At 36.6% G+C, this 72089-nt stretch overlaps 2 protein-coding genes, 1 long non-coding RNA gene and 1 other non-coding gene across 4 annotated transcripts; 1 reads left to right on the top strand and 3 right to left on the bottom strand.

The window, feature by feature from the left end:
* The first annotated feature begins 23092 nt into the window (after nucleotides 1-23092).
* On the top strand, nucleotides 23093-24156 carry LOC126717957 (uncharacterized). The gene is made up of 2 exons (XR_007652792.1): nucleotides 23093-23506; nucleotides 23888-24156. It is a non-coding gene; the product is annotated as an uncharacterized LOC126717957 (long non-coding RNA).
* A 1800-nt stretch (nucleotides 24157-25956) lies between these two features.
* On the bottom strand, nucleotides 25957-26028 carry TRNAK-UUU (transfer RNA lysine (anticodon UUU)). Its single transcript has one exon. It is a non-coding gene; the product is annotated as a tRNA-Lys (tRNA).
* Nucleotides 26029-31171: 5143 nt separating this feature from the next.
* Nucleotides 31172-50240, bottom strand: LOC126717956 (isoprenylcysteine alpha-carbonyl methylesterase ICME). The gene is made up of 11 exons (XM_050419961.1): nucleotides 49570-50240; nucleotides 46732-46808; nucleotides 46259-46328; nucleotides 46066-46146; nucleotides 45481-45555; nucleotides 43800-43901; nucleotides 43521-43661; nucleotides 34015-34080; nucleotides 33721-33864; nucleotides 31961-32051; nucleotides 31172-31567 (listed from the first exon to the last, which is right to left on the bottom strand). The coding sequence occupies exons 1-11, from the start codon at nucleotides 50121-50123 to the stop codon at nucleotides 31406-31408; spliced, it is 1563 nt and encodes a 520-aa protein (XP_050275918.1). The 5' UTR covers nucleotides 50124-50240; the 3' UTR covers nucleotides 31172-31405.
* Nucleotides 50241-51723: 1483 nt separating this feature from the next.
* On the bottom strand, nucleotides 51724-55362 carry LOC126719589 (uncharacterized). Its single transcript, XM_050422124.1, has one exon. The coding sequence runs from the start codon at nucleotides 55360-55362 to the stop codon at nucleotides 51724-51726; it is 3639 nt and encodes a 1212-aa protein (XP_050278081.1).
* Nucleotides 55363-72089: the final 16727 nt, after the last annotated feature.

The following is a 72089-nucleotide window of genomic DNA, read 5'->3' as shown; positions in this document are numbered from 1 at the left end:
TTTGACTACTACTCTTATTTAAGCTAAAGGTTGGGAACCAAGAATTTCAGAACAGCCAGTCAAATAGAATTCCTCATTTGAATTGGAAAAACCTTTGGTCCCTCAAACTCCCATACAGTGATTGTTTTTTTTTATGGAGGCTTAGCCACAAAGCTCTTCCTCTTAGAACAGTTTGTCCAAAAGACACATAAAATGTGACACTGTTTGCCCCTCATGTAAACCGAGGATGAAACATTTGAGATGCTTTTTCACAACAGTAGTATAGTGGAGCTTTGATCTAAACCTAAGAGTAGAAAGACTACAAACCTTGCCAATTGATTCCATGGTTAACAACCTGGTCCAATGAGATACTAAAAGCTCGAAAATGTGTTAAAAACACAAGAGCTGTTTAGACTCCCAAATTAAAGTTACGGCTCAATAGGTTTTACACTAACTTAATACTAAGTGCAGAATAGTATAAATGCGAGTGGATAAACAAACAAGCTACTCTAATCCATAATCAAGACAACACAACAGTAAAATGGAATGTAAAAGAGTAGGGAAGAGAGATGCAAACACAAGATAACACGCCGATGTGTTATTGAAGAGGAAACCGAAGAACTCGGCGAAAAACCTTTTCGCCGCCCTCCAAGCGGTAATCGATCCACTAGACAATCAGTTGGGATACATAGATTAGCAAGAGACCTTCCAAGCCTAATTAACTCGATGTACCTAAGCCCTTCAAGCTCCTACTCCAACAAGGCTTCTCGAAACCGTGTCTTGTCTAGCTCTCCGGATCTTGCAACAAGCTCCATGTTGCATCTGCCATTCTTGGCTTCTTCCAATGCTTCCTAGTAGCACCAAAATATCACTTGACACTCTGAAAGGGTATGGTAAAGTTTGGGTTATCAACCTCTCAATGATATGAAAATGAAGAGGTAGGAGTTGAGGAAAATCCACAAGCAATTGTGGAGAAGATTATGGGTATAACAATCTCTAACTCTCAAGGTTTGTGGCTAGGGTTTTCTCTCTGAAGCACTCCTCAACCTTTGTGGGTAATGTGGGTATATATAGTGTGGGTATAGAAAATGTGTATCAGATAACATGGTCTGGCAAAACAGAACGTTTCGCGGGTGTCTCACAGGAAGGCCTTACTCGCGAACTACTCACGAAACACAGTTGTCTCCAGCTGTACTGACTCTTCGCATTCTAGTCATGTGCAGGGCATATGCATCACTTCGCAAGATGCTAGGTCGCGAGCTACCTGCGAAAACCTCTTTAGTCTTCAATAACTTGAGTCTTCACACTCTCTCTCTCTCTATCACACAACCCTTACAATCAAATCCCACAATACATACAGGGTACAAAAGATTGAATAAAGTTACAATCAAATTTAGCACGGAATTAAAGCCAACAAAACACATAGTTGTAAATTACAACTTTACACATACAATCTAAAAGGGATCCTGCCGTGTCCCAAGGCAGGATCACTACTACTACTGGGTGATCACATTGCAGATTAGCCGTATGGGTTGCCTCAAGAAGTTGTTTAGTTCAATAAGAATTCCTTTCAATAGGAGATTACATTGCTTTAGGTTCGGTATTATCCTTTATTGTTATTTAATTTTATCTTGGGAATGATTGTTATCTTATCTATCTGTTACGGCTAAGATTTGATGATATGAGTTGTTATCTGATTATGTATTTAAATTGAGCAATGAGAAATAAGAGGCGGTAGTGAAATTAAAACCCAAATTCCTGTTTCTCCCTTTTGTTCTTGGAGATTATACCCAGATAGTAGTGTTTCTACAGTATTGGCTACTACACTTTGAGTCTCTCTGAACCATTTGGAAAAGCAGTAATGAAGCTGCTTTCAAAGATAATACACCTGACACTAGAAGGTGATAACCAATTGGGCTACAAGGCCCTTAGTACAAGAAAATGCATGTCTTCTTCAGATTTCTAAACTAAAACCTTTTATTTCTTGTTGCATTAGTCAGGGCGAGTAGTACCAGAAGTCAATGCTAATATTAAAAGAACGTATATGAAACATTTAAAGGATGATAAAAACGATTAGAGATATTATGCTTACATGAAAAATGGTAGATGCTATAATCAAAACATATCATGCATGATGCATCCTCTAAGACATACATTCAACTTTTATTTGAGAGATTTGATAGAACCAGAATGAAAGAATGTAACAACAGTACTGTTGAACATGTCAATTATTTGTAAGTTATTGCAAAAGAGTCTGTTGGTCTAGAAAATCTAATTCTTGATAGGATCTAATTCCTCATAGGACGCAAGTATCTTCAATTTTTTATAACATGCCTGACTCATGGGAATATATAATAATCCCTGTAACTATAAAAAATTATCAACTCTTTTGCGGATAAAAGTAGAAAGAAGTTCTAAATGAACACATCTAAATCTCTCATAATAGTTGTTTCTGCTAGTGAACCCTCAAACAATGGAGTCCGTAAAAATGAAAAGAAAAATTCTTTCTAAAAGTTTCAAAAGCAAAGGAAAGAATTTGAAAAATAATGATAAGAATAAGTGGAGTAGGGGAAAAATGATTTAAGGTATAAAAAAAAAAGGTTATTATCAAGCTAATTGTTGTGAAAATAAAAATAACAGCAATACCAACAAATTTAATTTTGAAGACTCCAAAGATATAGTTTGTGTGATATTGAATCACTTTTAGTTAACATTGACTATGAAGCCTAGTGGGTAAATTTTGGATCATCGTGTCATGTGGCAAAGATAAGAAACTTCATTGTTCACATGAAAGAGGTTAAAGTCAATGATCATTATGTATACATGGTAATAATACTTATTGTAAAGTATTAAATATTGGAACTATGAAAATCATGATACCTGGAGAAAGAAATCTCTATACATCTGATGTATATATTTTAATGGTACCCACCATGAAAAATAACATGTCTCTTAAATGGATGCAAATGGATTTTGAGATTCATTTTCATTCTAAAATGTGTTGGGAAACATTGTAAAATTTTAATATGAGAGACTAAGATTGATGAAGTCTTACTAACTTATTTATGTTTACATGCTAATAATAATGCAGTAGTTGGTCCATTTGCCAATTTAATGCGGAGGTGAATGTTGGTTTATGTTGGGTTTCCAGATGGGGACTCCTCGGGATGGATCCCTGGGCCCATGGATTGGCCCGACTTCCCCTCTATACTTTGTAGGTTGGGTTTGTTCTCCAAGCCCACCTCATTTCCTTTAAATATAAAGCTATACTGGTCGCAAAGGAATTTACACACACACACACAAGGGATTTACTTCCATTAGAATTTTAATGTCCATTATTGCTACAATGATTTTTAGACTTAGACCATTCAAAGAATTGGAAAAGGGAGAGATTTAAGGCTTTTAAGGTTGGACCGAGATTCAACTGAGGTCGAACCATAATGACGTCAAAATTAATGTAATAATAATTAAAATACAAAAAAAAGTATTAAAATGGTAAAATTAACAAAATTTTACTAAAAAATATATCTTAAAACTTTTAAACAACTTTCAAATGAATTTTCACCATTTTTATAAATTTAATAGAAAATTATAAATCATAAACAAGAATAACAAATTTGTGTTTCGTGTGCATGTCATGTGACCAACCAAAGTCACCAAATTCACTTAACCACAGTCAGCACCAACCCCCCCGCCCCCCTCTCTCTCTCTCTCAACCAACCCAAGTAAAATAAAACCCCAATCATCTCTCTCCCACTCCACCAATGTTCATTGCCACTGCTATCCCTTGGCAGCAACACCATCAATGAGCTCGACTCAACTAAGCCATTATCTCTCCAATATTACTCTTACTCTCTTACAAAAATGGGGGAAAAAAAAGAATAGAGGAAATATTTTTAGATCTCAAAATTTGTGACTCAATGTGCATGCACAATACTCAGATTTGATTACTAAGTGCACCACATCAGAAATTACAGACAAAAACAACAAAGACCATTTTTTTTTTTTTTTTTTTTTTTTTTTGCAAAGCCATAAGGGATTTAGAGCTTTAGAACGAAGCAACCAAGGAAAAGAATTTCACATATAAAACCGAAGCTAAAGGTTTACAACAAAAGAAATAATGAAATTTTCATCTCCATGCTTCCCAAAAAAATAAAAACTTTTGGGTATCCAAAATATTCCCTCTTGGTCCAAGGTAATCGACGAGCGAGCTTAGGTTGAAAAATAAGATTGATCAAATTAGTTAGACAATAGTATAGCAAAACCGACGATTAGAATGGCATGACAAGCAACTGGGGAAACTAACGACTCACCAGACTTATCCATAATCCCCCAGGCATGGTGGTAAATCTCACCTATGCTTTCCCACTCGTCGAGTCTATATATTCAATTAACCCCTTGGACAAAGAAAACCTACTCTTCCATTGAAGGTTGGAATCAAGCATGTCAGATACCAGTCTCAGTGATACTCAACGACACACAAAGTTATAAAAACCCTTAGATGCCATGATCTCTTGGTGCTTGTAACAATATAAAAACTCTTCAAGAGATAAAGCCCGACAGCCACCACTCATTAGCCCTACAACACTTCAGCGCCTATGAATATTCTCTAAACGTTAGGGGGGGCTACTTGGCAAATGGATATGCCCAAATAATCTGCTAACCGATGATGGAGATGGCTAGGAGGCAACCTCAGCTTCACGATGAAGGTTGCCTCGTAAAACCCAACTTCATACAATTCCCCCGTATAACACTTCTCCCCCTTATTGGCCTTTCTCATAGGGACATTGTCAAGAATCTAGAAACAAGGATGAAGTCTATCAAACACCTCATTCTTCATGCTTACAGAGAAATGTTTTATTGACCAAATTCAGGGAAGGACAATTTTCCTATAGCCTCGCCCTAACGGACTGACAAACCCTTCTTCCTTAGAGGGTGAATCTGTCGATGACTCCCTCTCGGAGCCATATTGGTCATCCAATATAGACTCGTATCCTGATAGGTTGGCCTCATCGTCGCCCAATCCCAAACGGACTGACGATGAACATTTACTCGTTGCTTCACTACTTCCTAACATTCCCTCACCTACAAGAGACGAATGGAAACTAAGATTATACTCACTTGTCTCCCAAAAATAAAACCAACGACTACTTACCAAAATAAAAAGTAAAGTAGAAAAGAGAGAAGATTTATGTAATAGTGACAATAGCAATGTGAGCAACGAACAAAGGAAACCGACGGTTCTTTGAGGCGACGAACGATCTCCTAAAAACCAACAAAGGAAAAAGCTCTAATTAGGTGCTAAGGAGTAAAGAATGGCAAACAAGAGGCTAGGAAAGGCATCAAAATATTTATAGGCCGGAGGAGCATGGGAAACAAAGCGATGCTACTGTCCAGGGCATCTAATCAAAAGTCGCCACATGTCGCCTAGTCTCTCTGAAAGACACTTTTGCCCCTATTAATATCATGAACTCCTAGGTGAAGCAATTAATGACCATTATATATTTATTTTAGACTCCATGGCCCATCGGTTATCCCGACAAATGACGAAGTAGGAGGCAGCTAATAGGGGTATTTTCATCCAAAAAAGTTTTTTAGACTATTTGACCCGTCAGGTAAGTGCCTTGCCCAATGGGACCATATGCCATGGACCTGTTGGGATGCATATCCCATTCAATACCCTAAAGGCCTCGACAATTCAACGGTTCACTCTCCTCTAAGACTCGTCAACTTCTGGAGACCTATCGAGTATTATGCATTTGGCCCTGACGGTTAGCCCACGTAGGTGCCTAACAGATGGTTTGCGCCTCATCCTCCATTTGCTTACCAATGGATGGATGATCATACCGACAAATGGATAACCATATTGACTATTGAGTACACTAAGTCTCACAAAACTTTTTACGTGCTCTCCACTCATGTGTCCATATATGGAAATAACTTGCACACCACACCCAAAGACCCTGGTACATGTTTGTATCTTCCCTATATGGGAAGAAAAGCTCTAAGATCTCAGAGCTTTAACTCCAAATCTTTTCTACAAGGAAAGCTCCTACATTCAAAGGATCTAGGTCGGCTCTACACCACTATATAAGCACCAAACCTCCTCTTCATTATGGTACATGAAATTTCCTAGCTCTCATATTATTGATTTCTTGGAGATTCCTCTATCACTAACTTAACCTTCGGAGGGTCTTTGGTCGACACCCCACTACTGCTCTCTGTTGGTTCTTTATTCTCTTGCTCTTCAAGTACCCTCTTTAGCATGCACGTGGACGATTAGCCCACTAATGATTTTGTGCATCATCATATAATATTATTCAATTACATAGCATGGCTTGGATAATTTTGTGTGACTATATATTTTATTTTAACTATTCTTTTTCTCATCTTATTTTCCATAAATTTATCTAATTCAGGTCTCTCGCGAAAAATGAAAGCTCAATTAGTGTGAAAAACACTAATGCTTTTTTAGACCCCCAATTTTAAATTACGGCTTAATTGCTTTTACTCTAACTTATCTAAGTGCGGAACAAGAGTAAAACAAGCACAGTAAACCGAAACACTACTCTAAACCATAAGCAAGTACAATAAGAAATAAATGTAAAACTTAAAGAGTATGGAGGAGAGATGCAAAAAAAAGATAACACCGAGACATGTTATCAAAGAAGAAACCAAAGAACTTAGCGAAAAACCTCTCCGCGACCCTCCAAGTCGAAATCGATCCACTAGTGAATAAGTTGGAGGACAAGGATATCAAAAAGACCCTCCAAGCCTAATCTACCCAATATACTTGAGCCCTCCAAGCTCCTGCTACCAACGAACTTGTCTTCACTAGTTATCCAAATCCTGCAATACCGCCCGATTGCATCCGCCAAGCCTCACCGGCTTCTTTTGGCAAATCCCAAATGCTTCCCAAGCTCCAAAACACTCTTTACGCTCTAAATAGGTGTGGGTTGTGTTTGGGTACAAATATCCTCTCAAGGTATGACAATGGGAGAGGGAGAAGAGAAAAGACTACAAGGATTTCTCTATTGAGGATGAGTAGCTCTCTCTAACAAGGTGGGTATGTTGTAGAAATCTCTCTAGGGCTTTCTTCTGAATAGCCTCCTTTTTAATTTTGTGGATAATGAGACTATATATAGTATGGGTGAAGGGTTAGAAAGTCACACTTAAAATCCTCTAGGTAGAGAGTTTCGCAAGACACTTTGCGACTTGGCCTGAGTCGCAAAGTGACTCGCAAAATATAGCCTAGCACTTGACTTTTTAGCTTCCAGCACGTGCTTCTCATGTGACTTTCACGGGTTGCACCACTTGCAAGTTGAGTCACGAGATTTACTTCTTAAGCAAACTTCACCAACCTAATACTAAACCCAATACAATAAAATCCCACAAAATACAAGGAAATAAATTAATGCAATTACAACAGTTTTTGTCATGGAATAAAGCCAACACAAATTTTATGTGAAAAAACCATTACTTAACAATCTCCCGCTTTGGCTGTTCCGTGATAGAAACACCCTACAACAAACTCTAGACTTAAACGTGAGTTTGGGAATAATGGAAAAACTCACTCACACCTAAATCTAAAACCTGTGATGAACTTGGAACATATATACCTGTAACTTGAAACTCTTGCACAAAACACATTAGACCCTCAAGGTAAAGCAAGTAATAAAAGGACAAGTATAATGTAACAAGTAAAAAGCGATCAAGTAAACAAGATGTAAAACATATGAGTAACTTGATCAAACACTTGACAGTCATATGGAAATGACTACAGTGATCATATAGCAAAATAAATGATCATATGAACATGCAATCAATAAAAGCACAAAAGCATAAGGATGTATGCATAATAGCATAAGGATGTATGCTTGTCCAACACATAAACATGATGTGATGAGAACAGCAAAGCATTAATACTAAAAGTAACTCAAAGCACCATAAAGACAACAAGAAAACAAACATAATGTAAAACAAACAAAACAAAGTTTTCTCATAAGAAATGTCTTCTCCCCCTTGGTATATGCATCTCTCCTAAGACTTTCTCCCCCTAAGAATGTGCACAAGAAATAGAATTTCTCCTCTTGAGAATGTGCACAAGAGTCATATAGAAATGACAATACTCTCTAGTATACTCACTAGTATATTCTTCTCCTTTTTGACACAAATAGACAAAGGAGTCAAGAAGAATGAGGGAAATATATGAAGATATGAACAAGGATAAAGATACATGAGGGGTGTAACATGAATGAGAAAATGAAGCTTAAACGAAAGACAAAACACCTTAAAAACAAAATGCTATAAAGCATAAAGTAAACATGACATTCTAGGATAAGGAAACAAGATATAGACCAATGCATGACAAGGGTAGTAAAGGTGTGTACAAGGGGTGGTTATGTGCAATGCATGACCAAAGTATGGAAACAGCACATGTGGGGCAAGGTGTGTCAACTACACAACCAATAAACCAAACATGTTCCAAATGAGGATACATGAAAAAACCCCAAAGTTTGGTACTCATCGGAGTCTAAATGGATGAAAAATACCAGAGGCATTTTATCAAACACCTAGTATGCACACACTATACACATATGATGAACAATGCATGAACATGTTAAAAACTTGCCTAAATACCTGTTTAGAATGCCACAAAGGGCCAACATCCAAAGAAAATCAACATTTAAAGCAAAACTCAATCAAAAAGATTGACAAAAATTAAACTCTCCAGCCCCCATTTGTCCCAACTATGAACAAAATCTCCCCCCCCCCCCCCCCAAAAAAAACATAATCTAAGGATTAAAATCAATTAAAAGAGTTAAGGTTATGTAAGAGATGTTTATGGAATGTAAAACAATTGAAATTAGTTGGGTTTTGATTAGAAACTTTGATACAAGAGTTCTATAGAAGATGGGAGAAGTTTAGAACAAATGTCCCTCGAATTGCCCTTTAAAAAGCTAATTCTGGGCATTTCGCGATTCGTTGACTCATGAACCAATCGCGAAAAATTTGGGGACTCAATAACCTGCGAAATGGTCCGCAAACTTTTTGCAGGTCAGATATGAGTCACAAAACACTCTGTCCAAAGTTGAAAATTTTGAGAATTGGACCATTTAAACTCACAACTAGGATGGGACTTATACCACTCGCGAAATGAGTCGCGAAAACACCCAAAAAACATGTTTTTCACTCAAAATCAACTTAAAAATTTTGAAAAACATGGGTGATACAAATCACTTCCAAATACAAATAAATTGATCAAAAATCTTTTTGGTTTGATCCACATATGGTTGAGCACACACACATCACATTTGAGCACGTACAATCACACAAATGAAATAAGCATTCATTGAACATTAAACTTGTGTGTTGTGTGTGAGAATCAAGTATGAATTAGTCCATAGTCTAGTATGAAACTTTAATGATCAATTCAATCAAGTCATACACACATAGCACGAAGTTAAGAGACCTATCTCACTAGTAGAAATGAACATATATGACACCTCAACAAAGTGTTTACATTGATTGAAAACTTTTCATTTGGCTTCCATTTTTCATACTTTTTTATTAATACACCTCAATTTTTGAGCAATGATGTCATGAAATTTTTTATATTTCTTTGAAGAATAAGCCTTTGGCTTTGGCATCATACATGTTGCTCCACCTTTTCCTAGTCAAACTAGCTTTCAAAGCAAGGCTTTTTTAGCTTTTTCTCTTTTTAGAGATTGACATTTGAAGATTTTTTTGACATAAAAATAAATGTGGGGAGATATATAGGATCAATTCTACGCATGTATCAAGATCAATCAAGACTATTGGCTAGATATTCATGACAAGCTTGAAGATCTATTTACAAAAATTAAACATAGATTTCTAGATTTCACTCACACTTAAAAAGTGCATACATAACAAGCAAAGCCCGTAAATGCACTATGCCATTAATACGAAAGTACTAGGCCAAACTCACATGTGATATGTGTTCAAGCAAACATGATCAAACTTTTTGGATTTTTCATTTTTTATGCGTTTTTGGATTTTTACACACACAAAAACAAATGCATGAAAGTAAGATCAAAAACAAAAACAATTTATATAAATAGATGCATGATGCACAAATGCATAATAATGAAGTATCTAATGCATGAAGAATCCAACAAGGATTGAAAGAATAAGAATCGGAGATGCACATAGACAAGGAGTTAAGAGCATTAAAAACTTTCTTCAACAACTTACCATTTTTACTCAAATCTAGTTTTTCTTTCTTAGCATAACTTCCAAGAATTTCAAGTTTCTCTTTTATTTTGATTCTTTTAAGAGCTTGAAACTTAGAACAATGAGGTCTTAGATGACCAAAAGCACCACAATGGTGACAAACAATGTGTTTAGGTCCACTAGGATTTTTAGGGAGGGATCTAGCAACATGGTTTTGTTTGCCCTTCAACATGGAACATTGAGGTCTAATATGACCGATCACACTGCAATGGTGGCGAGTAGGAACAAACTTAGATCCACTCAAAGCCCTAGGATGATACCTAAAAAAAGGCTTTGGCTTAAGGGCCTTTTTCTCCACTTTTTGATTTCTTTTGTGTGGAGGAATGTACACCGATTTGTCTCTAGAGGTAGAACTCACAATAGGCACAAAATCGGGTCTCACAACATGATTGCAACAAACAACATCTTCCTTTTTAACAATAGTGTAAGGTTGAATTTATTCAACCATCTAATTGGCTTTATTCCGTGCCAAATTTGCTTGTAATTCAGCATTTAGTAACCCTGTATTTAAGTGGGATTGTTGTAAGGGTAGTGAGTGAGATAGTGTGAAGATTGCTCAAGAGTGTGCAAGAAAAACAGAGTGTCGCGGCTGGGACTCGCGGCTGGACTCGCGACTTCAACCCGCCAGAAGATGCACACGTGCCAAGCATGCTGGAAGATGAACAGTCATGCTAGCTGGAGCACTACAGGACAAAACAGGACAACTGGCCATACGGTTAACTCGCGACTGGAACTCGCGACTTAGTCAAGCTGCGAGGTCAAGCCGCGAGCCACCCCTGTTTTGGAAAAACCTGACGTTTCGCATTCCACTCCACTTCAGTATAAATACCCTTTTAACCCACGATTGAAAGAGAGCTTCCAGAGAGAATTTTGAGAGAGAAACCCTAAAGAAAAACCAGATTGTTTCACCCACAATCTCTACCTTAGAGTCTCATCAAATTCCCTCACTCTCTTCCTCTCCATTGTCAAATCCTTGAGAGGCCATTATACCAAACCTGGTTCTCAACATTATCATCTCTGTGAGACAGACGTTTGGAGTTCTGGGAAGCAGTTAGGAAGGAGCCAATATTCATTGGTTGATGCTACGGTGTAGTAGCGGAATCCGGAAAGCTAGAAAAGAAAAAGGTTCGGCGCAACCTCGTTGGAGCAAGAAGCTTGGAGGGCTTAGTTGCATTGGGTAGATTAGGCTTGGAGGGTCTATTGCTGTCCTTGTATCCCAACTGTATTTTCTAGTGGATTGATTACCGCTTGGAGGGCGGCGGAGAGGTTTTTCGCCGAGGTCTTCGGTTTCCTCTTCGATAACATATCTGGTGTTATCGCTGTGTTTGCATCTTCCTTCCTCTCTATCTCTGCCTTTACATTATCTGCTGTGGTTTATTTTGTTGTGGCTTAGATAGTTGTTTAATCAATTCCATGTTATAGCATATGTTAAGTTTCCGCACACTAGTTGTTTAACATATTGCGTGTGTTGATTAAATTGGTTTTTGGGGGTCTAAACGTTCAAAAGTGTTTTTGTACACGTTTTTGAACTTTCAATTGGTATCAGAGCAGGTACACATCTGTTTGGTTTCATTACCATTGTGTGATCCTTGACTCCCTTTCTTTTTAAGATGGATAGGTCTCAATCCCTTAATGCATCTCCATATTTTGATGGAAGTAATTATGCATTTTGGAAGGTTCGTATGAGAGCCTTTTTATGTTCTATTGATGAATCCGTGTGGGATGCTGTTGAGATTGGTTGGGCCAAACCTGAGGCAGCCAAATCCACATGGGATAAGGCAGCACTTGCTGCATCTAATGCTAACAGTAAAGCTCTAAATGCTATTTTCTGTGGTGTGTCTCCAGATGAATTTCATAGGATTTCTCACATTATCATTGCCAAAGATGCATGGGAGATTCTGGAAACAACTTATGAAGGCACGAAGAAAGTAAAAGATACCAAGTTACAAATGCTGACCACTCGGTTTGAGGAGCTCAAGATGAGTGAGGATGAGTCTTTCGACTCTTTCTATGGGAAGCTAAACGAAGTGGTTGTCAGTAAATTTAACTTGGGGGAGAAGATGGAGGACTCAAAGATTGTCAGGAAGATCCTCCGATCATTGCCGGAGAGTTTTCGTGCTAAAGTGACAGCCATTGAAGAGAGCAAGGATCTTGACGACATCAGAGTACATGAGCTGGTCGGTTCTCTACAGACCTATGAGATGTCGCTGCCAAATCAACGGAAGGGTAAATCCCTTGCTCTAAAGACCACTAATGAGAAGGTGGAAGATCAAGGCTCATCGGGAGAAGATATGGTGGACAAAGATGTAGCCTATCTTGTTAAAAATTTCAGAAAGTTTTTGAAATTCAAAAACAATGGAAAATTTGATGATAAGAGAAAATTCCAAAATTCTGGAAGGGAGAAGAGGGATTTCCAAAGAAAAGTTGGAAAAGAATCCCAATCCACACAAGGAGTCACTTGTTTTGAATGCAACGAGCATGGACACTTTAAGAGGGAATGTCCGAATTATTTGAAGTCGAAAGGCAAGGTGTATGCCACGACCCTGAGTGACTCAGATTCGTCTGACTCAGAATTTGAAGAAAGCTATGATGGAGAAGGGAACTACTCAGCTTTCATGACTATTGCTCATGTTGAGTATTCGGATGAATTGAATTTGCTTGTTCAAGACCTTGGAGAACATAGTGAGGATGACTCACTAGAAATTGTTGAAGAATCAGAAGCTGAAGAAGAAGAAAGCACAGCTACTCTTCAAGAAAATTACAACTCACTTTTGGAGAAATCTGGTGAATACACAAGGGTGGCCAAGGCTGCTGTGAGAAAGATGAAGAAGGCTGAGGAGGACTACAGAAGTCTCCTAATCCGGTATAGGGAGGCCAAATGCGAGATTGAAACCTTGAATGGTGAGCTCTCCGAAGCTTACACTAAAGTGAGATTTCTTGAAAGTGAGGTTGTTCAAGCAAATGCAAAAATAGAGAGGGTCACCACCAAGAAGCTAGACGATGTTATATCTTCTCAAAAGAGCTTCTCAGACAAATCCGGACTGGGATATAGCGGAGAAAGTAGTTCAACTGGAAATGTCACCAAAGAAGTGAAGTTTGTCAAAGTCAAAGATCCAGTTGTAGCTAACTCTACTGGTGTGAAGTTCAAGGTGGAGGAGAAGAAGAATGTGGTGGACCAACGGATGCTGAATCATCGTAATCAGTCTGTGGGCAGGTCTGAATCTCGTGCCAAGTCACGTCCACGACCACAAAGAGGTCCTAGAGGAATGTATGTGTGCCACTATTGCGGACTTCAAGGGCACACTCGACCAAATTGCCAAAAGCTGAGAGCAAAGAGCAGTGCAACTCCTCAAAGGTCAGGAGGACCCAGAATTGACAGGAGAACTTGGGCAGGGGATCAACCTAGAGAGCAAAATGGAGATCCCGGAATGATGAACGTGATGAAGATGATTGGTGCATTCACCAACTGCTTGGAAAGCTTCTCACGAAGGTTTGAAAGCCCTAACTCCCGTACCCAATCCTTTAAGGAACTCACCCCAAACGCAAGTGACGTGTGGGTGAAAAGGGGTACTCATGCATAAGCATTACAACATGTCCATGCACTAATACTTCCTATGCTTTGTGACTATGTTTGTGTGGTATGCTTGTTGTTTTTGTTTTTGGTTGTTTGTTTGTGAATATTTCTTAATTGTGTTTTATCAATCTTTTTGTTTCTTGAGTCAAAAATCCAAAAATTACATAAAAAATTTGAAAATCAAAAAGCTTGATTGACTTTGTTGAGTTTTTGTCTTAAAACTCGTTTTGCCTTGTACCTTTGTGCTAATGGCTTTGTGCATTTTCGAGCATTGCTTGTTTTCATGCACTCATATCACTATGGGAAAAATCTGGAAATCTATGTGATTGTTGTAAATAGATCTTCAAGCTTGTCATGAATGATTAGTGAATGGTTATGTTGATCTTGAAACATGCATAGACTTGTGTCTATATCTCTTCCCACTTTTTATTTTTTTTTGCTAAAAAGAGCTCACTAAATGTAAATCTCCAAATGAAAAGAGATATTGAGCTGCAAAAGCCTGTCGCACATTCTAGTATTTGACTAGGAAAAAGGGTAAGCGACTTTATATTAAAAGTGAAATTTCTTTCAAAAAGGCCAAAGGCCTGTTCTTCAAAGAAAAGTGTTGTCTATCCCTCTCACAATGAGAGATGATTGCCTCAAAAGATCAAATGTTATGGCTGAAAGTGGAGTCAAATGAAAGGCTCCAAGTTATGTTATCAAGTTGTGTGGGAAGTCATATATTCATATTTCTATAATTGAGATTGGTCACATGATCTAGTGCTAATTGTGTATGCCTTGGTTGAATTGATCATTGAAGCTTCACATTAGACAAAGGACTATCTCAGTGTTGATATCCACACACAACACACAAGTTTATGTTCAATAAATGCCATATTCATTTGTGTGATTGTACTTGATAAAATGTGTTTTCACATGCTCAATCTTTGTTAATTCAAGCACAAAAAGATTTTTGAGTGTTTTAGGTGTTTTTGGAAAGTGTTTTGTTGGAAAAATCTGAAAATTTCAAAAATACAGTTTTGCCCTGTTTTGGCGGCTCAGTCGCGGGTATGTCAAGTCGCGAGCCTCAGTCGCATCTTCGCCGGTCAGTTTTGGCGACTTGTTCGCGAGTGGAAGGTCCAGTCGCGAGATTCACTCAGAGATTTTCGCGGCTTAGCTCGCGACTCTCTCGCGGGTAGACCTTCCAGTCGCGAAAAACACTTAGAAAAATTTTTCAAAATTTTGTTCTTGAGTGCTTTGGCTGCTTGAGATGGCGACTGTGTGGCGACTTGAACCAGTCGCGAAAATCGCGTGTTTTACAGAAACAGGAGCAGTTTTTAAACTTTTTCAGTTTTTCCCTCGATTTTTTGTGACTGTTCATCTTCTCTCTAAACACTCTTCCTCCCAAACACTCCGTGCTCCCTTTTCCAATCTCTTGTGTTGCATTCTTACAGCCCAAAATCGTCAAGTTACAGGTATGGGTTTTCTGATTTTCACTCTTTTCTACTTGATTCTGTGCTTTTACCCTTGATTTTTCGCATTTGATTGTGTTTTTGAAATGGTTTTGTTGTTCGGTCTCTGCTCTTTGTTCTTGCTTAGCTTGTGGATGCTGTTGATATAGGTTGTGTTAATGATAGTCATATTCCTATTGCTCTTGTGCTTAGCTAAGTATTCCTTTCATTTCAATCTGAACTTTGAGCTGTTGAGATGTTACTATTGGTTCTGTTTGAGGTTGTGAGTTTTCCTTTGCTAGATTTGCATGTCTTAGATTGTTAATCTGTGGGAAGATTCTGTTAGGCTCAATATTTTGTTTGTATGTCATATCATTATTCCATAATCTGCCTCAATGTCTTTTATTTTGCCTTCGGGATAGCTTCACCATGTTGTTCATGTGTTTCCTATCCTAGGCTTGGTTTATCCACATGATTGAACTTAATAGCTGATTGTTTAAGTGTTTGAAGTTCATTTGTTTGGTTGATATCTCTCTCTGCTTACTACATGGTTCTGACTGGTTCTGCACATATATTGCTATATGTTGTTGTGGCCTTTTCTGATTGTTCACAGATGGCTCCTTCACCTCAGAAGAAGAAATCTACTGCGAAGAAGGGTGACAAAAGACTTAAGATGGATCCTAGATTGTTTAGGTCAGTTCACCATTTTGAGAGATACAAGGATAACTTCTTGAATGCAGGAATCATTCAAGAGAGATTTGTGGATTTGGAAGATTTAAGGCAAACTTTTATTCCCAGTTGTTTTGAAGGAAGAGGATGGGAAAAGCTTTTGGGTGGTTTCCCTGTTGTGTGTGAACCCTTAATAAGGGAATTTTACTCAAATGCTGTGATAAAGGATAATGAATTGAGTTGCTGGGTGAGGGGTAAAGAATTTGTCTTGGATGCTCATGTCATAGATGATGCATTAGGACTTGAAGGATTAGATGATGAAGAATTTATCAATTACAAGGATAGGAGTGTGTCTATTGAAACAATTCAACAAAGGATAGGTGGACAGAGAGAAGGGAAATGTTTGAATACCACTGCCTTTCCAGTGGACATGAGGTGCCTTACCATAATCATGATGTTTAACCTCTATCCCATTAGGAAATTGACTACAATCAACTGTGCTAGAGCAGTCTTTCTGATGGATCTCAAGGAAAAGAACTTCATAGACATAAGTTCCCACATTTATGACACCATTGTGGATGAGACCAGAACAACCTCTAGGCCTAAATTGATCTTTCCAAGTTTGCTTATGAGGATTTTTAGGAGTAAAGGAGTTCCAATCCCTCAAGACATCAGTCTCATGTCTACACCCTCTGCAATCAACAAGCTTACCTGCAAAAGGATAAGTGTTAGGCTTCCAGGAGAAGAAGATGAAGGTGATGAAGGAGAGGCTGCTCCAATGGAGACTGAAGCAGAAGCAGCTGGACTTGCATCAACTTCAACACCTAGGAGAAGTGGCAAAAGACACAGAGCTTCAACCTCTGCAGACACACCTCCAGATGCTTTCCAAATCATTCTGGAAAGGCTTGATGGGATCAGGGCAGTCCAGACTGAGCATTCTGACAGGATGAGAGCCATGCAAGACCAGATTGATGTCTTGGCTGCTACACTTGACAGCTTCACAACTCAGCATGACAAGTGACCCTTTGGCCATTCCATGTCAAAAAGGGGGAGAAAGTTCATTGATAATTGAGAAGCAGAAAAGCAGCTCTTAAGGGGGAGTAATTTGTTGAGGGGGAGTAATTAGTGTTTTTATGGTTTTTATGGTTTTAATACACTGGGTTTTGGTGTATAACTGTTTCTAAATCTTTTCATATACTCCTGGTTTATTCTTTAAATATATTTTGATGATGTTATTCAGGTATTTGTTGGTTTGTACCCATATGCTTTTGTAAGCTTTTAGGGTTTATGTTTTATGCATAGTTTGTAGGCCTTGTGGTATGTACCATGCTTAAGTGCAGCCTTTATGCTATGTTGAAATCAGTACTTAATCTAAATGTTCTGCATTGTGGTTTATGTACTGTCACTCTTGTGCCCTTGTAGGATTGTTCCTAGATGCATATGCCTTGTGTGCTATGCATTGGTTGAGTGTTGTGCATACAAGTGTCTTGCCTTGTGCTTGATAACTTGTATGTCCTTGTGTTCATTCCAAGTGTGAATGAACACTGTGATCACTACCTTGTGGTGTTCACTTGGTTGATCAAGCCATGGTTTGTTTATTAACTCCATCTTTGCTTGATCACATATTGCCTGTTTCATATGCTTTTATAATTTTCTGCTTACAATGATCATGGTGTATTGTTGTGTTTCAAGAGTTTATGTTCATATGATTCAAGTGCTTCACAACTTCTAGAATTAGGTGTGAGTGAGTTTTGTTCAACTGTTCCCAACTCACATGTTAAGTCTAGAGTCTGTTTTAGGGTTTTGTCACGGAATAGCCAAAGGGGGAGATTGTAAGGTTGAATTTATTCAACCATCTAATTGGCTTTATTCCGTGCCAAATTTACTTGTAATTCAGCATTTAGTAACCCTGTATTTAAGTGGGATTGTTGTAAGGGTAGTGAGTGAGATAGTGTGAAGATTGCTCAAGAGTGTGCAAGAAAAACAGAGTGTCGCGGCTGGGACTCGCGGCTGGACTCGTGACTTCAACCCGCCGGAAGATGCGCACGTGCCAAGCATGCTGGAAGATGAACAGTCATGCTAGCTGGAGCACTACAGGATAAAACAGGACAACTGGCCATACGGTTAACTCGCGACTGGAACTCGCGACTTAGTCAAGCCGCGAGGTCAAGCCGCGAGCCACCCTTGTTTTGGAAAAACCTGACGTTTCGCATTCCACTCCACTTCAGTATAAATACCCTTTTAACCCACGATTGAAAGAGAGCTTCCAGAGAGAATTTTGAGAGAGAAACCCTAAAGAAAAACCAGATTGTTTCACCCACAATCTCTACCTTAGAGTCTCATCAAATTCCCTCACTCTCTTCCTCTCCATTGTCAAATCCTTGAGAGGCCATTATACCAAACCTGGTTCTCAACATTATCATCTCTGTGAGACAGACGTTTGGAGTTCTAGGAAGCAGTTAGGAAGGAGCCAATATTCATTGGTTGATGCTACGGTGTAGTAGCGGAATCTGGAAAGCTAGAAAAGAAAAAGGTTCGGCACAACCTCGTTGGAGCAAGAAGCTTGGAGGGCTTAGGTGCATTGGGTAGATTAGGCTTGGAGGGTCTATTGCTGTCCTTGTATCCCAACTGTATTTTCTAGTGGATTGATTACCGCTTGGAGGGCGGCGGAGAGGTTTTTCGCCGAGGTCTTCGGTTTCCTCTTCGATAACATATCTGGTGTTATCGCTGTGTTTGCATCTTCCTTCCTCTCTATCTCTGCCTTTACATTATCTGCTGTGGTTTATTTTGTTGTGGCTTAGATAGTTGTTTAATCAATTCCATGTTATAGCATATGTTAAGTTTCCGCACACTAGTTGTTTAACATATTGCGTGTGTTGATTAAATTGGTTTTTGGGGGTCTAAACATTCAAAAGTGTTTTTGTACACGTTTTTGAACTTTCAAATAGGTTTAGCAATCAAATACTTGGCATGCATCTTAAGAGTTTCATTTTCACATTTAAGATCATCAACAATTTTTTTAGACAAAACAAGTTTAGCATTCAAGTCCACATTCAAACATTCAAACTCTTTCAACTTTTCAGAAGAATTTTCAGCAAGTTTGTTATATTTTTCAACCAATTTGTTGGATTCATTGAGCTTAGCAATCAAATCATTCTTTTCACAAATGAACTTGCTCAAATACTCATGAAACTACTTAGACTTTTTCTTCAAGAGTTTGACATTTGGAATTTTAACACCCGAAGAGTTATGTAACAGGTCATCATAATCATGAGGATTAACACTCATAGAGGCCTTTTCACAAACACATGGCATGTTACAATCAACATCATCCAAAACATGCAAGGAAGCATATAAAGAACTATCCATGGCAATACAAACAAAGGGTCAAGGATTACACTTAGGTATTTAAACCAAAACAAGTGTACCTACTCTGATATCAATTGAAAGCTCAATTAGTATGAAAACACTAATGCTTGTTTAGACCCTTAATTTTAAATTACTGGCTTAATTGCTTTTACTCTAACTTATCTAAGTATGGAACAAGAGTAAAACAAGCGCAATAAACCGAAACACTACTCTAAGTCATAAGCAAGTACAATAAGTAATAAATGTAAAGATTAAAGAGTAGGGAAGAGAGATACAAATAAAATATAACACTGAGACGTGTTATCGAAGAGGAAACAGAAGAACTCGATGAAAACCCCTCCACAACTCTCCAATTTGAAATCGATCCACTAGTGAATAATTTGGAGTACAAGAATATCAAAAAGACCCTCCAAGCCTAATCTACCCAATGTACTTGAGTCCTCCAAGCTCCTGCTACCAACGGACTTCTCAGAGTCTTGTCACTAGTTATCTGAATCCCACAATACCAACTTCTTTTGGAAAATCCCAAAGCTTCCCAAGCTCCAAAACACTCTCTACACTTTGAATAGGTGTGGGTTGTATTTGGGTACAAATCTCCTCTCTAGGTATGACAATGGGAGAGAGAGAAAAGAAGAGACTACAAGGATTTCTCTATTGAGAATGTGTACCTCTCTCTAACAAGGTGAGTGTGTTGTAGAAACCTCTCTAGGGTTTTCTTCTAAATAGCCTCCTTTTTTAATTTTGTGGGTAATGAGGGTATATATAGTATAGGTAAAGGGTTAGAAAGTTACACTTAAAATCCTCCATACAGAGAGTTTCATAGGTCACTTCACGACTTGGCCTGAGTAGCGAAGTGACTCGTGAAATATAGGCTGGCACTTGACTCTTCAGCTTCCAACACGTGCTTCTCATGTGACTTTCGAGGGTTGCACCACTCACGAGTTGAGTCGCGAGATCAACTTCTTGAGCAATCTTCACCAACTTAATACTAAACCCAATACAATAAAATCTCACAAAATACAAGGAAATAAATTAATGCAATTACAACATTTTTTGTCATGGAATAAAGCCAACACAAATTTTATGTGAAAAAATCATAACTTAACAAAAAAGATAATTATTCTCTCTCTCGATTATTTATTCTTTCTTGTAACTTTACTTTAGGTTGATGAATCATTGTATTTTTTTTATAACACTATTTTGGGTTAATACGATTTGTAGTATGTTTTGAGTTCTCCATCACAAGCCTTCTCTCTCCCTCTTATGACCTTTGTTTGATTTTTTTTGACATAATAATTAGTTATTTTGAAAGTGAAAATTTGAATTTATATCAAAATACAATCTTATATGTACTTGAATGTGTCTGTCAACTATTTGAGTAATATCAGGTGTAATTTTTGTAATTAGTTTTGATTATCATGATAATTTCCTTTAAGAAATGAGAAATTTTAATAATATATTTGAAACATAAAGAGTTTAGTTGTAAAAAAAAAATGGAAATTATACCAAACCATAATATAATTTTAAAAAATATGGACCACCTCAAAAAGAAATAATGTCAATCAAACACACCCAAAATATTAAAATGATGTACTTGTAAAGATGGATAGATGAAAAAAAAAATTTAGAAATTTTTTAATTTTTAGGGAAAAAAATTATCTTCCACAAAATTTAAAAAACAAATTATACATCATACCACAATTACAAAGTAATTATTTATTCCCACATATCACATGGATCTGCGACTAGTTATCATAATATTAATGTTTTATTCAATAATTAGTTTTTTTGAAAGAAAATATTCAATTATTAGTTTTTTTTAATAATATTATGCTATGTCTTATTTTGTTCTATTGGTTTATTTGTAGTAGATGCATAATGTCTTAGTAATAATATTGTAAAGAATAATCTATTTAACATGCATCTTTGAAAATGCCTAAGACATCGGAATGCTCGAAAATGTGTTAAAACACAAGAGCTGTTTAGATCCCCAAATTAAAAATTACAGCTCAGTAGATTTTACTCTAACTTATACTAAGTGCGGAATAGAATAAATGCGAACGGATAAATAAACAAACTACTCTAAGTCATATTCAATATAACACAGTAAACATATAAAAGCTAAAAGAGTAGGGAAGAAGAATGCAAACACAAGATAACACGCTGATGTGTTATCGAAGAAGAAATCGAACTACTCGGTGTAAAACCTCTCCGCCACCCTCCAAGGTAATCGATCCACTAGACAATCAATTGGGATACATGGGTTAGCAAGAGACCCTCCAAGCCTAATCTACCCAATGCACCTAAGCCCTCCAAGCTCCTACTCCAATAAGGTTTCTCGGAACCATATCTTGTCTAGCTCTCCCGATCCTGTAATATGCCTGATTGCATCCACCAAAGCCTGGCTTCTTCCAATGCTTCCCAATAGCACCAAAACCTCACTGAACACTCTGAAAGGGTGTGGTAAGTGTTTGGACTATCAACCTCTCAATGGTATAGAAATGGAGAGGTAGGAGTTGAGGAAAATTCACAAGCAATTGTGTAGAGAATTGTGGATATAACAATCTCTAACTCTCAAGGTTTGTGGTTAGGGTTTTCTCTCAGAAGCACTCCCCAACATTTGTGGGTAATGTGGGTATAAATAGTGTAGGCACAGAAAGTGTGTATTAGAAATGACAGTCTGGCAAAACAGAAGGTTTCACGGGTGTCTCACGAGAAGGCCTTACCCGCGAGATACTCGCAAAAACTAGTTGTCTCCATCCTGTCCTGACTCTTTGCATTCCAGTCATGCGCAGAGTACATGCATCACTTCGTAGGATGCTTACTCACGAGCTACCCGCAAAAACACTTCAGTCTTCAATGCCTTGAGTCTTCACACCCTCTCTCTCTCTCTCACACACAACCCTTACAAATAAATCCCACATGAAATACAGGGTACAAAAGATTGAACAGAATTACAATTAAATTTGACACGAAATTAAAGCCAACAAAACACATGGTTGTAAATTACAACTTTACAACATTAAGGAAGACAACAACTAATGGTGAGGCTAAAGTTATTAAAATGAGACTAACAGATGAAGTTGATGGTTTTTAACTTAATGTCAAGGTAGCAGAACAAAACAATTGAAATAGACCTAATCAAACATATAAGTCATCACCATATGCATATCTTGAGATAATATTCAATAATTTAACATAGAATCAAAGCAAGAGGTCTTGACTTTGATTCTTATCTCCTCCACTTTACCTCTCATTTAAAATCTCACGTGTTGGGCCTCACTTATTAAAAAATAGTTTCAGCCCATACATGAGAAAAAATGTTAAAAGTATATGGTTAAATTATTAAATTTACCATATCTCAATAATTTAATCTTTTGGGACAATTTGTGATTTATCATAATCAACCATCTAAAGATTAAACTAGGTGAGAATTAAATGGAAAAATTAAGCTTCGAATCAACATAGACACCAGGCTTTATTGCGGTAATAATCACAATGCCATTGGAAGCATGTACTTTTTGTGGCACCAAATATTAGCCCTTTATTCTGGGACACACCTTCAAAAGAAAAAAGAAAATAATAATGCGAAAGAAAATTAATTATTACTTTTTTTTTCTGATAAGAAAATAATTATTCGTTGATTGCTACCTAGCCATAACACATGATACCTCACATCGTCTTTTATATATATATATATATATATTCCTTAAAAAAAAAAAAAAAAAAAAAAAAAAAAAAAAAAACTATAAACCTATGAGAGGATATGCTAAGTTTATCAAAAATAATATAATCGGAAAAAGAAGTTACAACGCAGAGCATATGATGCTAAAGCCTTCAAGTGCTCTACGATATCAGTTATTCCATTCTCTAGAAATACCACCATCCCCTTGTCATCTTTTATTGCAAATTGTGATTCGAATTCCTCTACCACAGTGGTAGAAATCTGCTATAAAAAGAGTATGTTTGGGAGGAGATAGTACTCAAGAGTCCACCAAGTTTTACAAGCTTTCACTTAAATTATATTCCATTTGTGTTAAGAGTCTCCGGAAAAATGGCTTCAGTGAAGTCTGAAAAACCTGCTGGCACACAACTGTTTGGGCAGGTCAAGAAGGAGCCTGCCAAGTCTACTGATAATGCAGCCAAAGCTCCAGCATCCAAGTCGGGTGCAAAGAAGGCCGCACAAAAGCCTCAGGAACCTAAGAAGAAGGTACGCAATACATAGCATGACACATCTTAGTACATATGTTTCAAAGGGGAGTGTTTGTTACACACGCGTGTGTCCGTACACACAGGTCTAAAAACAATTAAAAATGTCCATTAAAGACAATTTCAAGTTAAAAATCATGTCTTCAACTCGGGTTTTTAGTGTGTCCATAGTCCAAACGTACTAAAGTGCAACAAGTTTCTCTATTTTGAATTCCATGCTACATAACTACCATGTCCCCATGTTTTTAAACGTGCATCTGCCATGCGATCGTCAACAGAATTCTGTGAAATTTTATTAAGACATAGTAGGTTTGCATCGAAATTCATGCTCATTGCTTTGATGTGTTTGTTCTAATTGAAAATATTATGATTTTTTGTATAGGGAAAAGGAGGCAAATCAGCATCAAAGCACTAATCAAAAGTGCTCAATGCTATGATATCTGACAAAAGCAACTACAAGAAGATCAAAGTTAAATTTGTGTAATGCTCTTTATGGTTTGGTTAATTTGTGTAACCCTAGGAAGTTGATATCTATGTAAGTCATCTAGTTAGGATTGGCCTAATGTAATAACAACGATCTTCTTGGCATATGTACTTTTGTTTGTAAACAATGCTGCTTTTTTTAAATAACATGATATATAGTTTGATCAACTGAATATTGAGTAATTAAATTACATATGTCTTACATTTTGATGTCTTATTTTATAGTCGAATCTGCTTTATTTAATGAATTTGATGTCCAATATATGTGGGCAACATTTTCTTAGGCAAACTTCTAAATTATTTAACTAGTAATTAGCTTCATTTTTGTGTATCTCCAAAAAATAAATAAATAAATAAATACTGATTAAGCAATGACTTTTGCTATGATAGCGATTAGGGAAACTCTAGTCTATAAGAATATTTCGTACAAAAGCTCGTTGCCAAGGAAAACGTTAAAAGTGTGCCTCGTCTCGTCGAGCTGCCCTGCCAACGTTCCCATCTGTTCATCTAAGTTTAGACTTCAAAACTCTCAGCTCTGTAACTTTTTTTTCTTCCAATAGCTCCCTCCTAGACAAATTCTACAGGATACGCTGTCGACAAATTGGTTTGCAATTTCATTTCTGGTCTGGTTCAATAACTATTGTTTGCATATAGTATATTTTGAATTTCTCCATCTCCAAACAAAAATAAAAGAAGTAGACAAAATATTTGAATCTCTCTTGTTACTATCAAATTTTTTGAAATTTCACAAAACAATCTCAACTTAAAATCAAAGCAAGAATTTAAAGCAAGGACTCTTTTGGCACATACTTAAAAGTATAAGGATTTTAATAAAAAAAAATTAAACCATAGAAACCATTTTTAAACATGAGTAAAAGATTGAGAACTAAATGTGTAATTAAACCAAAAATTAAAAAGTTGAAAAAAAAAATATGACAGATTTCATAATTATTTGAATTGAAGTTTTACTTTTGTTGATATATAATAAAAATGATGTTGGTAGTACTTTCAGTGAAGGTGATATTTGCGTTAATCATAATCTATTACCTCAATAAATTGTAAAAAAGAAAAGACAAAAAAAAAAAAAAAAAAAAAATCACATGTGCAATAGCGGAAGCTCTAATATTAATTGTTGTGATTTAAAGCTAGCAAAAATACATTTACTTAAACAAGAAAATAAAATATCAACACGAACAACAATATTTAACATAGTTTGGCCAACTTAATGCCTACGGACGAGCAATACCAATCAAAAATTTACCATCAACAATATAGATTACAAATATGTATAGTAAATCAAACCTCACAACACTCAGAAACCTTACCAACATAAAAAATAAATAAACTTCTCACAAACCTCATAAACATAAACTCACAATCCCAAAGCCCAAATACACCCCAAGACTCTCTCACACCCACAAAACAAACTCTCAATACATAAACACGAGTATTCTTTGAAACTACCAAACTATTCTTCAAAAAAAAATTCACTCCATAATAAGAGTCTTTTCCTCTCCGCATATAGGAAAACCCTTGAGCAAAAACCACAAAACAATTTCCAACAATGCTTATTTATAATACTTCAATTATATTTGTTGAAGAATAAGAAATACCTAATTACTTCAACCAAAAAAAAAAAAAAAAAAACCTCTTTCCTTCTATATTAAGGAACTATTTGTCCTTTCTCAAAAATTAAAAATAAATAAATCAAAAAAGGAAATACCTTCCTTCCACATCAAGGAAAATCCTTATCTTTCACACCAAGGAAAAACCTTATTTCCACATTAAGGAAACCCAAACCGATCTAATTAGGAATTTAAGAAAATTTTACATCACGACTGCTGAAGTGGCAAGTTGTAATTGTCTAATTGGTATAGGATGAAAATTGTGTTAGTTGTGAAAGTGATGCTTAAAAAACTAATGAAATCTATTGAGAAAATCAATTATAAACAATTTCACTTGCATAATCGCCATCTCTGGGGATCGAACCCACGACCACGTGGTTAAAAGCCATGCGCTCTACCTCTAAGCTAAGAAGGCTTGATGGTTTATTTATTTTCATACTTTTAATACTGAACTAATTTCTTGGTACTTGTTTATTTAAATTTAGAATCTGGTACTTTAAATTTAAAAATATTAGATTTTTTTTATATTAAAAAAAAAAAAAAACACACACACACACACACACATACACACAAGGGAAAGAGAAAGTGGTTATAATAAAAAGATATATCACAAACTCCACTTAAAAGTCTCGGTAACTTTTTTAAAGGAGAATATGACAAATTATACTACACATAACACACTCTCTTAAATAAGGTGTAACAATTACTCATTCTTTTTTTTTTAAAAGCAAACACACACACAAGTGAGTCCATTGATTTTTTTTTTTTTTTTCCTTTTACTGATTTTTTTTTCTCTTTTCTTTTTTGAGAAAATGTATAAAAATAAAATAAAGGGTAAATCACCACATATGCATGATCAAACCCACAACCACGTGGTTAAAAGCCATAAGAAGGCTTGTTTGATGACTTATTTATTTTCGTACTTTTAATCAGTAACTAAGTAACTAATTTCTATTTGATACTATAATTTATTTATTTATTTAAATTTAAAAATATTATATTTGATCTGTGGATTTTAAAAAGAAATATAAAATAGCTTTGTCCATTGGCATATTGATTTGATTTTCACCACCAAATATATGGGTTTGCTTGATTTTTATTACTTTATTATGAGGTAACGATTCTCGTAAATGAGATGTTTTAGTATCTATAAAAATAAATTACCCTAAATATATAGGGTTTGCTTGATTTTGATTCCTTTATGATGATGTAATGATCTTCGAGATGTTTTAGTATCTATAAAAATAAAAATAAAAATAAATTACCCTAAATATATGGGGTTTGCTTGATTTTGATTCCTTTATTATGATGTAATGATCCTTGAGATGTTTTAGTATCTATAAAAATAATAATAATAAAATTTAAAAAATTTAAAATAACAAAAATTTAAATAAATAAATAAATAAGTGATCAAATCATTCCTTTTTGAAGTTTCAAAGACCAATTCCAAGAGATTGACCTGGTGGTTTTTAAAATTTCATGAGATTAGTGTATATGATGTGTAGAACAAAGTGACTACATAGGTGTTTAAAGAGCGCTAAACACTATTGTTAGAGGAAAAAAAGTGTTCAAAGAGCTAAACACTTTAGGGTTGATTTTGATTCCTTTATTATGAGGTAACAATTCTCGTAAATGAGATGTTTTAGTATCTATAAAAATAAAAATAAAAATAAATTACCCTAAATATATGGGGTTTGCTTGATTTTGATTCCTTTATTATGATGTAATGATCCTCAAGATGTTTTAGTATCTATAAAAATAATAATAATAAAATTTAAAAAATTAAAAACAACAAAAATTAAAAATTTGTGATCAAATCATTCCTTTTTGAAGTTTCAAAGACCAATTCCAAGAGATTGACCTAGTGGTTTTTAAAATTTCATGAGATTAGTGTATATGATGTGTAGAACAAAGTGACTACATAGGTGTTTAAAGAGCGCTAAACACTATTGTTAGAGGAAAAAAAAGTGTTCAAAGAGCTAAACACTTTAGGGTTGATTTTGATTCCTTTATTATGAGGTAACAATTCTCGTAAATGAGATGTTTTAGTATCTATAAAAATAAAAATAAATTACCCTAAATATATGGGGTTTGCTTGATTTTGATTCCTTTATTATGATGTAATGATCCTCAAGATGTTTTAGTATCTATAAAAATAATAATAATAAAATTTAAAAAATTAAAAACAACAAAAATTAAAAATTTGTGATCAAATCATTCCTTTTTGAAGTTTCAAAGACCAATTCCAAGAGATTGACCTAGTGGTTTTTAAAATTTCATGAGATTAGTGTATATGATGTGTAGAACAAAGTGACTATATTGGTGTTTAAAGAGCGCTAAACACTATTGTTAGAGGGAAAAAAGTGTTCAAAGAGCTAAACACTTTAGGGATTGCTTGATTTTGATTCCTTTATTATGAGGTAACAATTCTTGTAAATGAGATGTTTTAGTATCTATAAAAATAAAAATAAAAATAAATTACCCTAAATATATGGGGTTTGCTTGATTTTGATTACTTTATTATGATGTAATGATCCTCGAGATGTTTTAGTATCTATAATAATATTAAAAAAAATTAAAAACAAAAAAATTAAAAATATGTGATCAAATCATTCCTTTTTGAAGTTTCAAAGACCAATTCCAAGAGATTGACCTAGTGGTTTTTAAAATTTCATGAGATTAGTGTATATGATGTGTAGAACAAAGTGACTACACAGGTGTTTAAAGAGCGCTAAACACTATTGTTAGGGTGTATATGATGTGTAGAACAAAGTGACTACACAGGTGTTTAAAGAGCGCTAAACACTATTGTTAGGGGGAAAAAAAATATGACGAGATTATCGCCGTCTGTGGGGATCGAACCCACAACCACATGGTTAAAAGCCACATGCTCTACCTCTGAGTTAAGAAGACTTGATGACTAGTTTATTTTCGTAATTTTAATACAAGAACTAATTTCTATTTGATAATTTAGATTATTTTTTATTTATTTAAATTTATAATCTGATACTTTAAATTAAAAAAATATTAGATTTGATGTTTAAAATTTAAAAACAAAAACAAAAATATGAAACAGCTTTGTCCATTTGATTTGATTTTCACCCCTAAATATATGGGGTTTGCTTGATTTTGATTCCTTTATTATGAGGTAATGATCCTCGTAAAATGAGATGTTTTAGCGTCTATAAAATATATATATATATATATATATATTCCTTTTTGAAGTTTCAAAGACCAATTCTAAGGTATTGTCCTAGTGGTTTTTAAAATTTAATGAGATCCAATATACATGATGTGTGTAGAATGAAGTGACTACACTAATGTGTTCAAAGAGCTCTAAATACTATTGTTAGGAAAAAATAAAATAAAAGAGAGGAAAGGAGAAGTTTTAATGGACCAACTCTATTTGACATAGAGAATTCTACCATTCACTCTTTTTTTTCTTTACATAACCTTTGAAAGTTAACATGTTATAGTGAGCTAATATAGGCTATTTAACTTAAGAGTCCTCTAGCTCCACTATTACTTCTTGATATTTCCAACATACTCTCTCTCTTTATATATATATATATTATTACCTTGTTTAATATAGATTTTCTTCTTTTCTTTAATCACTTTGACTATAAATAGAGACGCACAAAAATAGTAATCACTTTGACAGTTACTTTTACATACATGCATTCACTAGTAAGTCACTTCACATTGAGAAGTAGCTCCACGGTTTTGTATGATTTTTTTATTTTATTTTATTTTATATTTTAAATGTTTGACTATGAAATGATTTAGTTTTTAGACTTTGCCATCACATCACGAGCTAAACAATATAATTTCCTATATTTTTTTTGTAATTTCCATTTTTTGGTCACATTGTACAGGCAGTAATGTTGTCATATTTACTTGTAACTCGAGTCACATTGAGTAGTGATTTTGAAATTTTCTAAGTTTATTTATTTATTTATTTTAATCTATGATTGGATTATATAGCATTGTGTGTGTGTGAAATACAAGACGAATTTCACAACATTGTGGTCTAAACCGATTTTTTTTTTTTTTTAATTGAAATTTTTTTGTCATTCTGGGCAAATTAGTAAAAAGGTCACAAGTAATGGTAACTCTATCACATCCACTGATAAGATCCTAGTGGGAGAGTTGCATCAAATTTGACAATGTATGCCTTGTCACAGCTAACCTTGTTCTTCTGTTTTCTAATTTTCTCTTTTTGGTCACTTTTGGCAAACAATAACATGGTAGTAACATTATCGCATTCAATGGTAACTCACGTCACATTGAAAAGTAAATTCACAATCTAGATTGGATCACAAAAGATTGTATGTGTCAAATACAATGATGAACTCCACCATGTCATGTGGTAACCTATATTCCTTTCCCTTTTATTTTATTTTAAAATGTTATGGTCACTTTTAGCAGATAGAAACAAGGTCATTGATAATAGTGACTTTGTCACATCTAATGATATCTTACGTAACTTTAGGGAAAATTATATTTTACTACCTTAAACTATACCTCAGATTACACTTTACATCTTAAAATTTTAAAATGTACATTTTACACCAAGAACTATAACCATTGTTACACTTTGCACCTTGATGTCAAGTTTACTGTCAACTTGGACCAAAATCTAAAGTTTAGGGTACAAAGTATAATAAAGAGTATAATTTACGATGATAGTGTAATTTCTTCTTTGTTTTAAGAGATTGAGATGAGGAGCAATTAGATCTTTTCACATGGTGCAACATATTTTTCATCCAAGTTAATAACAAATTTGACGTTGAGGTGCAAACTGTATTTATGGTGCAAAACTTCCATTTGAAAATTTTAGAGTACATAGTGTAATTAGTGTAATAGTTTACAATAATAAAATGTAATTTCTCTGTAACTTTAAGTGGAAACTCTGTGGCTAAAAGACTTATAACTTAACTAGCATTACCTTATTTGTGCCATAAAATCCAATTTGTTTAATATCTGAGAATTATATGAATTTGGACATTATGTATAGTCCGTGAGATGTATTGTATGTTATTTAGGTATAGAAATAAAATTTGCATACGTAGTGTGCATTTAGATGTGAATTAAAATTATAAATTATTTCACTATTTAGCTTATTTTTGCTACTATTCATGGACCCTATTGCACTTTTTGACACTATTCGTGAACCCCACTATACTATTTCAACTAATTTTATCTTTATCTGCAGTACTTTCAATAATAAGTTTTTGTTTTAGCAAAATAAATGGTATCCAAACAGACCCGTAATATCGAAATGTAAGCTCATAAATATTAATTTGTAGTCGATTAAATTGGGAATTTCCTATAATAAAACTATAATATATCAATGTATAATGTAACTCATATATATATATATATATATATATTAAAAATAAAAAATAAAACACATTTTTGTCCCTATATTTTGGGGCCTTTCTATATTAGGGGGCCCTAGAGCACAGCCGAAATGGCCTAGGCCTAGGGGCGGCCTTGCGGGCAAAGGAACCCTAAGATGGACAGTTTTAAGATACCAGAGATCCAATACCCACAACTCATTAAAACATCCCACTGCATTTGTAGTTTAAAAAAAACCATGATTGTGTAAACGCTGTTTCTCTCAATGAGTATTATAAAGAAAAAGAACAAACCTCATAACAACTGCAAATAAAAAAAAGGGAGATGGAGAATAACCACTGCAGTAACCCAAATACAATAACCACTGCAGTATATGTACATATCAACAAAAAAATGGGTTCTTCATTTAACAGTTTAGGGATAAAAAATAGCTAAAATGGACTAACTCTTCGAGCCAACTGCAACATAAATTCAGGTACAAGGCGTCTTCTTGGAGGAGCCACTGCATCTTTGGCAATGGCATCAGCATCACCAGCATGAATGATACCTACTAAATCTTCAAACATCTCGTCTCTACCACCTCTCATTGGATCCTGAATGACATGTCGACAAATATAACTAAACTGATCAAGTTTCTGTTTGTTTTTCACAATTATCTAAATATGCATGACAAAGATAGATGAGGGGACAACAAGATCTTTTAACCAGTTTCTTAAATAAGCAGGAACAAACAAAGCATGTGAAGCAATTTCAATGTTACATTGAATGAAAATCGAATGGTTATGCAAAAAGACCATTAGACCAGGATGAGATAGATTCAAAAAAAACTGTAGCAGAAACTATCCTCCAATCAAGAGAGTCGTAGTCAATTGAAAGGATCACTCCAAATAGACACAAAAAGATGACAACTCCAGAGATTTCTCCAATCCACAAAAGCAACATATTGACAAAACAAACTAAAGGCAACAAATTAAGTTTCCCCTTACCTGAAGAAACAAATCAGTGTGAGTTTTTCCTTCAAACAAAATTGATTCAGCTTTCACCCCAACTCTTTGAAGAGTTTCAGTAAAACTTGTACTGCACAAAAGATGATGATAATTAGAGCCCAAACACAGTTCAAACTTGGTATCTCAATTAGGTAATTTTAGAAGGCCTACTGTGGTGGTTGCATTGTTTTATCAGGTAAAACTGATTTGTAGTGGTTCACTGCTCACTCAAATTGCTATACATTATGTCTTTTTGCTACCATTCAGAATCTAGGTGAGTATGACATTGCTAGATGCAAAAGTTTATGATTAGGTAACATGGTAGATATTGATTAGGTAGCATTTGGAAGTTGATTTCGTTATGTTTGATGTGGTGTATTTGGAGGGAGTGCAATAGTCGTACTTTTGAGGATGTGGAGAGTATAGAAAATCAGCTGCTTGCCTCCTTTGTTGGCACCTTGTTTGATTGGTCTTGGGTTTGGGGACTCACATCTAGTGAATCTCTCCCGATGTTTGTAGATTTGCTTCTTTAATGTATGTAGTTTTCGTTTTTATTTTTATTTTTGTAATCTTAGGCTGCTTTATGTTTTTTGCATTAAGTGGTCCTTTAATAATACTTTTTCTAACCTGTCAAAAAGGAAAAAAAATAAATAAATAAATAAAAAATGGTGCTAGAATTGGGATTGATCCCTTCAGATTTCAAATAAAGATTTTATATGTAATATTTTGGAATTTGATAAGAGGTGATGTTCTTCATCGGTAAAGAGTGCTTGTATTTATGTACATGTTGTAGGCTTTGCAATGATGAGTGAAAGGGTTTTTTTTTCTTTTTCCTTTTTTCTTTTTGTCTTCTAAAGTTCGGATACAATGTTTATCTCTAAAAGATAATATAGGCACATGTATTTAAATCCATCTTTTATTTTTTTTTTAAATTAATGTGAAGAAATATGGGTCGACTAGACTTGACCCAACCTATTTGCCATGTCTATAGACGACCCTAAAATACCTTGACCAAACCCTAACACCACTCACATGCAAAACCAACAAGAACCTATCCATTACCAGCCAAAGACCCATTGTGATGCCCCGGATTAATTTTGATATTGATTTATGTTGTGTGGATGTGTGCTGACTCCTACATCAGGCATATTCTTGATTGATCTAGATTTTATAAACACCAACAAGGGGTCTCAATTGTGACTAGACTACTCCTTTTAGGGTATAACATAAATGTGGCTAGTGCTTTTTCTTGGGTCATTACACCCATTTTCCTCAATCACACACAAACTTAATTGACCAAACCCCCCACAAAATCCAAGCATACCCTCACCAATCTCTCTCTATCATACACTCACAATGGCACCTACAGTGAGCTAGAAGATGTAAGTGGAAACTTACACCAAAAATGCAATAACCACTTCAAAACCAACAATAGAAATTAAAACCAAAAAGGCCATATATATATATATATATATGTATGTATATGAAGCATCAAACCTATGGTTCAGATATATCTTTGTAAGTTTATCTATGCATATGCAAAAAACACAAATATCACCAATGAACTCCTTATATTAATTACATTGAAAGATGTAAGTGGAAATTAACACTACAGTTAGCAAAACTGCTTATTTATGTTACTTTGAAACAAGAATACCAGTTATAAAAATTTATCTAAAAATTCCAACGAACCTCATGCAATATTTGATTTAATAGTAATTAAAGGAAATCACAGAGTTCAATCCAGAGCAGACTCAGACCTGGCATCGGAAGGTATGGAATAATCTGCAGTACCATGAAATAAAATAATTGGTGGTAAGAGGGAAACAGCATTTCTAATGTTTGGGTTCTGGACCACTACTTCAGGAGAGAATCGTTCCAGGGATTTTTCTCCTTCCATTATGCTGTATGACATTTTCAAGCAATCAGGTCAAAAAAGTGACTGGTAAAGATTAAGGTATTAAGCAAATAAATATTTCATCTTCAACAATAACTCAATAAGTGAAAAAAGGAAAAAAAATTCAAGTGATCAATTCAAAGAAGAGGGAAGGTACCTTAAAAAGATGGAACGGTACAGGCCTCGACTATGGAAATAGTCTACTAGTTTAAACAAATTGTACCTGTTTGTGGACATTACAAGGAATGTAAGATGAATGCATCTTTTATTTGCAAATATAAGAAAAATAAGGTACAAAATGCTTGAAAAAAACAGCAGGTGCCAAGAATGATTTCATAACTAGAACAAGACCACTATTTATTTCTGTGCTTTTTGCTTACTGGTAATTAAAAAAGTACATCCACGTTTAAATGATTTAAGTATAAGCATATCAATTTTTTTTTTTCCAATTATAAACTACAACTTACGTCACTTATAGTTGGATACCAACAAATTAGAAACTATTGTTAAAACATAGTGGCAAGCTTAGGGAAAGACAAAGTCAACCATGTTAATTCACCCTAACACCCCAAGATCACAGTCAAATTATGCATTTCTGATATCAACCTTTGGGAAATTGACATTGTGATTCCTTTTCAGGTTTCATTGCTTTTTGGAATATTGGATTGTAACTTGCAGAGAGGAAGGGAATGTATTATGATCATCATATGCATTAATTCATTTCAATTTGAATAAAATTTTCATCACATATAAAAACATCTGCAGTTCTGATCTAATCCTTACACTTTAGAAGAAACACTTCAGAAGAAGAAAAAAAAAAAAAAAAAACTAGGCCAGAATGATCTGATGATAAAAAATTCACATTTGAATACTGCATGGAATCACTGCAAGAACCAAGCAGGACAGAATCAGTGGAGAGCTATGATACTAATTTGATGCAGGACCTTTACTAAACCCAGCACTAAATGAGGTTTCTTGATAGGGTTGGCACTGTCTTGTTTTCAGGCTTTTACAGGATTGAAGGTCAATGTTGGGAAAAGTGAGATTGTCCCTATTGGGGAGGTGAATAATCTAGTTGCACTGGCTAGTATTCTGCATTGTAGAGTGGGGAGTTTGCCTATGAAATACTTGGGGATGCCTTTGGGAACTTCTTTTAAGACTGCTTCGATTTGGAATCCTATCTTGGAGAAGATAGAGAAGAAACTTTCAAGGTGGAAGCGACTCTATTTATCTAAGGGTGGTAGACTCACTTTACTTAAGAGTACTCTCTCTAGCCTTCCTACGTATTTTTTATCTCTCTTCACTATTCCTAAAGCAGTGGCTGCTAGAATGGAAAGTATTCAGAGGAATTTTCTTTGGGGGACTTCTGAGGGGAACTTCAAATACCCTTTGGTGGCTTGGAAAAAAGGTGTGTTTACCGGTTGAATTGGGGGGGTTGGGGATAAGAAGTGTGGCGTTGTTTAATCAAGCTTTATTAGGGAAATGGTTGTGGCGTTTTGGTCATGAAGTTACCCATCTTTGGCAGAGAGTTATCTCCACAAAATATGGTGAGCGTCAAGGGGGGTGGTGTACGAAAGTGTGCAGGACTCATGGATGTGGCCTTTGGAGAAGCATTTAGGAAGGATGGGAGAGTTTTTCTAAGCATCTGTCTTTTGTAGTGGGTGATGGCACCCGTATCCGCTTCTGGCACGATAGGTGGATTGGGGATAATTCCCTAAAAGATCTATACCCTGAACTCTTTGTCTGTTCAACTGCCAAGGACGCTTGCATCTCTGAGGTTTTGTGGCTTCTGGAAGGAGGCACTATTAGAGTGTGGGATTTAAGATTTCACAGAGCTTTCGAAGATTGGGAACTTCCTGCATCTTTTTCCCTACTTCAGTTTATCCAATCGCGTATTCCTCGGGGAGTTAGGAGAGATTCTCTTTGTTGGCGGCTCAAAGGTAATGGTAAATTTGACACCCGATCGTATTACCATGCAATTCAGGGTAATTCGAACTCTTAGTTTCCTTTGAAGGGTGTTTGGAAACCTAAGATTCCTAAGCGAGTGGCCTTCTTCCTATGGACAGCTGCTCACGATCGGATTCTCACGTTGGATAATCTCAAGCTTAGGGGTCGCATTTTGACAAATTGGTGTTGTATGTGTTGTTGTGATGGGGAGTCGGTTGACCATCTCCTCCTTCACTGTCCTGTTACTCATACCTTATGGACCTTCATGCTTCAAGCTTATGGTATTCATTGGGTTATGCCAGGATCGGTGGCGGGATTGTTGTCTTGTTGGCATCAGTGGCTCGGGAAGCACAACTCGAATATTTGGAATTTGATTCCAGGGTGCATAATGTGGACTGTTTGGTTGGAACAGAATCGTCGCTCCTTTGAGAACAAGGAGAAGACGTTGGATGAGTTGAAGGTTTTAAGCCATCGTAGTCTTTTTGAGTGGTCTCGTTGTTGGGGTTTTACTGAGTCTTCGTCTCTTCCAGAGTTTTTGTCTTCCCTTAGTTTTTCTATTTGATTTCCCTCTTCTTTGTTTGGCTGTTTGTTTCTTCTGTTTCTTATTGTTCATCATCATGAACATCTTGTATTATTCATCTTTTATTTATTAATAATAGTTCTTTTATTACCTATAAAAAAAAAAAAAGAGGTTTCTTGATAGGTTCTTGAAGGATTCTTCTTTTTTGGTTTTTTTTTTTTTTTTTTTTTTTTGATGAATTGATAGGCTCTGGAAGGATTCTTCAATAGGGTTTACTGTTTAAGGATTTAGAGATGGTTAGGTCATAAAAAGATCGAATCTTAAAGGAGATGGTTGTTTGGTGTTAAAACAGTGAATTTAATGAGGGTGGAAAAATAAGACAAACCCAAGTCTATCATACTTAGGAAGAACCCAATAAATTCTTTATATAAGCTACTCCTAATTATTTTCCAACAAATACTTGGAATCCCAAACAAAAACAAAGAACTATTAAACTAACTAGGAAAAGATTAAAAAACAAAACAAAACAAAAAAGGATGATATATATATATCAAGCAAAACCTGCTGTAGCCATTATGAGTGGTGTTCGCAATTTTTGTATTAAATTCAAATTTTTTCAACTGGTGGTAGAGGAAGAGGGACGGTATTTTTCTTTAAGGGTCTTTGAAAGAAGTAGGTACCTCATGAAGTCGGTCTTCATGGGTAAGAATGTGGCACAATGGCTAATGAAGAGTATAGAACAGATTGCCGTTGGGATCAAACCGAAGGATTTTTATAAGATCAGGGAAGGTGATTTAGCCTACACCCTCCAACGGAGCTCAAACTCTGTTGGCCTGTTCCTCCTTTTGACTGAATTTAAAATTGGCGGGTCTAGGAGGTCCATTATTATACCTGAAGGCAGAGCAAAGAATGGATGGAGGGTTTTTGGGTTAGAGTTAAGGAAGATGCTGAAACTTGAAAACTATGTGAATGGTGGGTCTGGGCAATCGATATTTGTAGCTCAGCTTCATAAGGACAACTTAGGGGTTCAACCATTCAAAACTTATGCCGATATGGTGCGTGGGAAGCAGCACCCAGTAATTGAACAAAGGATGTTGAGCGGTACACTGGTGAGCATACCAGGTCCGACGTCTCTAGGTGGAAGAGATGTGGGTTCTCGGTGCATTAATGAGGAATTTAATTTTGGAGAGAAAAATCCGGTAGGAAATAAGAGAAGATCTCTATTGAAATTCAATTCAAATTGGAATATACATGTTTATGGAAAAAAACGTGATTTGAGGAAGTTTGACTGGACAGGAGTAGGCTTGACTATAGAGGTGAATGGGGAAGGAAAAAGGCGTGTTGTTTGGAACTCTTATAAAGGTGGCCTAAGCAGTTCTATTTGGGTGAAAAGGAATCAGAGGGAGCATGTGGTGGGTCCTTCAAGAGGGTCATGGGTTCATACTAATCCTGTTGTGTATAAAGGTGGATTGAGGAGTTCCAAATGGGTCAATCAGAGGGAGCACGTGGGGGGTCCCTCTAGTGGATCACGGGATCACTTACATCCTGTGGTGGGCTCAAATTTTAAGTGGGCTCCACGGGAAACAAGTTATAAATTGCCAACTGTGGGCTTAAGTCTGAAACCCAAGTTGGCCCAACCTGGTTTGGGAGCTACTCAGCTGTCAGTAGCAAACTTCTCAAGCCCAAGCTCTCATGTAATGGGCGAACCATCTACCAAGGCCAATCTGACACCCTTGACCCACTCAGCGTCAATGGCAGGAGCTTTCTCAAACAAACCCAAGTCCTCGATGCTCACTGAAGTGGTGGCAAATCGACAAGCTGAGACCCCGATGGTTGTTCAACATCGTTGCTTGTTTGGGACCAGCTCCAATAGTCTCACAGTGGGTTGAACAGAGGCTGTTTGTAGCTCCTTGGATGGGTTCTATACCGACGGATTCGTGGTGCCTCAGATGCCTCAGATGGTGGCTGGGAATAGTTCTGTTTGCCTTGGGATGGATTCGATGGAGATTAGATGTAATTCTTCTGATGGGTTTAGCTCCAAAGGCCACACAGTGACTCAGATGGTGTTGGATAGTGCTAGGGTTAGCTCCGATGACTCTGTAATGCCTCTGGGTAAGGCCGACAGGGTAGATATGCCAATTTCTATGGGTTTTTTCTTGGCAGCAACCCTTCATAGAATGATGGATGTTGGGTTGGTGGATTTTGGTGTATATTGTGTGGATAAAGCTGGAAGTGGGAGTAGTGTGCATTTGTTTTAGGGGGTGGATGACGAGTGCACCAGGCAGATAGATGTTATTGAGACTGATTAGCCCAATTTAGCATTGATCGAATCAAAGTCAGTTTGTGGCTTATCTGATTTGGGGGTCTCGTTGGAGAAGGGAAGGGCTATCTCAGAAGTAGCTATTTTGGGTGAGGAGAGTCTGACAGAATGTAATCCGCTATCTACTATTGCTCCTCTGGGGCTGGACCTGTCGATGGAAATGCACAAGGATACTAAGGTGTTAGGTCTTGGTGGTAGGTTGGATGTCTCAAGTTGGGTGAAGCATAGGATCCCAGGTTTTAATAAAGTGGTTGGGCTTTCTGTAAACCATCATGAGAGGCTGTGCATTGACTATCTTCAAAGGCTAGAAAGGGAGATGGAGGTAGTTAAGGAACAACGGAAGAAAGTAGCGGTTAATCAAAAGGCAGCCTCCTCAACAGGTAAAGAGAAAAGAGAGTTGAGGAATTTAATTTCCTCGGTGAATTATGATGGGCGATAGGGTGTTGGTAGTGCAGTAGTAGAAGCAGTGGGGAATTAAAAGTATTAATGAAGTTGAAAATGATTTCATGGAATGTTGATTGAACGACTCCCAGAAACATTTGGTAGTTAGAAATTTGAGTGGAAGTGTGATGTTATTTGCCTTCAAGAAACAAAGCTTGATGGCATGGATAGATAGATGGTTTTCAGCTTGTGGAGTTGTCTGTATGTGGATTGGACGGTTCTAGATGCTGATCAGATGGCTGGGGGAGTCTTGATTATGTGGGATAGAAGGGTTTTAGAAAAGTTAGAGGTTCTGGTGGGTTCGTTCTCAATGTCGGTCAATGGAAAGGGGTGGAGGATGGTTTTATTTGGGCATGTTCAGGGGTGTATGGCCCAAATGACAACAATATGAGGGGTTATATGTGCGAAGAGTTGGTTGGTATTCAGCAATACTGGAATGTTCCCTAGTGCTGTTTTGGGGATTTTAATGTTCGTTTTCCTAGTGAACAGAGGGGTGGATCTCAGCTTACTTCAACTATGGAAAAGTTTTCTGAATTTATCGAGGACCTAAACTTGATAGATTTGCCTTTGGAGGGAGGGAGTTATACATGGTCTAGTGGTACTAACCAGCCATCCATGTCTAGGATTGATAGAGCTCTGGTGTCGCATGACTGGGAGCAACACTTTCCAGATGTGATCCAATCGATTCTACCACGACCTATTTCAGATCATTTCCCAATTCTCTTGGAGGCAGGGGGTATGGCGAAGGGGAAAAGTCCCTTTTGGTTTGAGAATGTGGTTGAAAATGGATGGGTTTGTTGATAGAGTTGATTCATGGTAGAATCGCCATTCTTTTTCGGGTACACCTAGTTATGTGTTTGCTAAAAAATTGAAAGCTTTGAAAGAAGACATTATTCAGCGGAATCGCCAAGAATTTGGCTATGTTGGTCGCAAGAAGAAAGAATTATTGAGGGCGTTAGAGTTACTAGATGCTAAGGATGGGGTTCTTGGACTCACTGAAATAGAGATGAATGAGAGAAATGAAGTGAGATCGCAAATAAAGCATCTTCTTTCTCTAGAGGAGATCTCATGGAGACAGAAATCGAGGATGTTGTGCATTAAGGAGGGTGATAATAATACTAAGTTCTTCCACAAGATGGCTAACTCCCAGAGAAGGTATAACCATCTGAGTTTCTTAGAAGTGGATGAGGTGATTTATGAGGAAGAAGCAGATGTGGCCGCTCAAGTAGTTCAATTTTATAAAACTCTGTATCAAGAGTCTGAAGAGTGGAGACCTTTTGAGGAAGGTCTAGAGTTTGATCAAATTGGGGAGTTGGAGAGGGGCTGGATGGAAAGGAGGCTTGAGAAGGACGAGATTATATCAGTGGTTAGAGATATGGAAGGGAATAAAGCTCCAGGTCCAGATGGCTCTTCTATGGCCTTTTTCCATCATTGCTGGAGAGTTGTAAAAAGAGATGTTTTAGCAGTTTTTGAAGAGTTCTATCAGCACTGTAAGTTTGAGAAATCTCTTAATGCTACCTTTATAGTTTTAATCCCTAAGAAGAATGATGCCTCTAACATTCGAGATTTCAGACCTATTAGTTTGGTGGGGAGCATGTATAAGATCTTAGCCAAGGTTTTGGCAAATCGATTGAAAGTGGTGTTAGATCAACTGATATCTGAATCTTAGAATAGTTTCGTGGGAGGTAGACAAATCCTTGATTCAGTTCTCATTGCCAATGAATGTTGACAGCCAAACGAAGAGTAAGATTCCTGGGGTGATCTGTAAGTTAGATATTGAGAAAGCATATGACAATGTGAATTGAGAGGCACTTCTGAAGTTGTTGAAGAAAATGGGCTTTGAGGAGAAATGGTGCAGCTGGATTCGAACTTGTATCTCTATAGTGCAGTTTTCTGTGTTAATCAATGGGTGTCCGGCTAATTTTTTTGGTAGCTCTAAAGGTTTGAGACAAGGGGATCTGCTGTCTCCCATGTTATTTTTAGTTATAATGGAAGTGTTTAGTAGGATAGTGAAGAGAATGGAAGGGGTAGGACTACTTAGTGGCTTTAGGGCAAAAGGCAAGAGGGGCAGAGGGGAATGTGTTTCGCATTTGTTATTTGCAGATGATACTATTTTGTTTTGTGAGGCAGCGGTGGAGCAAATCCTACATGTTCGATTGTTGCTTCTTTGTTTTTAGGCTGTGACCGGTTTGAAGGTTAACATTGCTAAGAGCGAAATGGTTCCTATAGGAGAGGTAAATAATGTGCATGCTTTGGCAGAGATATTAGGTTGTAGAGTTGGGGCCCTGCCAATGAACTATCTTGGTATGCTGTTGGGGGCGTCCCACAAATCCCCCTCTATTTTGAACCCTATATTGGAAAAAATTGAAAGAAAGCGGGATGGAAGAAGTTGTATTTGTCAAAAGGTGGCAGACTGACATTGCTTAAAAGCTCGCTATCTAGCCTCCCTACTTATTTCTTATCTCTTTTCACCATTCCTACACATGGCGAACAAAATTAAGAAGCTGCAAAGCGACTTCTTGTGGGGTAACTCTAAGACACATTTGTTGGTTTGGGATAAGGTGTGTATGCCTATTGCTATTGGCGGTTTGGGTATTAGGAAGTTGACCACTTTCAATAAAGCCTTACTTGGAAAGTGGCTTTGGCGTTTTGGGATCGAGGAGAATAGGCTTTGGAGGAGGGTGGTAGCTTTAAAATTTGGGGAAGAACGGGGGGATGGACTTCTAAGTTGAGAAGGGGTGTTCATGGGTGTGGTTTGTGGAGAAGTATTCGGATGGGATGGGAAGTGTTTAGCAAAAATGTCCAGTTTAAGGTTGGGGTGGGGGATAGAGTGAAATTCTAGACAAATAGGTGGTGTGGAGATCTTCTTCTCCATTTGGCTTTTCCGGTCTTGTACAATTTTGCTACAAACAAAGAAGTTTCCGTAGAATCATCTTTGATGTGTCAAGGAGCGGGGAATAGGAGAACTTGGGATGTTCGTTTCATTCGAGGTCCTAATCATTGGGAGGCAGAGGTGGTGGATGATTTCTTTCGATTCTTGGCATCTTTACCTCTAGAGACTGATGGTGATTGTATAAGATAAAAGTTGACAAAGAACGGGAATTTTACTATCTGCTCATATTATCATAAGTTACATAGTTCTTCTTCCATTGTATTTCCATTGAAGGGTATTTGGAAGGTTAAGGCACCCTGGCATGTCTCCTTCTTTGTTTGGACAGCGGCATGGGATAGGATTTTCACAAGAGATAATTTGAGGCTTAAGGGTTTTGACTTCGTTGATTGGTGTATTATGTGTCATTGTGGGGAGGCAGTAGATCATTTTGTTGTTGCATTGTTTATCGGCTATGGTGCTTTGCCTATAGAACCTTTGGGATTTCATGGGTCCCCTCTCATGTACGGTGTCGGATTTTCCTTTTGGCTAGTAGAATTGATTGGGGAAACATTCATCTCACATTTGGAATTTAGTTCCATTGTGTTTGATGTGGTATATTTGGAGGGAACACAATCGGCGGACATTTGAGGATTTGAATAGATCCGATGACCAACTACTTGCTCTCTTTTCTAGTTCCCTTTTTGATTGGGTTAGGGCTTGGAGACTCACATCTAGTGATTCTCTTCCTTTATTCCTTAGCTCTCTTCTTCTCTGCAATTAGTGTTTTTTTATGTTTTTGCTTCTCTGTCTTTTCTTGTACTTATGATATGCTAGTGCTAATTTGCATTTAGCAGTTTTTTGAATATACATGTTTCTTACCTATCAAAAAAAAAAAGGATTCCAAAAGGACCAAAACTTAAAATAAGACTCATGGATCTCTAATGCAGCCCATTCCAACAAATTTGGAAATAATTAAATTACCCCTACTTAAGTATAAGCTAATTAAAACTGAACCAGCAACTTTCAAACTCGGGCAGACATAATACTAGACTCAATAATAACTAAGTAGACTATGAACTAAGCCAATTAGGTCCCACATTGAAACTAGGCCATATTTTTAACTATTTTGATAGTTATCTTGTTTGTTTTAGAGCTTTTTACTGGTTGTATCAACCCAACATTCAAAGAATCATTAGAGAAAATCTCCACGTGAGATATTCTAATAATCATTTGAAGTAATATACTACCACTTGTTCACAAAGTTTAAGCTAATAAGAAATGATGAATTGAATCACTTAACCATTATTCCAAAACTGTCCCTCACATGTGAGCCTAGTTCTCCCTCAATAAGTGAGACCCAAGGCATGGAATTTTTAAATGTCAGGATGTAGAGTGGAGCCTAAATTTGAACTCAGACCACCTTCTTTAATACCATCTTGTTCAAGATGTTAGGAAATGATAAATTTACCATTATTCTAACAAGAAGCATCTACTTGGATTACTGTGCTTGAAACACAGGAAAGAATTCTGCAAGGTTCAAAAAAACCTGCAATAGAAACCCACCCTCCAGATAATCCAAAATAAGCCTTTATCTGGGAAACACTCCAAGAAGTGCTCTCTCCTTCACCAGCTTCATTAATTGCCTGCTCCACGAGGGTGCAAGCAGCAATATGGGCACCAGCTGACTGTCCCATTAGATAAATCCTGCGTAAACAAAGCATGAGCAGAACATCTCTATTAGCAACTGCCACTACACCCCCCCCCCCCCCCCCCCCCCGGTCTCTCTTGCCCAAAAACAGGAGTCATGCTTAGATGTATAGAAAAATGTGAAGTGATTATTACCTATCAGGATCACCTCCATATTCAGCAATATTGTTGCACACAAATGAGATACCTTGAGAAGCATCCTTTACCATATCACTCATGGTTCCCTGAGGGAAATTCCTGCATGAGTTTTCAATTAAGACCCATACTAGTATGAAGTAGTATTACAAGTGTATACATGTTATACACTTACAAAGAATTCACCCACATGGAGGAATCAACCTCATGTAAATTAAATCAGGGCTTCTTCAAAGCTACATCCATGATCACAATAGCAAATGAAGTAATCATGTAATGTGTGAAGCTACCCTTTAAGTATCATACAAGTAATTCTTTGGATTTTAACAAAGATCTAAAGATGATCATGCAAGCATATTACTTGTCCTTGTCCATGAAAAGAATATACAAAATCATGCCTCATATTATGAGACAGAACGATAAATTTTAAAATTTTAAAATTTCAAAAGCTACTTCTATAAACAGAGAAGAACAAAACATAGAAACTGCAAGTTAAAATCAGTCAATTGGTGCCTTGTATAGCATTTGAACACATAAAAGGGAAGTGCAATGTGCAGGCAACACCATCATCACAAGAACACAAGGATGGTCCCAATATATCATAATATTCTTTCCCTTCAGAAAGCACATCGACCAATTATTTCTTTTTCTTTTTCTTTTTTCAAATTCAGTAAGTCTGACCTTAAGCAAGTCATATCCAGTGCACAAAACTCTTACTTTTTCGGACTTTGGGATAGGTGATTTGGTAAGGTAGCGCTACCCAAAATTTGTTTTGGAGAGGTTGGTTCTCATACTTGAACCTGCGACCTGCCACTTCTGCTGACCTTAAGCGGGTCTCTTAAAAAAATTATTTATTGCGGATACACATGGACTAGTTCCTATTGCAATGTGAATTATAAAAAGATCATTTGATTATAATGAAGATTAGAGGTTGTCAGGTTACAAAATAATTCAAAATATGAGCTACTGAAAGGATGCTAAAGACATGAGTGGCAATCATCAACCAATATAAGATGTTTGGGAGGCCAGAGTTAGATACCGTACAAACATCAGAGGATGGATATCTTACCTGCAAACTTGAATAAGTAGCTCAACACATTGAAGCATGTAGAAAAATTTGTGGTACCATAAAAAAATAGAGTAATTTATTGAGGATCATGATTAGAAAAAAAATTGATACCTTAATTTAATATTTGTACTGGTGCCACCTATTGGTGCTAATAATAAAGAATAATACTGTCTAAAAGGTGATTCTGTACAACAGAAACAAAAAAATGCAGGTATGGAGTAATTGAATTATGGTACAAGGTGCTACAAGGACCCAAAAACAGGCCTTCAAAAACATGGGTCAAGGTGGTGAGAAAAAGTAGTAAATTATCTTGACATAATTGTCTTTCAAATACAATTCTCTTTCAAAGATTTGTAAGATGAGATGAGATAATAATTTATTATTTGTAACGTTAGCAACAGATTATGAACAATTAATAACCCAAAGAGGCAATAGAATTTTACAACATTTCAGATTGATATCATATAAAGATAGTATCACACACAATCCCAAATCTCAATAGATTCATAAGATAACTTCATCCGGAACATAGTTTTCATTGGCAAGATGAGAATATGAGATGAGATTTATTATGTACAACAGTATGCTGTTGCTTAAAGTAAATCATATCACCTGTAATCTATGCATGCCACTATAATGTCTCTTTCTGATAACTGCTGTCCTAAAAGACAACCCCATGCTTTGTAACTGCATCCAAAAAGATGAAAAAACAAAAAGAAGTCTGAAAACATATTGAGGACACAGAGAAGTATGCATATGACGCACGAAAAAAAGAATGTAAATTTGAGAAATCAACAAAATCTGACAAGACAACCCTTTAATCAACTTAGATCCAATTTTTGTAATTGAATGAATAACAAAACAAAATTAGATTCTGATATCTAACCTACAACTTAAATATTTCTGATATTAGAACTACCTACTGTACCCATTACTATTATTTTTTTTCATCTTCTGCTTAAGCTATTATTTATCAATTACCATTTTAAGTACAATATCAGTCACATTTATAGTTTTATTGTATGCCTCTATCTGTTGCTTCTACATGCCCAAAACTTAAAAAAAAAAAAAAAAAAAAAAAAAAAAAAAAAAAAAAAAAAAAAAAAAAAATCTTCTGTTACTAGTATTATTATTATTATTTTATTAGACTTCCCATTTCAAGTACAAATATCAACTATCAGCAAAAACAACCCTCACCCAATAATCCAGGCTCCACCAGTTACAAATGCAATAACTGGCTTTGGACCATCATTATTTTTGGGGAGATACAGATCCAGCCTGCAGAACAAAATTTAAACAGTTGTCATGAAATCCATAAAATTAAACAGGGTGTAAAAAATTCATTGCACCGAAATGCACAATAAATCAGCCCAGTTCATTTTTAAGTTACCTATTCCTTGGTTGATCACCATAAACTATGCTTCTGCGGACCTGACTAGAGAAGAAATAGTAATATCCAACTGCAAAAGACAAGCAGAGTAGTTATGCTCCACTAGATAGGACAAGCATACAATTTGTCATAAGCATATATATATGGGCAAATCGGTACAGTTTCTTATGTACTGTGCCTTAGCTTTCCCATTTAAATTTAACCATCTAATTGCATTAGCCAATGCAGCATAATCATTGTTATCTTCCCCAAGGATAACTAAATTCAACCATTGTTTATTGGCCAATGCAACCACTTCGTTGAATTTAATTAAGGAACCTAAGGTACAACACCTAATGAACTGTACCAAAGGTTTGCCAAATATATATATATATATAGGTCAACACTATGTATATGACCAATTATATGTACAATGTTTATACTGTAAAGAGTATGCATAAAACTTTTGCAACAGAATTATTAATGTTACAGACCTTGAAAAAAACCTGGGAAGAGTAGAAAGGAATAACAACTAAGGGCCAGAAATCTTGTAATCCATTTGTAACCTACCCTGAATAAAATTTAAGTGATTAGCAGCATCTAATTATTTGGATAGGCCAGAAAAGCATCTCAAACAAACATTACAGCATACATAATTGAAATTTCAAAATCCAGGATAACTTCAAATATCATAAATTAGAGTTGAAACTACTTCAAGTATGTAAATGTGATTGGGATGATTAACTGACCTACACATTAAAAGCCACACATAATAGATTTTCTACTGATATCCCTCTTAGAAAGCCTACTTCATACATTTTTTTTCCAGTGAGCTATACTAGCACCTCCAACACTTACAAGTTCTAGGTAGAAAGTGAGGTCATTGGCTCAAGATCCATTGTGTGCGTAACTTACACAGACAAAAAAAAAAAAAAATTTGACAAGTAATAAAGAATTTTCTTGAAGAAAGGGGAACTCAAATATTAGAGCCTCCTAAAGAACTACAATCTAAGGTTTAAGAGATCTATAAATCTAAGAAGGAATCACAAGCTATCAGTCGATCACAGTACAAATTCAAACTAAGTGCAAAAAAAAAAAAAAAAAAAAAAAAAAAAAACCTAAATTGTAGATCTATTAACACCTTCAAAGGTTCAATTATTCAACTCTATTCACTTGTTCACATAATGCACTGAGGATTCGCATTCCAAATACAAGCAAGGCATCTAACGTTATCAATATTCTTTCCACCTTTCCTATCCCTCTTAGAGACCTACTTCAAATGTGCGGTCTCAATTGTGTACTCACTACATGTTCACACCTTCATGATCAATCTTCCCTCACATATTTACATATAAAGGCTACTTCTTGTTTGCCTTAAATGCAATTACAGCCAATACCAATGCCAATAAACGACAAATTCTTCAAGATGTACAGTATTTTTTTTTTTTTTTTTTTTGGGAGGAAAAAGAAGAACAAAGTACTATAATGTTTTTCCATCCATGGTCACCTGAACAATTATTTGGAACTACAGCACTTGAAATACAAAAGACATCACAAAACTGTATCCTTGAGAGCAATCATCCCCATAACAAAACAAAGTAATGGTGAGAAACTTGAAACAACCAAATTAAAGAAATTAGAAGATTGTACCCAAGGTATCTCAGAAGCTTCAAACTCAAACAGATGACCAAAATCATTTCAGCCGCAGCATGCCCAAACATTGTGGTCAAAAGACTGGTGGCAGTCGCTGCCAGCAGAAAGTGAATACAGTGAGTTTTCACTGGCGACCTGGCGCTGGTGCTGCTGGTAGTAGGTGCTGGAGCTGGAATTAGTGTTGGTGGTTGGGGTGGTGTCATGGTGAGGTTAATGTCCAAGGAAGATGGGCTTAATGGAAATGGTTTTATCATCCGCAAACAATGAAGAAAGAAGAAGAATGGTTGTTGTTGGATCATACACTCCCTTGACCAACATTAGGAAGGCAAGGCTAAAAGTTGTTGGTTGTTCCAATGAGGAATGTGAAGAGTGGTTGGATATGGGTAGGATTTGAGATGCATTTTTTTCTTTTTTTCTTTTACTTCTTTTGTTCTGTTCTGTTCTAGAGAGAGGATTTAATTTCTTGCCAAAGAGCTATAGATCATCAAGCAGCTCCTCCACTTCTAAGTTTTACATGGAGCATGAGATCATGGGTTGAAGACCCATTGGGTGCATATGTAACTTACCAGTAAAAAAGAATTATAAGTAATAAAAAAAATCTGAAAAAAAGAGAACTCAAATACTAAAGCCCTCCTAAAGAACTACAATCTAAGGTTTAAGAGATCTACCAAATCTAATTAGGAATTACAAGCTATCCAGCAAATCATATTTTTAAAAAAAATCTCAATTGCAAATCTCTCAACACCTTCAAAAGTCTGATTATTCAACTCTCTCCAAATTGTCCACATAATGCAATGAGTATTCACGTTCCAAATAAGACTATTGTTATGAGAACCAAGAACCCTTTTCCAGTTCCAGTAAAAGTAGATATCAATCACTTTATTTGGCACCAGCCACTGAATCCCAAAACAGAAAATACAAAGGACCACAGAGCACTAGCAAATAAGCAATGTAACAATAGACAATCCACAGTTTTATAGCTACACTTACACATACAACACCATTTGACCATGATAAACATTCCTCTTAATAAAATTATCCACAATCAAAAGGTTATTCATCAGGAGCCCAAACAAAAGTCAGCAGCCCAAAATGAAGTCAAAACGATCCCGTCAGCCTAAGTGCCCAATCGAGAAACAGAGAGATCCAATCAACACTCTAAAGTCCTGATTGGATGTCTGAAGGTGCCAATTAGCACTCTTTTAGCAAGATGCCTTGATTCATTCCAAGACCAAGCCAAAATTCCCCTTTGCATGTGGGAAGGCCCCAATAATCAGTCATGTGCTCAATTAGGTTGCAACACATGTTGTAATTAGTTAGGACTCATCTAACACATCTCAAATGAATCTTCAATTTTGATAACACGGCTCTTATTACCTAGAAACCTTTTTTTTTTGGGAAAGAAAAAACCGTCCAGATCAACAAACATAATATGCACTCTCTGTTAACGGTTGGCATCATTTAATTTTCCCTCCATTTCCTCCAGCTAAACGAATTCAAATAAGCTCTCTCTGAGATGCAAAGATCTTAAACTTCTTACTTAAGAAATCAACCTATATGAACAAGAATTCAACTTTCCACATTAAATCTAATAAAAACTGAAACAACCAAGCAATCAACGGCCAATTCCAATTCCAATGCCAATAAACAAAAAAACAAAATAAAAAGCAAGATTGTACCCAAGGTATCTCAAGAGCTTCAAACTCAAACGGGTGATCAAGAAGGTCTCGGCGGCGGCATGGCCAACGTCGTGGCCGAAGGAGTTGCGGCGGTCGGGGGAAGAAGAGGAGAGCGAAGACAAAGAGTTTTCACTGGCGATCCGGCGGCGGCGCTGCTGGTAGTAGGTGGCGGAAGTAGTAGTAGTAGTACTATTTGTGTAGCTTAAGGTCCGAGGGAGAAGAGGCTTAATGGAAATGGTTTTCTCATCCTCAAAAAGAAGACTATTTGTTGTTGTTGTTGTTGTTATTGGATCATCATCAGAAGTTGAATTTGGTTTTTCCAATAAGGAATGTGAAGGGTGGAGGTTTGTTATGGGTAGGATCATTTGAGATGGCATTTTTTTTTTTCTTTTTTTTTGGTCTGTTCGAACCAAATCTAATAATCTCCAACGCCTGAATTTCTGTCTCTGCTCGATTCTATTAACTGTTTTTGGTTTTGTAAAATTTTGTTGAGATTTGGGAAAGTGTGCAAAGTGAGAGAGAATCAAGGTCAAACTCCTCCCCTCCCCTCCCATTCCCAGTCCCACTCATCGCTGTAGATGTAGAGTAGACCGGCCAGTACCTATACGCCACATACTGGCTACTGTACGCTAATACTTCTCTCCTTCTCTCTCTGTCCCTAAACACTGTTTATAAACTCCTAGACAATATCGCTTAATGCATTTTCTATCCATTAAAAGTTTCTAAAACTACGTACGTTAATTTAAATTGTAAAGAAATATTGGGATTGAGTTTTTTTTTTTGTTTTAAATAAATGGTTTTTTCTCCACAAAATAATAATAATAATAATAATAAATAAATAAAGGGTAAGACACGAATTTTATTTATTAATTTTGAAAATAAAACTTCAGTTTTGGACAACCTAAAATAAAATAGAAGGTTAATAATTTGAAATAATATGAGTATATATATCCAGAACTTGGTTTGGTTGGTTGGATTTAGTCATTTCCTGTCTTGCTCACCGTAAGGCTAGTTTATCTCTTTCTTTTAAATATATATATTTTTTAGTATTACGTGTTTGCTTTAGCTTGAATGCTTTGCTTAGACAGATAAGCATGCTACGAGGGACGTTAGATGCATTCGCATTGTCATCTTATCAAAGCCTGTTTCACTTGCGTGATTTATATAACAATTGTAAATGGATATAATTTGCTGTTTAATCTGTATCATTCAATTGATAAAAAATTGATTTAGCCTGTCGTGCAATTTAAGAAAAAAAAAACATTTCCTTCCACGTAATTAGTTGAACTTTTTGAGTAAACAATGTCAACGATAGGGTTGAGATTGCTGGTTCATAACCACGTAATTAGTTGAACTTTTTGAGTAAACAATGTCAACAATAGGGTTGAGATTGCTGGTTGATAATTGAAAATGCTTTTTTTTTTTTTCTTTTTGGTAATATCTATATATAATAAGAATACAAAAATCTTGTTGTCCATTTTTATATTTTGTTAAAATTATTCATATTATAGGGTTAAAGTACTTAGTCCAAAAACCAAATATTTTGAGTTGTGTTCAAGTTATATATATATATATATATATATATATTTTTTTTTTTTTTAATCATAGTTCAAGTTATACTTTGTGTAGCTTTAAACACCATTACACCACTTAATATTTCTTAATTTGATGTGAATTTTGATAATTCTATAATTGAATTACTTTATCATTATATATTCTCTATTCTTGCAAATTTTCAAAGTGATCAAAAATTAATAGTCATGTTACTAATTAATTATTTAAATTTAAGTTTTTGTAGTTTAAATAATGCATAAAAGATGAGTTTATAAATCGAATAGTAAACAATATCTTATTAACATGAAAGAATCTATGTTAAGAACATATAGAACATATAATCCAACTATGGAATTTTCAAAATATGAACTCAATAACAAGTTATTGGGTGATGTAACGTTTTGTTTTGTTTTGTTGTTTTTTTTTTTTTTTTTTTGAAGCTGTAATATTATGTTACGTTAGCTTCTAAGGCCTAAAACTATCACAACCTAAACTCATTACCATGATTTCCAACCAAGACAAACATGCAAATACCAAGTCTCAACATTTTTTTTTTTTTTTTTTTTTGAGAAAGAAGAATCCATTCATTCAACCAAAAGATCAACAGGACAGACTGTCAAACATTACAAGATTGTGGGCATCACAATGGATGTCACCAAACCAGATTTGGGGGGATTGGGACTGTCTGGCTATCTTTGCCAATTTATCAGCTACCCCGTTCCCTTTTCGTTTAACATGAGCGAAAGAAACAGCATGAAAACCAGAGGCCAGGTGCCGAGCATCTTCAATCAGGTGGCCAAAGGGAGCAAAGCACGCGTCGCATGAGTTGAGAGAGTTGGTTATGATTTCGGAATCCCCTTCAAAAATCACTGACAGAATATTAAGCTCCAAAGCCAACAAAATCGCCCTCCTACAGGCAAGAGCCTCCACGTCTTCGACAGATGGGGGTAAGGCAACACGTTCGGAGAGAGCTCCAATAACTTTACCTTCATGGTCCCTGATCACCACACCCAACCCCGCAGCTGGTTGCTCCTGGAAGATGGCTCCATCGTAGTTTGCTTTACACCAAGAATTGGGAGGAGGGGACCAACAAACCGGATTTGGAGGATGGGGAGGAGCCAGGGGCGTATCTTGGGCATGTTGGAATTCCTGAAGCCGTTCAATGGCATCCGAGTGGATCTGGGAAAAAGGCAGAGAAGGCGAACCAGTCCGGGACGAATTTCTCTTAAACCAAATGCACCAGGCAATCATAGCTATTCTTTCAACCAGCTGGGAGTCCATCCTCTTAAGGATGCCCAAGAAAAGGTCCTGGAAATTGACAAATCTCTCCGAAATGTAAGGCCTACATGAATCTTCCATCCACCAAATTTCTTTGACCAAATAACACTCCCAAAGAGCATGGATGCCATCTTCAGGACAGTCCCGGCATAGATCACAGATGTCATTTGTAATTATTTTCCTTCGGCAAAGATTCTTTTTTGTTGGAAGAGACTCGGAGGAAGCTCTCCAAAGAAAGTGCTTAGCTTTATTTGGAATATTCAGTTTCCAAATGTTAGACCAGAGCTCTTTGTTGGCAGAAGAACATGAAGGACCAGGAAAGTTATTGCTTGCAGTCATGGCCAAGAGACGATAGGCCGACTTGGTGGAGTAAACACCATTCTTTGTTTCATTCCAGAATCTGACATCAGGGGACTGCCGAGAGCTTAGAGGGATGCTCAGGATTTCCCTAGCCTCAAAAGGGAGGAATTCACCCCTGACCCGATCTTCATCCCAGCCAGCACCATTCTCGGACAACAGAGCACAAACTTTGGTGTTCATTGGGAGAGATTTTTGGGGAGAAAGGATTTTTCTGGGCTGTCTACCAGGCAGCCACTTATCTCCTCTGATCCGGACAGTGTGACCATCACCAATGCGCCAGGCCGAACCCAATTCAAGAACATGGCGCGCCTTGAGAATGCTCTGCCAAGCATAGGATCCAGAGGTTTTTACACCTTCATCCATGATTGAGCACGAGGGAAAGAATCTCGCTTTAAAGACCTTAAAGAATAAGGAATCCCTATTATGTAAAAGCCTCCACACCTGCTTCCCAAGAAGAGCAAGATTGAAATTTTCAATATCACGAAACCCCAAACCCCCAAGGCTTTTAGGGAGACAAAGCTTATTCCACGCCACCCAATGGGTTTTTCGTTGCTCACCGCTGTAACCCCACCAGAACTTGCGAATTAGCGATTCTATGTCTTTGCATAAGCTTTTTGGTAACTTGAAACAATTCATCGTGAAGGTAGGCAAGGCTTGAAGGATAGACTTGATCAGCACCTCTCTGCCTGCCTGGGAGAGGAGTTTCTCCTTCCACCCCTGAATTTTATTCCAAACCCTTTCACGGATGTAGCTGAAGCTATGTTTTTTACTTCTTCCCACAAAAGAAGGGAGCCCAAGATATTTTTCGATATGATGAGAGTCTGAGACCCCCAATCTGGTTTTAATGGAGTTTCGGACCTGCTGCCTTGTGTTTGTACTAAAGAAGAGTTGGGTTTTGGCGCAGTTGATCCTCTGCCCCGAAGCCCTTTCATACTTATCCAACAAATCCAAAATAGCGGAGCATTCATGATTGTTTGCCCGACAGAATAGCAGGCTGTCATCCGCGAAGAAAAGATGAGTCACCTTGGGACCTTCACGGCACAAGGATGCACCAGTGATTGCACCAATGTCCGCAGCTTGCTGGATAAGCGAATGCAAACCTTCTGCACACAAGATGAACAGATATGGAGACAACGGGTCCCCTTGTCGGAGACCACGTTGGGGATGGATAAGACCATGAGGGACACCATTAATAAGAATTGAAAAAGAAGCAGAACTTATACAAGATATAATCAGATTGATCCAATTCCTATCAAATCCTAACTTCTCCATCAATTTGTCCATGAATTTCCACTCAACCCGGTCATAAGCCTTACTCATGTCGAGTTTTAAGGCCATGGAACCAGATTTCCCTAATCTCTTTTGTTTGAGGTGGTGTAAGGTTTCAATGGCAATTAGCAAGTTGTCTGTGATGAGGCGGTTGGATAGGAAAGCGCTTTGGGAATCAGAGACGATTTTTGGGAGACATTTTTTAAGACGGTTGGCTATGGTTTTTGAAATGAGTTTGTAAATGACGTTGCAGAGGCTTATGGGCCTGAAGTCTTTTGCTGTTTCAGGGGATTTAATTTTTGGTATCAGGCAGATAAAGGTATGGTTTATATCAGATGGCACGGTTCCGGAGTTTAGGACAGAAAGAGTAGCAGATAAAACATCATGACCAACAATATTCCAGTAATGTTTAAAGAAGATAGGAGGCATACCGTCAGGGCCGGGGGCTGATACGGATTTCATTTGTTTCAAGGCTACCTCAACCTCCTCTGCTGTGTACTGCTTTGTCAACTCCATGTTCATCAGAGGCGTCACTTTTCTCTCGATTCCCTGGAGGATGGGATCGAAATTGGATGGAGCTTCCGAAGTAAACAGCTCCCTAAAATACGTAACCAACTCTTGACCAATTTCTTGTTCTTCCTCAATGACACGGCCATCCTCACGGGTCAGCTTGGAAATAAAATTTCTTCGGTTTCGCTGGCTTGCACGGCTGTGAAAATAGCTTGTATTGAGGTCCCCCGCCTTAAGCCAATCCACCCTAGAGCGTTGATGCCACATACAATCTTCCTTAACCATTAACTCATAAACTTCCCCCTTTAAGGACCTTACTAGCTCATGATTCTGACCAGCCATTGACAATGCTTCTGCCTGAGCTAACAATTTCTTTTTCTTCACCAAAAGATTCCGAATGTGCCCAAAAGTACATTTGTTCCAAGTTTTTAACTTAGAGCCGCAAGCCTCAACCTTGGAAACGACCTTATTCATGGGGTTGCCTGGGAAAGGATCATCCCACACGTTTTTTATCACCCCTTCACATCCAGAGTCCCTCATCCACATCACTTCGAAGCGAAACGGTCTGCCACTTTTATAGAAACGAACATTTTCGTCATCAGAGCAAATCCACAGAGGGCAGTGGTCAGATAGCGAACCCGAGATGTGATGAATTCGAACCGTAGGAAATCGTTGCAGCCAGGAAGCCGTTGCCACTCCCCTATCCAATCTGATCCAAGTAACAACTCCGTCGAATTGATTGTTGCACCATGTAAACGGTGCACCCACAAATCCGATATCCCTAAAGCCGCAAAAGTCAAGAGCCCCTCTAAAATCAATCATTTGGCGCTCAGGCCGAGGAGCACCGCCCCTTTTTTCCCCCGCCTTCACAATCTCGTTAAAATCACCTACACAGAGCCACGGCAGATTAAATTGAAGACCGAGATGCTTGAGTAGCGCCCAAGAGTGTTCCCGGTTGGCGGTTACCGGATTTCCTTAGAAACCGGTGAGTCGCCAAGCGTCATCCACTCCTGGGGCGACTACTGCATCGATGTGCGACGGAGAAGAGCTCTGAACCTTTAAGTTCAGGTCATCTTTCCAGTACAGAGCTAAACCCCCACCAGTCTCAACATTTGGCTAAAAGAAAAATAGATAAAAAAAAATACCAAGTCTCAACGTGATATCAACACGCACCAACTAAAATTAATATAAAAACTTTTTTCTTATTACACTTGATATTAAGAACATCTAGCATTTTACTCTAAAAAATAACAAGACCGTCAATTTTTCAATTTTCATAATTTCACATAATATATTATTTTATCACATTAAAGATTACAACTCTCATCAATAGATCCTTAAAAACAAATCACTATAGAGTTACGTGCAACACTACTAAAACCCAAAGCTAGACCATTGAAAACTAAAACCAACTCCTCTATAACTCAATTAAGGCTCCCGCTACTCTAGAGCAATGATTAAAAAATAATAAGGGTGAGCTACACAGCTCATTAAGAGTAAGTTACATGAGAATTAAGTAAGAATTTAGGTAAATCAAAACATTTCTTTATGGAGATATGCGTAATGGAAAACATCTTTCATAAATAGGCTTTATGATGCTCTTAAAATAACTTAAAAGAACTTTTACCTAAAGAAAATAATTGTTCTCTTTACATGTAAGAATATTAGGACCATTCACATTGATTTTTTTTTATGCGAAATTGACCGTTTCTTTGAAATCATATATCTATGGCTCAACAAAACTATTTTTGTTATAGTCACAAAACTTTCATAAAGAATTGAAATCTAATAACCTTGTAACTTAAACATAAATCAAAAACATTATCTTTAAAAGAACAGCAAATCCTTTTATCATAAACTTTTTTTCATGAAAGATTACAACTTTTCATAATAATAATAATAATGCATTTAGACATTGTTGATGGTTGTTTTCATGACAATTTTTTTACAAGCCCGATTAGGTCAAGCTCAACTTCCTTGTAGACCCAATTCATGTATTATAAATTATTTTATTCTTTTAAGTATGAACCAAGTATGTATGACGTAAGGGGAATTTAAGGGAGTACGGTTTGGAGGCCGGAGGGTATGAGTTGACTCTTTTTGAACCTTTTGCATTAGCCTGAGTTGTGCGTGTTACTGAGTGGGTTTGTGATAGTTGCAGCACCTAAAGTTCATGTAAATGGTCAGGTACCTAAAATTTTCACTCAAATAAAGACATGTTGCTCCTATTGTATGTGACTGAAGTTTCAGATACACCTATTTTAGGCCTCTAAAAATAAGTTGACTCCTTGGTCAAATTTTGGTACGATCTACCACAGAGAACAAACCCTTGGGGGCTGAATTAGCTAGGAATGTGCAGCCAATCAACTTTGGTCAATGAATTTCCTCATTCATGACTAAAGCAGCTTCTCCTTTTACCTAAGATATTTGAAAATCTAAAGCTTTCCAATATTTTAACAACATAGGGGTCAATAGCTTCACTCCTTATACTGAGACCAGTCCTTAAGGATGTCACAAGCTTGATTTAAAACCATTTAATCTAATCATACACAACCAAGCCACATTTTGCTTCTAAAACCCTAACTTCATAACAAAATTTCATTCAGACATCAAGGAGTTACACAATTCTGAGGCCTAAAGGAGAAAATAGTGGTACCAAGGAGTCTTCTCTCTCTCCTCACCGCTTTTCTCAAATTCCTCTTCCTGCTATATGTGAAAAATAATTTTAGACCTAGTGTACTATACATATTTTTCATCTATTTGTTGTTGTGCACTTTGATTTCATTCTTGTAATGCATCACTAGCCTCTATTAATTGAATATTGGAATTTTGGGCTTGAATCTCTCCATTTGATCACATTTTAAGACCTAGTGAGATTTTTGAGCTTGTTCTAGTATTAGGAATTGTAGATTTGGATTTGGATTTGAAAGGTGGGATTTTGTGCTAGTTTTTTATTTGATTTTGGCTTATGGCCAAAGTGATGATGGTGGTAGTGGCTAGTGGGTGGGTTTCAGTTGGTGGTGGATGGGTATCTGGTTGTTGCTGTTGGTGGGTTTTGTTGTGGATTGTTATGCATTGGTGGTTGGGTTAGGTTTGACGCGACAATGGGTTTTGATGGGTTGGGTTCGCCGTGAATTGTGGCGATTATGGGTTCCAATTTGTGGGAGTTATAGGTGGCAATGGTGGTGGCAATGGTGGCTGGCGGTGGGTGTTAGTGTGAGTTTGATGGGTTGAGAAGAAAGAGGTGTGGGTTTATTGGTTGTTCACTTGTTCATGCTTCAGAGAAGAGAGAGAAAAGGAGAGGAAGAGAGTGAAAGAGACATTAAGGAAGAATAAAGAAATAATAAAAAAATATATTTAAATGAAGTGGTAAAAAAATGGAACTTTTGATGTTGGGTATATTGTAAAGTAAAGTCTTAAAATAGATAAAATAGTTTTCTAAGTTGCTAAAAGTTAAATTTTTTAGCACCACCATTGTAAATGCTCTTAGATAATCAAAGATGGGGGTGGTTTGCATCCATCACAAGTTGGACTTATACAACAAGGGTACAATATGCATCAATATGCTTAAAGCATTTACTTTAGATTTTGGAAGCTCACAAACATACATTTGTCTTAAACATGACTATATGCAATGTAACTAGCTTTTTTTTTTTCTTTTTTTTATAAATTATTGCATAATAAGCTTTTTAAATAAACCTCATAACTTACCATATGCTCATATCACATATCTCTTACCTAAAAGTAAAGGAACCAAGAGCCTAAAACCAAATGAGCTCAAACTTGAATGCTCACAACACCTAAACCAAAGATCAAAGCTTAGTGCTATTTATTCTACCTTAGCGTAATTAAAAAATGAAGCTCAAAGCCTAACTCTGTAAGTCAAAGAAACCCTAGTCTCACCTCAAGGTGGTTCCCAAAACACAACTCGCATGCATCAAAGAACATGAATCACATGAAGAGAAACCATTATATTCATGTTCATATTCATATTATGTCACAAAAGGTACAAAATTCAATTCCCAATATGCTTGGATTACAAAAGTCGTAACAAGAAACATGGTCCAAGTTTGAAATTCTAGAACATACAAACTTATATCATTTACTTACATGAGCAAAGCATAGCAAATCATACGCAAATCAAATTCAAAACAAAATGGGACTTTCTTAACAACTCTTCTCAAAGAGGTGACATGCAAATATGCTTATTTATTTTTTTTTAATTTAAATTATGAAGGGTGCAAATATGCTTTAATATAATGCAACTTGAACCAAAGACATAGATGCCAAGTAGCATTAAATTCTCGAGACTAAAATCAACAATACATGTGTAGAATTGAGTACCCATTTGGTTCGGCTTTTTATAGCCCAAATGGTGCATTACTCAATCGAAAACCCAAAAAGTGAGTTTGGTAACATTTTGAAATCGTGCGTTTTGGCCCCTTAAATGCGATTTTTTGCATTTTGGCATTCCACCCCAAGAGATGCAATTCCAAATCGCACATAATACTGTTGAGATTTTTTTTTTCTTTTATCTCCAAATTACCCATAACTTTCTCATGAACTTCCAAATTTACCCCATCTCTCTAATCACAAAATACACAGAAAACTGAAAAGACAAACACAGAGAATCATAGCAACAATAATTGAATCTTCCGACATGACTAAGTTTGAGTAATGAAGAGGAGCTCCGATGCATCAATCTGACTTCAATTCCTATTTGGTTTTGGGGTTATGAAGAGAGAGAGAGGTATTGAAGGTTTTGTGTGAAATTAAGAGAAATTATCTTAGGCCGCAATGCTTTTCAATTGGAAGATGGGAGGTTAGGAATCTAAATGGAGTTGCTGGTTCTTTGTAGAAGACGTGTGTGAATGGTTGAATTTAGAGGAAAAGAAAAGAATAAAAAAGATCAAGGTGAAGCAGTGTGCAAGTGTGGGCTGACTTTGTGAAGGAAAATAGACAAAGGGTAAATAAAAAATAAATAAAAAAATAAAAAGGTGAAGGTTTGGTTCTAAATGTGGCTGAGAAAAACAGAAGGAAAAAACAATAAAAAAAGAAGAAATGTGTTGGGTTAGGTGTGGGGATAAGGGTACGAATAAATATATTAAAAAACAGAATAATTATATTTTAGTAATGTAGGTTCACAATATTTTTTCAACAAATTTTAGGTGGTAAATTATTATCGATTTTAATTCGGGCTATCACTAACATAAATAGTTTACCCATCAATAATAACTTGCTATCTACAATTTATTATAAAATTATTGTGAAATGTTGTGGATACTAATAAAAAAGAATGTAAAGCCATAAGTATAAAAGATACTACTATATATATTTTTTCCTTTTTAGTAATTTACACTTCAAACAAAAATTTTGATTAGTGTTGCCAAACACTCAGTTTTTTCAAAATGTACTTTTTGATAGTTTTTACCAAACGTTCTACTTTTGAAAAAAGCACAATTTTATACCACACTTTTTAAAATCACAATTTTTCAAAAAGCTAAACCAAACTCACCCTGAGCCAAGACTACGATAACGTGGGTTTTTTTTTTTTTTTTTTTTTTTTTTTTTTTTTTTTTTTTTTTTTTTTTTTTTTAAGATAGAATTCTACTCTAACCTAATCTAAGTGTATATGTGTGTGAAACTCCCTCTTGGAGACTTAAACCTCGGCCCTTGCCCTCCATACTCCACAAGCACTTATACTTGTGGAGTGACCATCGCACTAAGGGTGTGCAGTGGTGTGACTGTTACACTTTCAAAGGGAAAGAATCACGCTGACAAATGTTTTTTTTTTTTTTTCAAACTACTTGAAGTACTTGCCAGTCTTTACTTCTTCTTGGACATAATTTATAATTTATGAAATTATATATATAAAAAAAAATTTACACTTTTTCATATTACCCAAATCATATATTACTCAATTTATACACTTTCTCATATATATATATAGATATATATATATAAATTAAAAATTAAAAATTAAAAATTAAAAATTAAAAAAAAAAAAAAAAAACTTTTTTCAACATAACTCACATCATTGTAAAAGTAATAGCCAAAAAACCTCCTCCCAAGTTAGATAGTGTCAAAGAGATCCTTAGTGCACATCTCTCTCTCAAACAAAAATGCTAACTGGAACTTGAGTAAAAGTCACATGATGAAGACATGGTGCAAAGTGAATCTTTGATTCCTACTTACAAACATCAAAATGTGGTAAAAATCAGTATAGTTTTTTTCAAAAATATTTTAAACCCTAGAACATGCACTTACCTGTGTGAGAGGAGAATGGTGGTCAAAACTTGTATTTCCTTGCTTGAAATCAGTACCAAAAGCTAGATCTCGTGCACACTATTTCTATTACAAAATGCGATTTTAGTAGTTCATTTGCCAGATCTATAGTTTTTTGTTCTTGGATAAGTCTTTTCCCTCAAAATGTGTCTTAAGAGAGTGTTCTAAAGTTTGGCTTATGTAGTAAATGAGGTTTACAAATAGAATGGAGTTAAAGAATTATTGAGAAATTCTATCTCACCTTGAGATAGAGAGAGCTAGTATTTCATTTATATAGAAACCATTACATTCTGTATATTATCCATTTAGATTGATATGTACAAAGGAGAAAATATAGGGACCAAATTATGTGTAACTGCCGTTAGACTTTCCATAAGAAATAAGGACAGCTAGCTATGGTATTTTGAATTTGCTGGCTGTCTACCTTCTACAATTTAGGTGGTTTTGGTATAGAAATATTTTCCTCTTGATTTTTAGCCTCCTAATTTTCAGCTGCACTTTTACTCCCCCTCAAACTTGGCCGTGGATCAAGACAAAGGCCAAGTTTGTTTTTTAATTCCCGAAGGCAACCTTGGAGAGGGGCTTGGTAAAGATATCAGCTAGTTGATGGTTGGATGGAACAAAGCGGGTTTCAAGAGAACCAATAGCCACCCTTTCACGAACATAGTGATAATCTAATTCAATGTGTTTTCTCCTTCCATGAAAGATAGGATTCACTGTCATATATAAGGCACTCAAGTTATCACAATGTCGTATTGGTGGGCGAGGAAGGGCAATACCAAGATCACAAAGTAAGAAGGATAGCCATGTGAGTTTAGCTACAGTGGATGCCATGGAGCAGCCTCAGCACTAGATCAAGACACAGTTGATTGCTTTTTGGCACTCCAAGAGATGCAATTATTGCCTAGAAATATGCAAAACCCTATGGTAGACCGTCGGCTAATAGAGCAACCTGCCTAATTAGCATCAGAAAACCCATACAAATCAAGAGTTGTAAGGTTGAATTTATTCAACCATTTTATTGGTTTTATTCCGTGCCAAATTTGCTTGTATTTTCAGCATTTAGTAACCCTGTATTTAGGTGGGTTTGTTGTAAGGGTAGTGAGTGAGATAGAGTGAAGTTTGCTCAAGAGTGTGCAAGAAAACAGAGACTTGCGGCTTGGCCTCGTGGGTGACTCGCGACTGCAAGCCGCCAGACGCAACACACGTGTCAAGCATACCGGAAGGTGAACAGTCATGCTAGTTGGAGCACTACAGGACAAAACAAGACAACTGGCCATACGGTTATCTCGCGATTGGATCTCGCGACTTAGTCAAGCCGCGAGGTCAAGCTGCGAGCCACCCCTGTTTTGTAAAACCTGACGTTTCACATTCCTCTCACACTCCAGTATAAATACCCCTTTTACCCACAAATGTAAGAGAGCTTCCAGAGAAAATTTTGAGAGAAAAACCCTAAAGAAAAACAAGATTGTTTCACCTACAATCTATACATTAGAGTCTCTTCAAATTCCTCAACTCTCTTCCTCTCCATTGTCAAATCCTTGAGAGGCATTTTACCAAACCTTGTTCTCACCATAATCATCACTGTGAGAGAGCTGTTTGGATTTCTAGGAAGCAGTTAGGAAGGAACCAATCTTCATTGGTTGATACTACGGTCTAGTAGCGGAATTCGGGAAGCTAGAAAAGAAAAAGGTTCTGCGCAACCTCATTGGAGCAAGAAGTTTGGAGGGCTTAGGTGCACTGGGTAGATTAGGCTTGGAGGGTCTATTACTGTCCATGTATCCCAACTATATTTTCTAGTGGATTGTTTACCGCTTGGAGGGCGGCGGAGAGGTTTTACGCCGAGGGCTTCGGTTTCCTCTTCGATAACACATCGCGTGTTGTCTTTGTGTTTGCATCTTCCTTCCCTTTTTATCTTTGCCTTTTTATTTACTGCTGTGGGTTGCGTTTTTAATTTGGCTTAGATAATTTTTCCAATTCCACATTATAGCTTATGTTAAGTTTCCGCACACTAGTTGTTTGACATAATACTTGAATTGGTTAAGTTGTAATTTGAGGGTCTAAACGTTCAAGGGTGTTTATACACATATTTGAACTTTCAATTGGTATCAGAGTGGGTACACTTTTATTGGTTTCAATACCATTGTGTGATCCTTGACTCCCTTTTGAGATAGATCGGTTTCAATCCCTAAATGCACCTCCATATTTTGATGGTAGTAATTATGCTTTTTGGAAGGTTCGCATGAGAGCTTTTCTGTGTTCTATTGATGAATCTATTTGGGTTGCTGTTGAGATTGGTTGGACCAGACCTGAGGCAGCCAAATCCACATGGGATAAGGCAGCACTCGCTGTATCTAATGCTAACAGTAAAGCACTCAATGCTATTTTCTGTGGTGTGTCTCCAGATGAATTTCACAGGATTTCTCACATTACCGTTGCCAAAGAAGTATGGGAGATATTGGAAACCACCTATGAAGGCACGAAGAAAGTGAAAGACACCAAGTTGCAAATGCTGACCACTCAATTTAAGGAGCTCAAAATGAGTGAGGATGAGTCCTTTGACTCTTTCTATGGGAAGCTAATTAAATGAGGTGGTTGTCAGCAAGTTCAATTTGGGGGAGAAAACGGAAGATTCTAAAATTGTAAGAAAGATCCTTCGATCATTGCCGGAAAGTTTTCGCGCCAAAGTGAAAACGATTGAAGAGAGCAAGGACCTTGATGACATCAAAGTCCAGAAGCTGGTTGGTTCTCTTCAGATTTATGAGATGTCGCTACCCAATCAACGGAAGAGTAAATCTCTTGCTCTTAAGACCATTAATGAGAAGGTGGAAGATCAAGACTCATCGGGAGAAGATGTGGTTGACAAAGATGTTGCATACCTTGTTAAAAATTTCAGAAAATTCTTGAAATTCAAAAATAATGGCAAATTTGGTGATAAAGGAAAATTCCAAAGTTTAGGAAGGGAGAAAAGGAAATTCAAAAAGAAAGATGGAAAAGAATCCCAACCTTCACGAGGTGTCACTTGTTTCGAATGTAACAGGCATGGACACTTTAAGAAAGAATGTCTGAATTATTTGAAATCGAAAGGCAAAGTGTATGTCACGACATTGAGTGACTCGGATTCATCTGACTCAGAATCTGAAGAAAGCTGTGATGGAGAGGGGAACTACTCAGCTTTTATGACTATTGCTCATGTTGAGTCTTCAGACGAGTTGAATCTGCTTGTACGAGACCTTGGAGAACATAGTGATGAAGAATTACTGGGAATTGTTGAAGAATCAAATGCTGAAGAAGATGAAAGCACAGCCAATCTTCAAGAAAATTATAACTCACTCCTGGAGAAGTCGGGCGAGTACACAAGGGTGGCCAAAACTGCTGTGAGAAAAATGAAAAAGGCAGAGGAGGACTACAAAAGTCTCCTAATCCGATATAGGGAGGCCAAATGTGAGATAGAAACACTGAATGGTGAGCTGTCCGAAACTTACACAAAAGTGAGATTTCTTGAGCAAGAGGTTGTGCAAGCAAATGCTAAAATAGAGAGGGTCACCACCAAGAAGCTAGATGATGTTTTTTCATCTCAAAAGAGTTTTTCAGACAAATCCGGATTGGGATATACCGGAGGAAGTAGCTCATCTAGAAATGTCACTAAAGAAGTGAAGTTTATAAAGACCAAAGAATCAGCCGATGTTGGTCCTACTGCTGAGAAGCCCAAGATTGAGGAGAAGAGAAATGTGGCGAACGAATGGTTGTTGAATCCCCGCAATCAGTATGTGGGCAGGTCTGAATCCCGTGCCAAGTCTCGTCCACGACCACAAAGAGGTCCTAGAGCAACTTATGTGTGTCATTATTGCGGACTTCAAGGGCATACTAGACCAAATTGCCAAAAGCTGAGAGCAAAGAATAGTGCAGCTCCTTAAAGGTCACGAGAACCCAGAAATGATAGAAGAAATTGGGCAGGTGAAAATCTAGAGATCAAAATGGTGATCCCGGAATGATGAACGTGATGAAGATGATAGGTGCATTCACCTACTGCTTGGAAAGCTTCTCACGAAGGTTTGAAAGCCCTAACTCTCGTACCCAATCTTATAAGGAAATCACCCCAAACACAAGTGACGTGTGGGTGAAAAAGGGTACTCATGCATAAGCATTACAACATGTCCATGCATTAATACTTCCTATACTTTGCGACGATGTTTGTTTGTTTGCTTGGTGTTTTTGCTGTTGGTTGGTTTGCTTGTCTACTTATGCATACTTTTATTTTTTTCCGTTTTTGATCAATATTTTTCTTCTAGTGTCAAAAATCCAAAAATAACATAAAAATTAGAAAATCAAAAAGTTTGATTGACTTTGTTGAGCCTTTGTCTCAAAACCTGTTTTGCCTTGTACCTTTGTGCTAATGGTTTTGTGCATTATCGAGCATTGCTTGTTTCTTTGCACTCATATCACTGTGGGAGAAATCTTGAAATCTATGTGATTGTTGTAAATAGATCTTCAAATTTGTCATGAATGATTAGTGAATGGTTATGTTGATCTTGAGACATGCATAGACTTGTGTCTATATATCTTCCCACTCTTTATTTTTGTTTTTGCTAAAAAGAACTCACCAAATGTAAATCTCCAAATGAAAAGAGATATTGAGCTGCAAAAGCCTGTCGCACACTCTAGTATTCGACTAGGAAAAAGGGTAAGCGACCTAAAATTAAAGTGATTGTTTATTCAAAAAGCCAAAGTCTTGTTTATTAAAGTGAAATATCAAATATCACTCTCACAATGAGAGGTGATTGCCTCAAAAGATCAAAATGATCAAATGTTATGATTGAAAGTGGAGTCAAATGTAAAGCTCCAATATGTTATCAAGTTTTGTGGGAGGTCATATATACATATTTCTATAATTGAGATGGTTCACTTGATCTAGTGCTAATCGTGTATGCCTTAGTTGAATTGATCATTAAAGCTTCACATTAGACTAAGGACTATCTCATTATTGATATCCACACACAACACACAAGTTTATGCTCAATAAATGCCTTATTCATTTGTGTGATTGTACTTGATGAAATGTATTTTCACATGCTCAATCTTTGTTAATTCAAGCACAAAAAGATTTTTGAGTGTTTTTAGGTGTTTTTGGAAAGTATTTTGTTTTAAAAAATCTGAAAATTTCAAAAACCCAGTTTTGCCCTATTTTGGCGACTCAGTCGCGGGTAAGTCAAGTCGCGAGCCTCAGTCGCGTCTTCGCGGGTCATTTTTGGCGACTTGTTCGCGAGTGGAGGGTCCAGTCGCGAGGGTTACTCAGAGATTTTCGCGGCTCAGATTGCGACTCTCTCGCGGGTAGGCCTTCCAGTCGTGAAAAACACTTAGAAAAAAATTTCAAACTTTTGTCTTTGAGTGTTTTGGCGGCTTGAACTGGCGACTTGTTGGCGACTCTCTTCAGTCGCGAAAAATGTGTGTTTGGCAAAAATAGGGGCAGTTTTTAAATCTTTTTCAGTTTTTCCCTCGAATTTTTGTGACTGTTCATCTTCTCTCTAAACTGTCTCCTTTCCAAACACTCCGGGTACCCATTTTCAAACCTCATTGGTGCTTCATTTCCTATCCAAATCATCAAGAAAAGGTATGGGTCTTGTTTTCCTCATCTCATTTTCCCTATTTCATGGACGTTTTTATTACCATTTGGATTGATATTGTGTTTGAAACATTCCTCTCTTTGTGTGATGGGTATGGCTTGTTATGTTTGTTGTTGATTTCATCCGTTTTCATGTTTGAGTGGTCACATTGTGTTTGTTCATTGTTCTGATATTTGCCTGTTGTTGATTCTGAATATCTTTTGTTAAATGGGTTTGGTATTTATATAACGTGCTCCTTTCATTTGTTTGTGTGTTGATGTTGGTTTACAGCATTGGTTTATTGTGCTTTTATGTTAACATAACGTGTGGATGTTGGCATCTTGAAAGTATTCCTTTAAATCAACTTCTTCTTCTAAATGTTGTGTCTCACAGCCCTGTGATCTAGTTTGGGTACGCTGATCCTTCATTTTGAAATTTTTTTTCATGTTCATATCTTATGTGGTATGTTTTATGATATATGTTCTTAATGTTGGAATGCTGTCTTTGTAAGCATATCATGGTCATGGTAAATTGTCTCATTGACAGTTCTGTTTGAACTTGTCTCTTTATGCTCTTTTGCTCTATCACCATTTTGCTGCAACCGTCACTTTGTGCACCTTAGTATTGATGGAAGTTTGGTTGGGTCTGCACTATCTTAAGTTTGTATTTATGTATTGAAATCTCTGTTTTTTTTTTTTTTTTTTTTTTTTTTTTTTTTTTTTTTTTCACTTCTATATGCATCGAATCATGTTGATATTTATCTTGTGTGGTACTCTTGTTGGTTCTTTGCTGTGGGCCTATACTCTTGCAGATGTCTCGTCGATCTTCCAAGGGCAAAGACATTGTTGCTGACGATCCAGCAACACCAGTTGCTAAAAGGACTCGACTATCATCACAGGCATCTCAAGACTCCAATGAGGAGAGGTTCAGAACTCCGCTTACCTCACACATCTACTCAAACATCTTTGACAAGTCAACTCCCATAGTGGAACGGGTGGTGGAGTTTAACACCTTAGGAACCACTTTTATTCCTCGAATCTTTGAGAAACGAGATTGGGCAAACTTGTTTGGGAACTTTGACGATCCAATGGATGAGCTGGTCAAAGAATGCTTCTCCAATGCAACTGATCTTGGAGCTGAACTTATTTTCTAGGTCAGAGGAAAAGAGTTTGGTATTTCCGCAAACTCCATTGCAAATCTTCTCGGCATCACTAGACCTCAGAATGTGGATCTAACTCCGTACGATGATCGAACTCTTGAGGTTGAAGAAATTCTACAAATCCTAGGATTCGATCATGAAGTATCCAATACAAGAACATCCATCAGCACCGCAAAGTTTGCACCAGAGCTGACCACACTGAAGTTGATCATGTTCACTAATCTCTACCCACTGTCCAACACTACATTCATTAATCTTGAAAGAGCTCTATTCTTTTGTGATCTTATTACAGGAGCCCCCATTGATATATGTGCTCACATCTATTACACCTTGAGGAAGACCGCGGTTCGAACTGCAACTCGAGGAATTATTCCATTTTGTAGTCTCATCATGAAGCTCATTCTTCGTGAAGGCATCATTCCTCCCACAAATGGAAAAATGTTGACCCGTCAGCGTCCTATTTCCATGTACACTCTTCAAGTTAGCAGAAGTCACTCTTCTAAGACACCAAAGAGTGCACACATCTCTCCGGTTACTCCATCTGCTCCTGATTCAGAGACATTCGCACATACCACATCTACTTCGGATGTTGTTCTTGAAGTTCCACAAGCTAGTATTCCGCAAGCATAGATTGATTCTCATACTGATAGAGTGGGCAATTTACTTGAACAGATTCATAAAACGCATTGATGAGATTGTGACACTTCTCTACTCCACAAACAACCATGTTCAAATGCGTCTCGAGACTATGGAGAATCTGCTAGACGCTATTCAACAAAAGTTGGACGGCAGCCTTTAGCTATTCGTGCCAAAAAGGGGGAGAGCATTCAGTAAGGGGGAGAAAGTTCAAAGGGAAGTGTGCATAGTGATAGGGGGAGTACACACATACTTTTGTCATACTTTTGTTTTAAGTCTTATCCTCTAAACTTATAGGTTTATGTTTTGGGTATTTAATGTTTATATGGGTTTGATACACTGTGTTTTTGGTGTATTCTTGTTTGGCGAAAAACACATTTTGGTCCCTACATTTTCAGCCGATTCCTGTTTTAGTCCCTAAGTTTTTTTTTTTATCGCTTTTAGTCTCTCTCCTGAAAAACCGTTCCATTTTGGTCCCTACCATTACATCATAAACGGATATTGCTGATGTGGCAAACGGCATGCACTGTTGGCCTGACGTGGCCATTAAAATAATAATAAAAATGCCACGTCAGCATTTAAATAAAAAAAATTAATTTATTAATTTTAACTAAATAAAAAAAATTAAAAACAGAATTAAAAACTAAAAATCATATGAATTGAGATCTAAGTGTGTCTTGAACAAGAACACCAAGAACACAAACTCAAATCCAAGAACACAAACCCAGAAATTAAAAAAAAAAAAAAAAAAAAAAAAAAAACCAGTTCAAACCCAGATCTTGGATTGCTTCTTCTCTCTCTCTCACTCGTTACAGTCTCACTCAACACAACCAGCCCTGTACATTTATTTAATTGCAGAGAACTTGAATTACCCCAGAACCACCCAATCCATTCTCGAGAGAGAGAAAGATTAAGATTCCCGATAGAACACCTTTTTTCATCAATTGTAATTAGGATGCTGCTTCCTTGTGCTTGGTAAAAACAAAGTTGAAGATGACTCATTCTATTTATCCAGGAAAGATCTTCGGATTTTTCCCATGGGATCCCATTCAATGAGATTTTTAAGTAATGTAATCGATTAAAGGATAATTTGAGCTCTTCAAAAGTTGCCTGTCCGTCTTCCTCTCCCTTCAAACGGAAACAAAAGTCACTATCCCACATAGATAGACTTTCTAAACAAGACAACTTGGATATAATTCCAGGTTGAATGCTTTTCAGTTTTCTAGTGTTGCGTAAGTTTAAATGCCTTAGCTCACTCAGGTTTTCAATCCCTTTGGGCAAATTTGCGATGCCCGTGAGATAAAGATCAAGTTCTCGAAGTTTAGTAAGCGTTCCCAGTGAGGGTATTTCTTCAAGATTACTGCAATCGTAAACAAGAAGAACACGGATATCTCTAAGTTGAAGTAGAGAATGAGGCAATGACCGGATGCTGGTTCCACTGAGATTTTTATTTTTTTTATTTTTTATTTTTTATTTTTTATATTTTAAATTTCTGGGTTTGTGTTCTTGGTGTTCTTGTTCAAGACATACTTAGATCTCAATTCATATGATTTTTAGTTTTTAATTCTTTTTATTTAGTTAAAATTAATAAATTAATTTTTTTAATTTAAATGTTGACGTGGCATTTTTTATTATTATTTTAATGGCCACGTCAGGCCAACACTGCATGCCGTTTGCCACATCAGCAATATCTGTTTATGATGTAACGGTAGGGACCAAAATGGAATGGTTTTTCAGGAGAGGGACTAAAAGCGGTAAAAAAAAAACTTAGGGACTAAAATGGGAATCGGCTGAAAATGTAGGGACCAAAATGTGTTTTTCGGCTTCTTATTTCTAATTCATAACTTATACTCTTGGTTTAATCTTTTATATATTTTAGTGATGTTATTCAGTTTAATATCGTGTTTGTACCCATGTGCTTTTATAAGCTTTTAGGGTTAATGTTTTTATGCATATTTTTGTAGGCTTTATGGTTTGTACCTTACTTAATGCAGCCTTTTATGCTTTGTTGAAATTAGTACTTCTATCTAAATGTCTTGCATTTTGATTTATGTACTGTCACTCTTGTGCCCTTGTAGGATTGTTCCTAGATGCATATACTTTGTGTATTATGCATTGGTTGAGTGTTGAGTATACAAGTATCTTGCCTTGTGCTTGTTAGCTTGTATGTCCTTGTGTTCATTCCAAGTGTGAATGAGCATTGTGGTCACTACCTTGTAGTGATTACTTGATTGATTAAGCCATGGTTTGTTTCTTAACTCCATCTTTACTTGATCTCATATTGCCTGTTTCATATGCATTTCATGATTTTCTGCTTACAATGATCATGGTGTATTGTTGTGTTTCAGGAGTCTTTTGTTCATATGATTCAAGTGCTTCACAGCTTCTAGAGTTAGGTGTGAGTGAGTTTTGTTCAACTGTTCCCAACTCACATGTTAAGTCTAAAGTCTGTTTTAGGATTTTGTCATGGAATAGCCAAAGGGGGAGATTGTAAGGTTGAGTTTATTCAACCATCTTAGTGGCTTTATTCCGTGCCAAATTTGCTTGTATTTTCAGCATTTAGTAACCCTGTATTTAGGTGGGTTTGTTGTAAGGGTAGTGAGTGAGATAGAGTGAAATTTGCTTAAGAGTGTGCAAGAAAACAGAGACTCGCGACTTGGCCTTGCGGGTGACTCGCGGCTGCAAGCCGCTAGACGCAGCACACGTGCCAAGCATGCCGGAAGGTGAACAGTCATGTTAGCTGGAGCACTACAGGACAAAATAGGACAACTGGTCATACGGTTATCTTGCGACTGGATCTTGCGACTTAGTCAAGCCGCGAGCCACCCCTGTTTTGTAAAACCTGATGTTTCACATTCCTCTCACACTCCAGTATAAATACCTCTTTTACCCACAAATGTAAGAGAGCTTCTAGAGAGAATTTTGAAAGAGAAATCCTAAAGAAAAACAAGATTGATTCACCCACAATCTATACATTAGAGTCTCTTCAAATTCCTCAACTTTCTTCCTCTCTATTGTCAAATCCTTAAGAGGCATTTTACCAAACATTGTTCTCACCATAATCATCACTGTGAGAGAGCTGTTTGGATTTTTGGGAAGTAGTTAGGAAGGAACCAATCTTCATTCGTTGATGTTACGGTCTAGTAGCGGAATCCGGGAAGCTAGAAAAGAAAAAGGTTCGGCGCAACCTCGTTGGAGCAAGAAGCTTGGAGGGCTTAGGTGCATTGGGTAGATTAGGTTTGGAGGGTCTATTGCTGTCCATGTATCCCAACTATATTTTCTAGTGGATTGTTTACTGCTTGGAGGGTGGCAGAGAGGTTTTACGCCGAGGGCTTCGGTTTCCTCTTCGATAACACATCGCGTGTTGTCTTTGTGTTTGCATCTTCCTTCCCTTTTTATCTTTGCCTTTTTATTTACTGCTGTGGGTTGCGTTTTTAATTTGGCTAAGATAATTTTTCCAATTCCATATTATAGCTTATGTTAAGTTTCCGCACACTAGTTGTTTGACATAATGCTTGAATTGGTTAAGTTGTAATTTGGGGGTCTAAACGTTCAAGGGTATTTATACACATATTTGAACTTTCAAGAGTACTTGAGGCCAAAATTTGTAACCTAAAGTGAGCAGTCCCATGGACATAATGCAAAATGCGTTTGACAAGTTGGTAATGAGACATTGTAGGGGCATGCATAAATTGACACACAAAATTGACACTATAGGAAAGGCCTGGTCTAGTGAAGGTAAGGTATTGTAGTCCTTCAACTAGGCTACGATAATGTGTGGGATTAGGGTAGGGATCATTATTGATGGGAAGTTGCCGACCTTTTGAGGGCATGGGTGTTGAAATTGGTTTGCATAATGTCATGGT

Source organism: Quercus robur, chromosome 3, assembly GCF_932294415.1.
Source record: "Quercus robur chromosome 3, dhQueRobu3.1, whole genome shotgun sequence".
In the NCBI taxonomy this organism is placed as follows: Eukaryota; Viridiplantae; Streptophyta; class Magnoliopsida; order Fagales; family Fagaceae; genus Quercus; species Quercus robur.
This window is presented reverse-complemented; position numbering and strand designations above follow the sequence as displayed.

Excerpts from the sequence above, each read along its gene's own strand:
- LOC126717956 (XM_050419961.1), bottom strand. The coding sequence starts at position 50,123 with ATGGGAGGGGAGGGGAGGAGTTTGACCTTGATTCTCTCTCACTTTGCA. Across the intron at positions 46,329-46,731 it reads CTTCCCAGGTTTTTTTCAAG|TTGGATATTACTATTTCTTC; the intron begins GTCTGTAACATT and ends TGTCTTTTGCAG. Across the intron at positions 32,052-33,720 it reads TCCATACCTTCCGATGCCAG|TACAAGTTTTACTGAAACTC; the intron begins GTCTGAGTCTGC and ends TCTTTTGTGCAG.
- LOC126719589 (XM_050422124.1), bottom strand. The coding sequence starts at position 55,362 with ATGATTGATTTTAGAGGGGCTCTTGACTTTTGCGGCTTTAGGGATATC.